Below are 71,411 nucleotides of genomic sequence, written 5' to 3' on the forward strand. Positions count from 1 at the left end.
AATCACACAGCAAATGACAGGGCAAAATTTCCGAAATCATCTAAGAGGCCAGATTGTTGAAGGCATTTAGGCCCCTAAAGATGCAGATAGATGCCTAATGGGATTTGAAAAAGCACTTATCTGCATCTGCAGGCACCAAATACCTTGGAAAATGTGACCCTTGGGTTCCTAGGTCCCACTGATTTTCAGTGGATCTTTGGCTCCCAAAGCCAACATGACTTGAAAGTGGGACTCAGGCTCCTAGATCACTTAGCTGCTTTGGAAACTTTTACTCTAAAGGACAAAATATACTTACCATTGGTGATGACATGATATTTACCCCCCTCCCGCACCCCCCCCCCCACACCTTCCTACTCATTTCATTAGGTCCTGGGGAAACTTGGGAAAAGAAGTGGTTTCTGAGAGGTTCTCTCCTACAAAGTGGTCTGCAGACAGAAAATGGCTGAGCGTCACTGACTAAGAGGAGGTACACATTGTGTAGTTTATTTTAGTCAAAAGACTATCAGGGCTGGAAAGAACACCTCGTTCTGCTAGATCCAGTCATTCAGTCTTGTTTTGTTGCATATGACCACTGCCTTCTGTGCCTTGAATAAGGTCCTTATAAGTGGTGGGGCAGTATGTTTTGTACAGATTTTCCACTAACGTGTTACTTCCTGCAACCACAGTCTTGTGTTCCTTGTTCATGAAATTCCACAGGTGCAAAGCATAGGAGTTGTTGAAGTCAGGGCTTCTCTTCCAAACCTTGTAGTACTGCCTCCATGCTGGGTAAGGGATGGGGTGGAAACGCTGAGGATGTAAGAAGGAAAAGTTCTGACAGCTCTGATCCTCCACATTATGGAAATTGGTCAGGTTACACAAGGCTCGCAGCCTTCTCGTCATTAAGATGGGTCCTTGGTTTCCCCAAATGCGTCCATTGTAGTTTCGAACAAAATCTTTCATGCAATCCCAAATGAACCAGTGATGGCGAGGAAAGCCAAAAACCCCACTGCTGGAGACCTTGGAAGCCTCAGCCGATAGGAAGTTTGCCAGTGTAATAGGCCTGATGGAGATGACATCTGTGTCCATGTAGATCCCACCGTATTTCCAGATCAGTGCAAGTCTGCAGGCATCAGAGCTGATATGAACCCAGTGCTTTTCCTGGGTTGCTTTTACCTGCAGAGATGGAAAGGGATCACAGATGCAATGGACTCCACTTCAAAATTTCTAAACACCTGATCCCATTAGCTATATATTCTATAAAACTCTCAGCAGTGTCTAGCCTCACTTTAATCTCTTTAAAAATTAATGGCCATTTTTCTTTTCTAGCTATGAAACTTTGCTGGAAAAAGGCAAGAGCAGATGTAGATTTTGTTCAACATGATTCTACAAGTATTTCCAAGGTGCAGTAAACTCCAAGGAAACATGCAGTGTTTATGAAATAATGAGAATATGAATCAAACTGTTATTTCCACAAAAACAACCCTGCCTCATCTCACTTTACACACTCACTGTCTGATCCAAAGCCCGTGAGATTCAACTGAAAGATTCTCATTGACTTCAGTAGGTTTTGGAATAGGCCCCTCCTGGCAATCTCTAAAGAGGATAAAAAGTGAGAGAGAAATTTAGGCCTTGGGTTATGCTGGTGCACGGAGGGCTGGAGAACCAGTATAGCAGCCAGCTCCCTGTTTATTCTCCAGATTCTCCAGTTTCATTTAAAAATAATTAAAATAAAGAAGTCCTTAGCTGTAATGGTTGCCAATAGACCCATGAAGCAAGTGCAGACTAATGCAGTGATGCCTGCCTGAGTTTTCAGACAGGACTCAAAGGACTCGGAACAAGAACTCAAAGGAGTGTGAACTCCCTGAACCACAGTGCTGAGAAGCATGGGTGGAGCTTGGAAGAGCATCACTGCCTTTTGCCCCCAAAACTGACCTCTGAATGACCCTCTCACTTCTAGAGCTTGTCCACAGACATTTCATTGCTGTTTCTGACACCTTTAAGAAGCACTGAAATCATTTTTGCAAACAGTAAAAGCTCACTTTAAATTCATGCTGACTGAAATTTTTCAAATACAACATTTTTTATCAATACATTGCCTTTTTTGAAAAGATGGTGATTAACCATATTTTATCAAAATGGTTAATCAAAATCATTATTGAAATTTGCCATTTACATTAACTCCTGTCATCAGGAGATGGTAAATGTCCATAACAATTGCAATAAATATTTTGACTAATGCCTGGCAAACTGTCATAAACAAGGGGTCCATATTGGGTGCAACAAAACGACAACAGCTTCATTTTCCACCACCTCTATTTTAAATCTTGTTCAAAAACATTTCCTCTCACCTTATGATACCATGGGAGCAGAGGTGTCTCCTGGAACAAAGTTTCCATCTGTAAAGGAAAAATGAAGACATTCTTCATAGCAGATAAAAGTGAGAAGGCTGCATAAGTGGAATTTGAATCCAGCCATGTGCTATTGTTCAGCCCTTTCATGAAGAAAACAACAGGTCTGTCATGGTAGATCCTGGCAGCAGATTCCACAGAACATGAAACCAGTGGAGGAGGCTCAAGGCGATCTGTGATCTCCACAAAGATGATGCTTCTGCTCTGGCTCATAACATCCTCTTGTGTCAGGAATCGCTTAGTACTAGGCATGCAAGAGAAGATGCAGCCAGACTGTAGGGAGAGTTTATAGACAATGGCTAAGACAAAGACAAAAAGGAACCAGAGCACTATTTGAGTCTCCTTCAACATTCTTGCTTCTCCTTGGACATCTGTCTTTTAATAAAAAACAAACAAACAAACAAAGTCAATGTCAGTGGTTCATTCTTTATCGCTGGGAGAAAAATGTTTCAGGACAGGATTTCCAAAATTATTATTACCTTGGATTATTTCTTATGCGATTGACAGCATATTACAAAACTGGGGAATCAAGTGTTAAACCAATCACGTTCCTGAGCTGGCATCAGCCTCTTTGACTCAGGCTGCAGTTTATGAAAATGACTTGTCAACTGTGTATGGGTTGGAGCCCTGAAGTTTGCAGTCCTCAAACCAGAGATGTTCTTACTGAACTTAATGGAATTCAGTGGCAACGAAAAGGGCCCTAGATCATAACAGGAAGGAGAAACTGCCTGGACTCTAGTTGAGCAGCATGCTGCACACAAGCAAGGAACCCTCCTGAGCTAAGGTAGTGGGTGTTTGAAGAAGGCCCAGTTAAAGGCCCTGATGAACAACCTTCTCTCTTGTCTTGGGAGCTCCATATAAGGGAGCAGAAGAGTCAGTCACTCACACCTTTCAGATCATATGAAATCCCAAAAGAAGGGGGTAGTGTATTTTTGTATGTATATTCTCACTGCAGGTCATTAGTAATATTAGAAGAAACTTAGTCTACTTGGCTGTGCAGTCCCTGTGGAACCCAGGGTTATTATCCATTCACCCTCTACCCGGTATTTTATTTTGGCTGCGTAAAGTGAAAAATAAATGCATAGGCCAAATTCAGCATTCCTGCCCAATCCCAGTAGATCAGAAGTTGCTGCATGCGAGGCAGGTAAAGTTAGGAGATTACACCCACGTTTATTTATCTGGTAACTTCTTTTATTAACTAATTAAACAGATCAGAATATAGACAAAGTACCATGTACTGCTCACCAATTATCAGACACAGATGAAGATGATATGTTGGGGAAGAGTCAACATGGCTTTTTGTAAAGGGAAATCATGCCTCACTGATCTATTAGAATTCTTTAAGGAGGTCAACAAGTATATGGACAAGGGTGATCCAGTTGATATTGCGTACTTGGGCTTTCAGAAAGCCTGTGACAAGGTCCCTCACCAAAAGCTCTTAAATAAAGTGAGCAACTGTGGGATAAGAGGGAAGGTCTTCTCATGGATTAGTACTTTGTTAAAAGATAGGAAACAAAGGGTAGGAATAAATGGCCAGTTTTCACAGCGGAGAGAAGTAAATATCAGTGAAGGATCAGTACTGATATTGGTGTTGTTCAACATATTCATAAGTGATCTGGAAAAGGGGGTAAACAATCAGATGGAAAAGTTTGCAAGTGATGCAAAATTAATCAAGTTAGTTAAGTCCAAACCTGACTGTGAAATGTTACAAAGGGATCTCACAAAATTGGGTGACTGGGCAAGAAAACGGCAGATGAAATTCAATGTTGATAAATGCAAAGTAATGCACATTGGCAGACATAATCTCAACTATACATACAATATGTTGGGGTCTAAATTAGCTGTTACCACTCAAAAAAGATCTTGGAGTCATTGTGGATAGTCCCCTAAACATCTGCTCAATGTGAAGCAGCAGTCAAAAAAGCGAACAGAATGCTACGAAGCATTAGGAAAAGGATAGATAAGACATCAAATATCATAGTGCCACTATATAAATCCATGATATGCCCACACCTTTAATACTGCAGGCAGTTCTGTTTGCCCCATCTCAAAAAAAGATATTTTAGAGTTGCAAAAAATACAGAGAAGGGCAACAAAAATGATTAGGGGTATGGAACAGCTGCAATATGAAGAGAGATTACAAAGACCAGGATTGCTCAGCTTAGAAATGAGACAACAAATGGGGAATAAAATAAAGTAGTATCTAATCATGAACATGTGGAGAAAGTGAATAGAGGAATGTTATTTAATCCTCCAGATAATATAAGAATCAGGGGTCACCCAATGAAATGAATACAGTAGGCAACAGGTTTAAAACAAACAAAAGGGAGTACTTTTTCCTACAATACACAGTCAACCTGTGGAACTCGTTGCCAGGGGATGTTGTAAAGGCCAAAAATATAACTGGTTTAAAAAAAGAATTAGATAAGTTCAGAGAGGAGAGGTCCATCACTGGCTATTGGCCAAGATGATCAAGAATGCAACCCCATGATCAGAGGTTTAGGGACGCACAGACTGCCAAAAGCTGAGATGGGATGACAGGGGATGGATCACTCAAAATTACCTTGTTCTGTTCATTCCTTTTGAAGCATGTGGCACTGACCAAGGTGGGTGTCACAGCGTGCGCCACTCACCTCCTGTCTGGCACCTCTTGCTGATCACTCTGGGGATTAGTGCTTGAGGTCAACACCCCCTTCCACAGTTTGCATGCTGTCACACCATCTCTCTCTCTCTGGCCTGCAGCCCCTCTCTCATTCCAGGAACCGCAGTGTCCTCTTCGTGACTTGGCTTCCAGCCAGGTCGAACAGCATTCCCCCACTTCCAGGGTACAGTCCTTCAAATCTCTGTCACTTTTGCAGTGACTCAGGCAGTCTTCCTATTCACTGCCCTGCTGGTGCCACATGGCAGGTAGGGGAACCCGGGTAGCTCCAGTCCAGGGACCCTCAACCCAGCAGTTCTGGATTTTCCTCTCCCAGCCCTCACTGCTCCTTCCCTGGACTGCTTCCTACAACTCCTGGTTCCCCTCCTTTCTGTGGGTAGATCAGCTCCAGCCACTCCTCCCTCTTCCCAAGGCGTGACTGCCCTTTCCTAGCAGCAGCCCCTCTGTTGCCAGCTTCTTGGCTTTATGGGCCCTGCCTGTTCCTGCCTAGGTGAACCTGCTTGCAATCAGTTCCCTGCTCCATGGCTCTTAGTCTTCCTCCAGGTGCCAGCTGTGGAGTTAATAGGCCTACCTCCCTCCAGTCTGTGTGGGGTGGACACCCCATCACATACTCTCCCTCTCAAGATTGCTACCCATGGGAGGGAAGGGAGCAAGTATCATCTCCCCTGCTGCTTACATAGTAAGCACACAGACCATCCCTCTCCTGCTTTATATCACCGTTCATGAGAAACACCCCCCATGTCATCTCTTAATTTCTTCCACTAGGTTTTCAGGTGATACACAGCCGCCTGAAAGGCCTGCTCTGTAGCTACCAGTCTCCCCTGCAGCTGCTTCATCTTCTCCAGTGAGTCCCCCAGCACCCTCTCTCCCAGAGTCTGAATCCCCACAGTCTTGTGGTTCATCCTGTTGCTAATTCCTACACGCTTCAGCTTAAATTAAAGGGCCCAGGGCTCCCTTCAGTGGCTGGAGCACCGGGCCGTATAAATCCCCACTCAAGCCCAGCTGTCAGAGCTCTGGTGGTGCTTTAAAGGGCCCGGGGCTCCTCGCAGTGGCCGGAGCACCGGGCCTTTTAAATCCCCGCCCGAGCCCAGCTGCCGAAGCTCCAGCAGTGCTTTAAAGGGCCTGGGGCTCCCCACAGCGGCAGGAGCACTGGGTCCTTTAAATCCCTGCCCGAGCCTGGCTGCTGCTCCAAAAGCGCTTTAAAGGGCCGGGGCTCCCCACAGCGGCTGGAGCCCTGGGCCCTTTAAATCACCGCCGCGGAAGCCGGTCCAGTCCGGCATGGATTACTGGCTCTTGCCACAAGTACTCCTGTTCTTTTTGCGGATACAGACTAACACAGCTGCTACTTTGAAACATGGCCTATGAGGGAAGATTGAAAAAAAAATGGTTTGTTTAGTCTGGAGAAGAGAAGACTGAAAGGGGACATGGTAACTGTTTTCAAGTACATAAAATGTTTTTATAAGCGGATTGGAGTAAAATTGTTCTTGTTAAGCTCTGAGAATAGGACAAGAAGCAATGAGCTTAAATTGCGGCAACGGCAGTTTAAGTTCGACATTAGCAAAAACTTCCTAACTCTCTGGGTGGTTAAGCACTGGAAGAAATTGCTCAGGGAGGTTGTGGAATCTCCATCACTAGGATTTTTTAAGAACAGGTTAGACAAACACCTATCAGGGCTGGTATAGTCTAAATAATGCTTAGTCCTACCATGAGTGCAGAGGACTGGACTAGATGACCTCTCGAGGTCCCTTCCAGTCCTACGATTCTATGATTTACTGGTGATTAGACTGTACCTTACTTTAATAAGTATTTCACAGACTGAGTTGAGGGAATTATCACACAACGTTGCCAGTACTTTAACAAGCTGGCATTCTTCATAGTCTTTCTCACAGCCTCATCCCCTTTTCCATATTGTGTTTGAAATATTGAAACACCCAAGAGAAAAAGAAATATCTTGTCAAGGAGGGCCAGGAAGTTGGCATCTTGTTTGATGCACAAGAAAAAACAACCACTTGACCGGGTAATTTATTTACCCTGATGAGATAGTTCCTGGGTGTGTTTACAGTCTAAAATGAAAGCTTCTGTAGTTAATCCCACATGCATATGCACCAGTTTACCAGCATATACAAATGTGAGCTGCTCATCATCCTTTTTTATATAATCCACAAAGGCTTTATTGTAGGAAAAGCAATCCATATAGTTGTACAAAGAGTAAGTCTACATATTCCCATGAGTCTCTGGATTTTCCTTGCAAGTTTTGCCACTACTCATTTTTACAGAAGTTGGACTTGGGACAGTCCTATCAGCAGGAAGTCTTAAACAAGCAACTGCATTCTCTTCTTGCATTGTTGGTGATGTGTTGAGTACACCAGAGTCCACTTGTCCTGTGTCAGGTAAAGCCAAATCCTTTGGGGTCACAGCAGATTGGATCCTATCTAATACACTGCCATGGTCACAGCTACATCCATAGTTTATCATATAAGTGAGTTCACAGGTAAATTCTTCAGTGCCCAAGCAGTCAGGTTAATCTGTTATAACAGGCTAGAAATGCTTGCATTTTCTACTAACTAAAGTCCTCTTTCTGTTTTGAGCTCTCATACTTTTGGGGAAATTTTATGTAAAGATTCAGCCCTACCTCCTTACGTGCCATTGCTCCAAGTTGCAATGAATTCTCCAGGGCTACATTCCCTGAGTTATAAAGAGGGTTTGTCAAGTAACTTTTTCTTGTCCTTGTTTTTCCTTTTCCATCTGTACATGTATGGGAGGTTCTCTTGCAGCCTTATCATGTTCAATCTCAAACTGGGGAAATATGGCCCAGATATGATGTCCCAGAAAAATATATTATTGTTCTTGTTATTACATGTATTTGTAAGGCACCCATCACTATATGTATCTGGTCACACTTTAAATGAATTAAATTGTTTCAATGAGAAAATCAGCAGGTGACTTGTCACAATCCAGTAATTGCCATGTTGTTAAGAAAGATGTGAAAGGCTCTTATGATTTTATCTTTCAAACAGTGTATTAACAGTTTAAAGGCCACACTCCAGAAGTAGTATGTTCAGATCTGGATTCATTTGCTAACACTTTAGGGCCATCATAACATCAGCCTCTGTCTGGATAAGATTGCCCTCAGCCATGCCCAAATCCCAGCAAGACAGGTTCAACTGGTAATCAACTGCATAAGCCTGGCCCAGTGAAACAGACAGAGAAGTGAGTGTCATTGGCATATTGTTTATTTGTTTTGATTAGAGACATCACATCTGGAAACAGCTGTGCTATCCTCCCTACAAGCCAGCCTCATTTACATGCTGGACAGAATGGGACAACAAAGTAGAACTCTCTGGTGCTCCACACAGGACAGAGGCACACAACAATTACCGAACAGTACCCATTGAGTCCTCTGGTGCAGAGAAGAATGGAGACAGTGAAGGGTGGCTGTCCATCACTGACAGAGGCTGTAGTTTTCCACTGGTACTAATGCGGAGAGTGACCTAGATGATATATATGAGGGAAGGGAGCAGAAGGAGACTCCACCAATTGGAAGGCATGAAATGGGATCCTAGGGATGTGGGTTCCATGATCACTGCTCCCAAGAGAAGGAGGTGGGTGGTGGTGGTCAGGGACTCCGTCCTCAGGGGGACTGAGTCATCTATCTGCCATCCCAACTGGGAAAACTGAGAAGGGTGCTGCTTGCCAGGAGCTAGGATTCACGATGTGATGGAGAGACTGCCGAGACTCATCATGTCCTCAGATCGCTACCCCTTCCTGCTTCTCCATGGGGGCACCAATGATACTGCCAAGAATGACCTTGAGCAGATCACTGCAGACTATGTGGCTCTAGGAAGAAGGATAAAGGAGTTTGAGGTGCTAGTGGTGTTCTCGTCCATCTTCCCTTTGCAAGGAAAAGGCCTGGGTAGAGACCATCAAATCGTGGAAGTCAATGAATGGCTACGTAGGTGGTGTTGGAGAGAAGGCTTTGGATTCTTTGACCATGGGATGGTGTTCCAAGAAGAAGGATTGCTAGGCAGAGATGGGCTCTGGAAGGAAGAGAGGGAAGAGAGGGAAGAGCACCTAAGGAAGAGAGGGAAGAGCATCTTTGCAAGCAGGCTGGCTAACCTAGTGGGGAGGGCTTTAAACTAGGTTCACCGGGGGAAGGAGACCAAAGCCCTGAGGTAACTGGGGAAATAGGATGCATGAGTGGGAGAGCGCAAGAGGGGAGAACTCCTGTCTCATACTGAGAAAGCGGGACAATCAGCGAGTTATCTTAAGTGCCTATACACAGATGCAGGAACCCTGGGAAACAAGCAGAGAGAACTGGAAGTCCTGGCACAGTCAGGGAATTATGATGTGATTGGAGTAACAGAGACTTGGTGGGATAACTCACATGACTGGAGTACTGTCATGGATGGATATAAACTGTTCAGGAAGGACAGGCAGGGCATAAAAGGTGGGGGAGTGCCATTATATGTAAGAGAACAGTATGACTGCTCAAAGCTCCAGTATGAAACTACAGAAAAATCTGAGAGTCTCTAGATTAAGTTTAGAAGTGTGAGCAACAAGGGTGATGTTGTGGTGGGAGTCTGCTTTAGACCACCAGACCAGGGGGATGAGGTGGACGACGCTTTCTTCTGGCAACTAACAGAAGTTACTATATCGCAGGCCCTGGTTCTCATAGGGACTTCAATCACCCTGATATCTGCTAGGAGAGCAATACAGTGGTGCACAAATGATCCAGGAAGTTTTTGGAAAGTGTAGGGGACAATTTCCTGGTGTAAGTGCTGGAGGAACCAACTAGGGGCAGAGCTCTTCTTGACCTGCTGCTCACAAACGGGGAAAAATTAGTAGAGGAAGCAAAAGTGGATGGGAACCTGGGCGGCAGTGACCATGAGATGGTCGAGTTCAGGATCCTGACACAAGGAAGAAAGGCGAGCAGCAAAATATGGACCCTGGACTTCAGAAAAGCAGACTTTGACTCCCTCAGGGAACTGATGGGCAGGATCCCCTGAGAGAATAACATGAGGGGAAAAGGAGACCAGGAGAGCTGGCTGTATTTTAAAGAATCCTTGTTGAGGTTGCAGGAACAAACCATCCCAATGTGTAGAAAGAATAGTAAATATGGCAGGTGACCAGCTTGGCTTAACAGTGAAATCCTTGCTGATCTTAAACACAAAAAAGAACCTTTACAAGAAGTGGAAGATTGGACAAATGACCAGGGAGGAGTATAAAAATATTGCTCAGACATGCAGGCTTGAAATCAGGAAGCACAGCATGGGGAGAAGGTGACCAGCCCTCTGTAGAGAAAGAAGTGGTTCAGGACTGTCATAAGTAGTTAGTTAAGGGTTAAGGTCTACCTGTAAAGGGTTAACTACCCTAGAGGCTCAGCCGGAGCCTGAAATAACACCTCGTGGACCAGCGGAGAGCGGTTCACAGTCAACTGAAACAATCTCATCACCTACATCACTTCCAGAGGAACTGGTGTCTCCCGCCTCAAGGGAACAGTTCCAGACAGAGCAGGAAGCCGATGACAGCCTCAAGCAGCATGGGCGCGGGCACACAGCAACCCCCCTCTCAGCGTTGTGGACCAAGACTTTTATACAAGGAAAGTCTTTATGGTGGACACAGGAGGGCTGGCATCCTCAAAAACGGTTGTTAGTTCCGATGCAAGAAAAAAAAGCTCTTAGCTTAGCCCATGATCCATCCCAGTGGCCATGGGGGGGTGAACAAAAAAGAACAGTTTGGAAGGTCCGACTGGGAGGGAGGGGGGGATGGGCGTTGAGCAAGTATGTGTCCGGTCTTGTGAGGTATGCCAAAAAAAAGAAACCTCAAGACCAGGTCAAGGCCCTCCCCTCCCATCCACCCATCATTGAGGTCCCATTCAGCAGTGGCTAGATATGGATATTCCTTTCCCCCCCCCAAAAAAGAGGAAAGCAGTACATACTGACTTTTGTGGACTTTGCTACCAGATGGGGGAAGCAGTAGCTCTAGGGCAACACCAGGGCTCAAACGGTGTGCCAGGCCTTAACTGACATTTTTACCAGGGTGGGTTGGCCCTCTGAAATTCTTACAGATTCGAACACAAATTCTATCAGGGACCATGAAAAAAGACCTGAAACTCATGGGTGTGGTGCATTTTTTGCACCACCCCCACCACCACCACCATAATAATGGCCTAGAAGGTTTAATGGAACATTGGGGGCATGATCCCATAAATCGTCAATGAACACTCCAATAATTGGGATCTAGTGTTACAACAGTTGCTGTTTGCCTACAGGGCTGTTCCACATCCCAGTTTAGGATTCTCACCATTCGAGGCTGGTATATGCCATGAGGTTAGGGGGCCATTACAGCTGGTAAGCAGCAATGGGAGGGTTTACACCTCCTCCAGGGACTAACATTCTGGACTTTGTAAGCAACAAACAAAAACCCTCCGAGACTCTGCCCTTGCTTCGAGAGAGAGAAGAAGAGAGATGAAGAGCAAAAAAAGGTCTATGATCATCATGCCAAGGAGCGGAGGTGTGTCAAGGGGGGTGGGAGGGAGGGGTGGTCAGGAAGGCAAAAGGAAGAGCGGAGAGGAAGGATGGAAGGAAGGGACTGCATTGGGACAGGAGCACCTGGACTCCCTCAATACATTCATGATTCTCTTCCCTCCTCTAAAAAGTTTAAAGTGTTTTATGTTAACTCTAACTTTATCCCAGAGAATTACAGGTCTGTCACTTTACAGTTCAGGAAGGAGATGACACGAGTGGCCTGAAGGTGTCTACTACGAAGGTAAAAAGAAATGGTGGGTGGAAAGGGTGACCCCACACACAACAACCCTGCAACGTCAGCAGCAACAACAGATCAAGGAGCACTGCACTCACTTCCTTGTTCTCAGCCAGCACCAGGACGGACTGAGCCTGCCTGCCACTCATTGACACAGGTAATGCTCACCCGGACCCCCCCCCCCCACAGGGTGTCCCAACCTCATGCCAAAGTTGCTATAAAACAGGAGATTGAACATGTGTTGGATGGGGGTCATCCGCCCCCTTCCAGTGCATGGGCATCTCCAGTGGTCTGGTTCCCCAAAACCAGAATGGGATAAAATTTTGTTGTGTGGACTACCGCTGTAATAAAATGCTGTAACTCGTCAGACAACTATCCAATGCCACGCACTGATGAGCTGGTGGAAAGAGGGGGGAATAATTCATCATTCTTCTTTGATTTAACCAAGGGATACTGGCAGGCACCACTAGATGAACCCGCCAATGAAAAAATCTCACTCATCACCACTATGCAGGGGGTGTACTGTGCTTCCATCCTCGGACTCGACGGCCACCTGCAACCTGCCACCTCCAAAGGCTGGTGGATGGTCTACTAGCAGGATTGGAAGACTGTGCATGCCATGATGCATTTGATTTTTTCATTTTTTCCTGATTCATGGCTGAACACACAGAAAATGGTTTTGGCTGGTTTTGGCGCAGCAGGCACTGTTAAGGCCAAAAAAAAAAAAAAAAAGTGTCAAATAGGCCAAACAGGACACCAGGTGGGTCAAGGTCAGGTGGGTCACTACAGGCCAGGCCCAGGGGCTGCCAAGGTGGAGGCTATCCAACAGTGCAAAAAAGTCAAAATCAATCCTTCTTAGGTTTCTTTTGGGCCATTATTGTACCATTACAGCGCCAGCCACTGCCCACTAACTGATATCTGACCCACTAACTGAAGCCACCAGGAAAAAAAAGTGAGTGGATGAGTGTGACAGGTTGTCATAGCCTTTTTATCTTACTGTCTGACCTGACCCTGTCTGACCCTTAAGCCCCTGCGCTACTTGACAAACCTTACCACTGACCACCACTGGCATCTGAACGTAAGGTGGGGGGAATGCAGGAAGGACAGATCAGACCTGTCGTCCTGTCCCTGCTGTCTGTGAAAGCTGGCTGCGCTGTCAGTCCGAAAGTGAAAAAGTGAAAAACGCCATTGTGTATGCCTTGGAAAAGCCCATTGGATACCTTATACTAGCTAGGGGGGCAGTTCCAGCTACAAATGCTGCTGAAATGCTTCACTGGCTAACAATACTTAACAAAAACTAACAAAAAAGAACAAACTCTCTGTTTAGACTTTGATTTTTGATTTTTTTTGAAATTCAACATCCAGGAGCTTCCAACAAAGTTGCTGATGCACAGTCTCCCAGAATCTAGTGTGTATAAAGTGGTTATAAACTGTTCTGTATATGTAATGTAGTATGTAGTATAGTACATGTATTGTTTTTGTTTGGTTTTGGATTTTTTTGCAGTTCACCAAGTCACCGCCAGTGCTCCCACTGTTGGTGATTTGGGGGCGTGTTTAGTTAAGGTTTAAGGTCTTAAGGTAAAGGGTTAACACAGACCTGATGGAACACCTGACCAAAGGACCAATCAGGAAGAGAATTTGAAAATCAGAGAATCAATTTGAGCTTTCTCTCTGTTTCTTTCTGTCTTTCTCTGCCGTCTGGACCTACACAGACCAGAGGCAAACCAACACTGCTCATCTTTCTGAACTAATTTCTCCTATTCAACTGCTGAACTACTTTGTAGAAACATAGTAATTGTATGTGAATGTGTGTGCAATTCTGTTCTGTGTGTTTGCATTGATTATTCGTGTTTTGTGTGTATTTGTTTGTAAAGAGAAATTTCTAAAGGTATTATAAGATTAAGGGATTTTCTATGATCTATTCTATTAATAGATTAGAGACTGTGTGTTTTTTTCTCTTTCTTTTTTTTTTCTTTTTTTTTCTCTTTTAATAAACTCTTTAAGTTACTTAAGTTCAGGAAGGAAGGAGGGGAGAAGGGGGTGGAGACAGGGACTGGGGGAAGAGAGAGAGAGCAGAGCAGGAGGAGGAGGGAGGAGAGAGAGGAGGTGTGAGAGGAGAGGGAAGGGATTTGGGTTGGGATTCTGGAGGGAAGGGAGGGGGGAGGAGGGGGGGTCAGACACGGGGACCTGACTGGAACCAGAGCGCAGGGGAATAGAATCCCGGGTGGGGGGTGGGGGGAAAGGTCCCCCCAGGGGGTGAACATTTGAACCAACCCCACAAAGTGGGGGACAAGGACTATTTAGAAAAGCTGGACGAGCACAAGTCCATGGGGCCTGATGTGCTGCATCCGAGGGTGCTAAAGGAGTTAGCGGATGTGATTGCAGAGCCATTGGCCATTATCTTTGAAAACTAATGGCAATCGGGAGAGGTCCCAGATGACTGGAAAAAGGCTACTGTAGTGCCCATCTTTAAAAAAGGGAAGAAGGAGGATCCAGGGAACTACAGGCCAGTCAGCCTCTCCTCAGTCCCTGGAAAAATCATGGAGCAAATCCTCAAGGAATAAATTCTGATGAACTTAGAGGAGAGGAAAGTGGTCAGGAACAGTCAGCATGGATTCACCAAGGGCAAGTCATGCCTGACTAACCTAATTGTTTTCTATGATGAGATAACACTCTGTGGATGAGGGGAAAGCAGTGGATGTGTTATTCCTTGACTTTAGCAAAGCTTTTGATATGGTCTCCCACAGTATTCTTGCTGGAAAGTTTAAGAAGCATGAGCTAGATGAATGGACTATAAGGTGGATAGAAAGCTGGCTAAATCATCGGGCTCAACAGGTAGTGACCAATGGCTCCATGTCTAGTTGGCAGCCGGTATCAAGCGGAGTGCCCCAAGGGTCCGTCTTGGGGCCAGTTTTGTTCAATATCTTCATTAATGATCTGGAGGATGGTGTGGACTGCACCCTCAGCAAGTTTGCAGATGACACTAAACTGGGGGAAGTGGTAGATAAGCTGGAGGGTAGAGATAGGATACAGAGGGACCTAGCAAATTAGAAGATTGGGCCAAAAGAAATCTGATGAGGTTCAACAGGGACAAGTGCAGAGTCCTGCACTTAGGACAGAAGAATCCCATGCACTGCTACAGAGTAGGGACCCAATAGCTAGGCAGCAGTTCTGCAGAAAAGGACCTAGGGGTTACAGTGGATGAGAAGCTGGATATGAGTCAACAGTGTGCCCTTGTTGCCAAGAAGGCTAATGGCATTTTGGGCTGTATAAGTAGGGGCATTGCCAGTAGATTGGGGATGTGATCATTCCCCGCTATTTGGCATTGGTGAGGCCTCATCTGGAGTACTGTGTCCAATTTTGCCCCCCCCCCCACTACAAGAAGGATGTGGAAAAATTGGAAAGAGTCCAGCGGAGGGCAACAAAAATGATTACGGGGCTGGAGCACATGACTTATGAGGAGAGGCTGAGGGAACTGGGATTGTTTAGTCTGCAGAAGAGAAGAATGAGGGGGGATTTGATAGCTGCTTTCAACTACCTGAAAGGGGGTTCAAAAGAGGATGCATCTAGAGTGTTCTCAGTGGTAGCAGATGACAGAACAAGGAGTAATGGTCTCAAGTTGCAGTGGGGGAGGTCTAGGTTGGATATTAGGGGAAACTTTTTCACTAGGAGGGTGGTGAAGCACTGGAATGGGTTACCTAGGGAGGTGGTGGAATCTCCTTCCTTAGAGGTTTTTAAGATCAGGCTTGACAAAGCTATGGCTGGGATGATTTCATTGGGGATTGGTCCTGCTTTGAGCAGGGGATTGGACTAGATGACCTTCTGAGGTCCCTTCCAACCCTGATATTCTATGATTCTATGATTCTAACACCTTTTGGTCATAGGTATCCAAAAGGATGATCTATGCTGAGACATGATTTATTGAGCAGTGTCCCAGCAACAGCTTTTTTCAGCGGCTTCCTGAAAGGAATCGTTAACAGTCCCATCTACTGATGGACCCTTTCTCTCTCTGAAAGGCTTTACCAACAAACAGTGACTGTCAGGGACCAGACCACCTAGGACCAGCTGCTGGCCTGCTCCCTGACTAACTTTGCTACTAGGCAATCAACGAACCCAGAAGCACTGCCTCAGAACTGGCTAAGTGGCCAGAGCTCCTGACTGGCTGCTGGTTTAGCAGCCCTGCTTTAGCTGGCCCCCACAGCAGATCAGCAGCTCTTCAATGAGTACCATGACTGGAGCTGCATTTGCCCTTGTTCCAGTCCTTGCTCCAGCCTCTTGCAGTCCCTGTGCCCCTCCATCTTCTGACTTCAATCCCCAGATCTGCCTCTGGCTTACGACTCTGGTTTACCCTCCGAGTCTGTCATTTGGCTTCTGAGTCCCTCCAGTGCTGACCCTTGGCTTTTTTCCTGTACTCTGCCCATCCTGGACCTAGCTCTAACTGGTAGGCTGAATTCTCACTTCCACCAGTAGGCCTGACCACCCATGACCCAATGTGATGGAATACACCCCTTGTATTCATAGAATCATAGAACATCAGGGTTGGAAGGGACATCAGGAGGTCACCTAGTCCAACCCCCTGCTCAAAGCACAGCCTACACACCATAGTAATAATCTTTGTACAAGTTATGCCTTGTAAGGTGTGACATTATGAGTTTAATATAATATCTCATTGAAAGATGACAGTGCCAGAAAGAGTTAATTAACTCACAGACTGACCAGACCCATGGCTAAACTTTAAAGACTGGTTAAGAAGGTATGTAAATGACTAGAGCTTTGAAATGCAAGTCTGCATTGTGGGTAGGTGTTTGCTTAGGTCTTGTGATATAAGCAAACAAGTCTTGTCTATTGCTATAGCTTTGATTCAAAGATCAAAAAAGGAATATTAACATTTAGAAGACACTTGAGTCAAATAGTATTATTGTCTATATATCTCTTTGAAGGTTCTGGTAACCTGTATCTGAACTGTTTAATGGATAAATTACCCTGTGCTAATTGCCAGGATGTTTGGGAGAAGGAGAGTTAAGCCTATTGTTTTCTCAGGCCAAAAGGCTGCTGGAAATGTATAAGAACCCTGGGACACGATCCTGCTTCATCTCAGATCTGCTTTGGGTTTCAAGAAGGGGAAACCTTAAACCATAAGGATTGAGATCCCCAGTCACTGACTGGAGTCGCCCTGAATATGGACATTGGACTATAATCTATGGACTATATCTAAAAGGACTTTTGGCAACTACAAGCTCATCTCTGCTATGTATCTGAACCTCAGGAATTGAATTCAAGTCTGTCTGTATATTGATCTTTTAACCAGCACTCTCTCTCTTTTCTTTTTTAATAAATTTTAGTTTAGTTAATAAGAATTGGCTATAAGCATGTATTTTGGGTAAGATCTAAGTTATCATTTGACCTGAGTCTGGGGTTTGGGCCTTTGGGATCAGGAGAACCTTTTATATTATATGATGAGATAAGATTTTCAGTAATCATCATCATATCTGACATGTGTGTCTGGATTGAGGCCTGAGGCTGGGCACTTTAAGGGAACTGTGTTATTTGGACTTCTAAGTAACCTGTATGGTAATATAGAAGCTGTTTTCTGCTGGCTTGGTAAATCTAAGTATTGGAATATCCACCAGCATTTGGGGTTTGTCTGCCTCATTCTGTTTGCAGTTCACCCTGATTGAGTGTCCTCAGCTGGCTCCCACAGGCAGCATTGTCACATAAGGTGTCATTAGAAAACTCATAATTTGCTGCTTAGTATTGTCCTGGTAAAATATGTCTGGCAACATTGAATCATAGAGTCATAGGGTGACAAGGGACTGCAAGGGTCATTTAGTCTAACCCTCTGCCAAGATGCAGGATTTCTGACAAGATAGGTGTGACGTTCCCCTCTGGTGTTATCCAGACCAGTGATCTGCTAGGTCACTCCAATCCTTGACTCTGGGAGCCAGCCTTACCCTGCTCTGCTGTGAGAACCCCCACTCCTGGGCTGGTCACACACAGCCTCTGGTATGTAAGCTGCTTCCAGCTACTTGCAAGCGAATGATGCTAACCAATATCTCTGGTCCCAGACACAACCTTAGGAACCTCCATCTTGCAGTGTCACGTTATGCCTGCTGGATGCTGCAAGCTTATATGAGTTCATCAATTTAACAAAGAAATTGATATGTATGAGGCTTGTTATCACAAGGGGAGTTTCTGACACACTTCAAATCAAACACACTGCTTCAGGTAGAATAAACAAACATCTGTATTAACTATGAAAGAGATTTTAAGTGATTATAAGTCAAAGCATAACAAGTCAGATTTGGTCAAATGAAATAAAAGCAAAACACATTCTAAGCTATGTTAACATTTTCAGTGCCCTTATACACTTAGATGCTTTTCACCACAGGCTGGCTGGTTGCTCTTCAGACAGGCTCTCCCCTTGATCAGCGCTTCAGTCGCTTGGTAGTGGTGATGTCTGTAGATGTAGGCGGAAGAGAGAGAACATGGCAAACGCCTCTCCCTTTTATCATGTCCTTTCTTCCCTCTTGGCACCCCAGAGTCAGGTGAGTATTACCTCATTGCAGTCACAAACTGACCAATGGAAGGGGGTTGACTCACTTGAGAGTCTAACAGATTCTTTTGTTGCTGCCTAGGCCAGCGTCCTTTGTTCCTGTGAGGCTGGGCTGGGTTTGTCCCATACCTGCCCTGATGAGGTGTGAACTGCCTCTCTGCTCTTGGAGAGTTTTTGCCTGGGCTTGTTTTAAGCCACGAGGACACATTTTCAGCCTCATAACGATATACATGAAATTATAACCTATAACATTACTATAATGACATTATAACCTACGATAGATAGATAGATAGATAGATAGATAGATAGATAGATAGATAGATAGATATAAAAACCTATAACATTACCATATGACCTCCTGAGGTCTCTTCTAACCCAATCTTCTATGATTCTATGAGTCTATAATAGCACTATAACAACAATGCTCAGTACATCACCAGCCTTCTGAAGACACCCAACAAACTTTGCACTGGATACCACACAATCATTTTACAAGGATGAACATGAGGGTGCTAGGTGTTCCCCTGAGTTACAGAGTGTCATAACAGGTGACTATCCAGCCTCCTTTTGAAAACCTCCAGCTAAGGAGCTGCCACGACTTCCATACGCATCTGTTCCATTGTCCTACTGTTCTTACAATTAGAAAGTTTTTTCCTGAGATTTAATCTAAATCTGCTCTACTGTACTTTGAACTCATTGCCTCTTGTCCTGCCCTCTGTGGCAAAAGAGAACAACTTTTCTCCATCTTTTTTAGGGCAGCCTTTCAAGTGTCTGAAGACCACTATCATATTCTCCCTTAATCTCCCCTTTTCTAAACTAAGAATACCCTGTTCCTTCAGCCTTTGTTCATATGGCTCTCATAGAAACCTCAGAAGGCCATCTTGTCCAACCCCCTGCTTAATGCAGGACCAATCCCCAAATGGCCCCCTCAAGGATTGAACTCACAACCCTGGGTTCAGCAGGTTACTGTTCAAACCACTGAGCTATCCCTCCCTCCCAATACAGCAGAACCAAGTATTGTCCCTGACAGATTTTTGCCCCAGCTCCCTAAATGGCCCCAGTCAAAGATTGAACTCACAACCCTGGGTTCAGCAGGTTACTGTTCAAACCACTGAGCTATTCCTCCCCTCCCAATTCTGTCCCTTTGATTATCTTTGTCACTTGTCTCTAGATCCTTTCCAACTTCTCCACATCCTTTCAATACATTGTTGACCAAAACTGGACACAGTACCCCAGCTGAGATAGAGCGGTACTTTCACCTCCTGTGACTTGTATGCTATTCCTCTGTTAAATCAACCTAAAATTGCATTTGCTTTTTTTGCAACAGCATTGCATTGCTGACTCATGCTGTGGTTGTGATCCACTCCCAGATATTTCTCAGCAGTGCTGCCGCTAAGCCAGTTCCCCTCCCCCCATATTCTGTATTTGTGCATTTGGTTTTTCTTCCTTAAGTGTAGCACCTTACTTGTGTCCTCACTGAATTTCATTTTGTTATCTCTAGCTCACTTCTCTAATTTGTCAAGATCCCGCTGAATTTTAGCTCTGTCCTCCATAGTATTGGCAACCTCCCCAGGTTTCAAGTATCAGAGGGTAGCCGTGTTAGTCTGGATCTGTAAAAGCAGCAAAGAGTCTTGTGGCACCTTATAGACTAACAGACGTTTTGGAGCATGAGCTTTCGTGGGTGAATACCCACTTCGTCGGATGCCCCGACGAAGTGGGTATTCACCCACGAAAGCTCATGCTCCAAAACGTCTGTTAGTCTATAAGGTGCCACAAGACTCTTTGCTGCTCCCCAGGTTTGTGTCATCTGCAAACTTGATCAGTATGCTCTCTATTCCTACATCCAGGTCATTAATAAAGATGTTAAACAACACCAGACCCAGAACAGATCCCTGTGGGACCTCACTTGAGACCTCCCTCCAAACTTACGTCCATTAATAGTTTTGTTTTTGGTTGTTTAACCATTTATGTACCCAGCTTACTTATCAGCATGTCATGTGGGACTGTGTCAGAAGTCTTGCTGAACTCCAGGTATATTATGTCCACTGCATTCCCCCATCCACCAAATCAGTTACCCTTCAAAGGAGGAAATCAATCTGATCCTCTCTGGGTTATCAGACACTTCCAGTATCACCCAAGAGTTCCTTCAGGGTTGCAGGACCCTGCCGAGAATATCTGGCAAACCCCAGCCATCATACCCCCTACCTGCAAAAGGGCAAATTGAAAATACTATGTCCCCTCCAGGGCCTCAGAATTCCTTTTCATGCATCCAGCATCAAATTCACTGGTAGTAGAAGCAGAAAACCAAAAGAACAAACAGTAGCATTTCCAGTCCACTCCTTCTGACAAGGATAGCAAAAGAATGGACCTACTCGGGTGCAAAGTTTATGCATCAATCACGCTACAATTGAGAGTGGTAAACTACGCAGCCCTACTGGCCAAATATGATCACAGAAATTATGGGAAACTCATAGACTTTATTAATGACATCCCAGAGCACAAGAGACAACAATTCAAAGCAGTAGTCTCTGAAGGGCAGATTATTTCCCAACTGTCAATGCAGGTTGCCCTCAATGCTGTGGACACAGCTGCTAAGTCCACTGTCAAGGCCATTGTGATGCATTGGGCTTCATGGTTTGCCTCTTCTTCTGTCCCATGCGAGATATAAAACACCGTGGAGGATCTCCCCTTCGATGGCGAGAAGTTATTTGCAGCAAAAACCAACAAGATGCTGCACATCATGAAGGATTCCAGAACAATGCTCAGAAACCTAGGTATCCATACACCAGCAACTAGAAGAAGACAATACACTTATCAGCCTTACCAGTGCCCATGATGCCTGGCCTACACATAACAACAGAGGCCATAGAACCAGCAGCAGCAACACCGCCAGAGACCAAGGCATCAACGACGACGCCCCACAACATCAGCACTGTCCCAACCCCCTCCATCTAATAAGCAGATTTGAAGACTTTGTTGAGGCTATAGAAGACCTCCCACCCACTCTGTTAGAAGGCTGTCCCTTCACCCTCCCACTTCCCTGGTTCTTGTCACGCAGACAGCAAGCAGCAAAAGACCAGAAGTCCGAAGCACAGACAATGCAATGTTTATTGTGGTTAGTTTCCAAGCAAGCATATTCCAAAGTCCTTCACACCTGTCGGGCTTATCTCTATACACCGATAGAGTCTGTTCCCCAGTGTTCCCTTCCCAGCTCTGACACCACAGAGCCTTGCCTGTGTCCCTGTTCCCTATTCCCCCACTTGGTAAGCATGGTTCCTGTCATAAACAGATAGTTAAGGGTTAAGGTCTCTTTTACCTGTAAAGGGTTAACAAGCTCAGTAACCTGACGGACACCTGACCAGAGGACCAATCAAGGGACAAGATAATTTCAAATCTCTGTGGAGGGAAGTCTTTGTTTGTGTTCTTTGTTTTGGGCGTTGTTCTCTCTTTGGATCTAAGAGGGGCCAGACGTATATCCAGGCTCTCCAAGCTTCCTGAAGTATTTTCTTCTATTCAGTATAGTGAGTATTAGAAAGGCGGATTAGTCTTCTAATTAATTTCTGTATTTGCAAATGTGTGTTTGCTGGAACCCTATTTTATTTTATTTTGTTTGCTGTACTTGTACTTAGGCTAGAGTTTCTCTAGTTTTTACAAGCTGTACCCTGTAAACTTCCATCCTGATTTTACAGAGATAGTGTTTTATTTTTTTTATTTTTTTTAATTAAAAGCTTTTCTTTTTAAGAACCTGTTTGATTTTTCCCTTGTTTAAAACCTCAGGGGATTAGTTTAACTCACCAGGGACAGGTGGGGGGAAAGAAAGAAAGAAAGGGGGGGAGGTGAATCCCTCCTTGTTTAGATTCAAGGAGTTGAATCAAGGTAATCTCTCCCAACGACTAGGGGAGGGGGAAGAAGCTGGGGGAATGGTTTATTTCCCTTTGTGTTAAGATCCAAGGAGTTTGGATCTGTGTTCCCCAGGGAAAGGTTTGAGGGAACAGTGAGTGTGCCAGACACTGAAACCTGGCTGGTGGCAGCAAAAACCAGATCTAAGCTAGGATTTAAGCTTAGAAGGATCCATGCAGGTCCCCATCTTTTGGACGCTAAAGTTCAAAGTGGGGAATAAACCTATGACAGTTCCAATTTCCCTTCTACTTCCTGTTTGACCCCAGTTTATATAGTAATATTCTCAGTTATACTTTACCCAGTCATTTTACTGAAATTTAACTAATCAATCCTAACATATTGTAACATAATTCTCTAACCAATTATATCCCACTACCCTAATTAACTTTACACCCAGCAAAATTAATTATACAGCATACAGAAACAGAGAACCAGACAGATTAACAATAGAAAAGTGGGGGCCATAAAGAAAAAACATACAGAAATGAGGGTTTCACAACCACAACCATTGATAAGTGATTTCTTGCCAGACAGGATGCTATCAAACTAAGTTTTCTTTAACCATCTTAAGATCTGTTTCTTTATCTGGTGGTGATGGGCACTATCAGGACAGGATCATCTTCCTAAAAGCCCAACACCACCTTATTTCAATGTGACTGGTTTGGGATGTGACCGTTCGCTTCCCAGCTTATGGCTGCCCCTGCTGCTTAGCCAAGGGCCTTAGCTTAAGAACTAAACCTCAGACTATCCTAGTGAGAGAAGGCCCATACACAGGAGGACTGTGATTTTGATTCTTTGTTTTTATACCCCTGTAACTAGCTAAGTGATAAAAATACACCTAAGTTCTTAAAGTATAGGCCTTTACAGGCAGGCCTGAATATCTATATCCTAACACACTCCAGTGCTTATAATTCCCATCCAGCCTGTTGCTCACCATTTACTCCCATTCTACCACAACCGGTGAGCCATCACTATGGACAGATGGGCCCTAGAGGTCATCCAATTGGGCTAATCCATCCCCTTCCCGTCCATACCTACCACCCACCCCCCAGCCCGTCCCTCTTCAGGAACCCGTCTCACGACCACTTGTTCCGCCAAGAGGTGCAACATCTTCTACAAATAGGAGCAGTCGAGATAGTGTCCGATCAGCACAGGCAAAAGGGTTTTTATTCCCACGACTTTTTGACAGAAAAGTGGGGGATGGCAACCCATCCTTGACCTCAGGCGAGTTTATGCATCATCAAAAAGCAAAAATTCAAAATGGTTACCCTGACAACCATAATTCCAGCGCTGAAACAGGGAGACTGGTTTTCAGCCCTCGATCTGCAGGATGCTTATTTTCATGTAACTATACACCCTGCCCACAGGCGTTTTCTCAAATTTGTTATGGGCTCAAAGCATGACCAATACAGGGTTCTGCCCTTTGGGCTCTCAATAGCACCCTACTTCTTTTCCAAGATTCTCATAGTGGCATCGGCACACTTACAGAAAAAAAGAATCATAATTGATGACTGCCTGCTCAAGGCACAGACATCCAAGCCACGCAGATGACCATTGATTGTTTCCAGGGACTGAGCCTACAAATAAACGAAAATAAATCCACATTAACTCCTATTCAATGACTAGAGTTCATAGGCACTCACCTTGATTCCACAACCAGACTTGCATCTCTCCCATCTAACAAATTGAACACCATAAAGAATCTTGTTGCCAAGTTGCAAAGCATCCTGCAGGTCACTGTCCGGGACTGTCTGAAATTTCTTGGCCATATGGTCTCTTGCACTTTTGTGCTCAAGAATGCACGCCTCTACATGTGGTGCCTGCAGGTTGGATGACCACTGTCTACAGACTGAATGTACATGACCTAAACAGACTTCTATCCTACCAAAGTCACGGCGGACTCACTCACATGATGGACTCGTCCACACAACCTCTGCTCCAGAGTCCCATTCACGCAGGAGTCCCCCTCCATCATAATTACCACGGATGCTTCCCTCATGGGCTGGGAGGCACACACGGCACACCACACACCACTCAGGGACTCTGGTCCCCTACAGAAGCATCACTACACATAAATCTTTTAGAGCTTCGAGCGGCCCACAATGCCTGCCTCCAATTTCACCCTCACAGAAACGTCACATCGGGATCATGACTGACAACATCACCTGCATGTTTTATATAAAACAGACAAGGGGGAGCTCGATCCCACTCACTCTGCACGGAGGCTATGAAACTTTGGAATTGGTGCCTCCCAACACACTATCAAATTTTAGCTTCCTACCTATCTGGTTCAGTAAACACCACTGCGGACGAGCTCAGCAGATCTTTTCCCCTAGATCAAGAATGGGAGATAAATGATACCATCCTACACAACATATTCAAAATGTGACCAACAAAAAATGCCTAGAATTCTGTTCCAGAGCAGGCCTAGGAAAGTACTCGATGGGAGACACATTCATCATCAAATGGAGTGACAATTTCCTATAGGCATTCCCCTACCCCCGCCCCATTCCACTTCTTCACAGGGTATAACAAGAAATATGAGCAGAGAGGGCCAGGGTCATACTAATAGCCCCATGTGGTCTAGACAGGCGTAGTACCCATTTTTAATGAGGATGTCAGTTTGCCCACCCATTCCACTTCCCTCCCCTTCCAAACCTATTATCACAATGCAGGGATCAACTACACCACCCCAACGTAACGAAACGATGCTGCACCTCAAAGCATGGCTCCTCAATGGTTTTCTAATGAGGAACTAGGCAGCTCTGAACAGGTACAAAGAGTACTATTACATAGCAGATCACAATCCACACCTACCACCTATCTCCAGAAATGGACTAAGTTCACTCACTGGTGCTCCACCAAGAAAACCGCTCCTGCTTCTGCCCCTCTTTCACTAATAATAGACTAGCTTTTAGAACTTAAACCATCTGGGCTTCCCTTTAGCTCCTTAAAGGTACATCTGGCAGCAATTACAGTGTTTCACATGGAGACACTACTATCTTCGCCCACCCCATCTCAAAGTGGTTCCTCAAGGGCCTCCAGACCCTATACCTGGACATTAGACCACCCACTCAACCCTGGGACCTACACTTGGTCCTCATATGCTTGATGTGCCATCAATTTGAGCCGCTTGCAACATACTCCCTTCTACATCTATCCATAAAAACTATGTTTTTATTTACCATTACATCTGCCAGATGTGTAGGAGAACTTGGAATGCTCATGGCTGACCCACCGTACACTATATTTTTTAAGGACAAAGTCACGGTCTGAATGCATACTAAATTTCTCCTGAAGGTGCATTCCTCCTTCCACCTCAATTAACCTATCCACCCACCAACCTTCTTTCCTAAACTCCATGTGAACACTTTTGAATCAGCAATTCACACACTCGACATGTGCAGAGCATTGTCCTTTTATCTGGCTAGGACTTTAGGGCTCCCCCTAAACTTTTCATTTTAATCACAGAATGATCCAGAGACAAATCCACCTCTACCCAAAAAATATCCAGTTGGATAGCAGACTGTATCTGCCTATGCTACCAACTAAAGAAGATGAATCCTCCAACTTCTGTTAGAGCACACTCCACCAGATCTGTGTCAACATCTGTGGCATTCTTACGTAACACTCCCCTCACAGATATTTGCAAAACCGCCACCTGGGCTTCAGAGCATACCTTTTCTAAACATTATGCTCTTACTCAGGGACGCCAGACCAACATTTGAATGGGCCGAGCTCTGTTCTCTACAGCTTTCTTACCAGCTCTGAAGTCCCTACCTCGTTAAGAGTTACTGCTTTTCAGTCACCTGGAGTGGAGCACCCACAGGGACAGCTCTTGAAGAAGAAGAGGAGCTGACTCACCTGTGCAGTTCTTTGAGATGAGTGTCCCTGTGTGTCGTGTGTCCTCCACTAACCACCCTCCTCCCCTCTACTTCAGAGTTTGGAGCAGTCTCTGTTGTAGAGAAGGAACTGAGGAAACTGGGCTGTGCACGTGTGTTATTGAGACACATTTGGCGCACAAGTAGGCACCACGCATGCGTGGCCTGTGCGAGTACTGCTGTAAAAATCTCCGAGTGCAGGCACAGGGATGCACCAACACCTGGAGTGGAGTTCCCACAGGGACTGTTACCTCTCAGCTCTGTGTTCTTGGGGAACCAGGGTGCAGTATCCAGCCTGTTTGACTCACAAAAGACCTTCCCTCCCTCAGCCTCTGCTTGAACCAAAACTGATCAGAAGAAATACTTATAAAAAGCAATGAGAAGGCAGTCGGAGACACACCTAGATCACTGGGACAAGGGTGACAGGATTAAGGAAACTCCTCTAGCCTCATTTGCATCGAAGATGGGACAGGGAAGCATCTCCATTAGCATACAGAATGGAGAACAGAGATTCCAAGGCAAGAACCACATGGAACTCTGGGACCAGAGAAGCAGGGAAGCACTGCATGATGGGGGATCTTGCTCCAGATGTTAATGAACCCACGCCTGCGCACACCCAGCTCAGTAGTTATCAGACCAATTCTAATAATGAATCCTTGAGTGGTATCCAAAATAGTGAAGACCCCTAACTACATTGTGAGCTTCCTCCAAGGAACACCACCCATAGCCAGGAATGATCAGCTGCCATTGTCTAGTCTGAACAAAACAACTTTGGTATACTTAGTTTACTCATAAACAAATCTAGTGTTCTCCCTTGAACCATTGTTCTTTCCCTAAAAAAAAACCCTACCCATGCTCAAGTGTTCTGATGCCTGGATCCAAAATCTGCATCAGTTCCATTGGGACTTCATTTTCTCCTGACTGATCGTGCTGGAGGATCTGCCTGTCTCCAGCTCTCTGGACACTCAGCTATCACCACCACCTCGGAACCCCGATTGATTCAAGCTTCACAGAGTGGTGAGAACCCAGTGCTCTCTTGCTCTCGCTCTCCCTCACAGGTGTTTGTCCAACCTGTTCTTAAAAACCCTACAATGATGGGGATTCCATAACCTCCCCTGGAAGCCTATTCCAGAGCTTAACTGCCCTTAGAGTTAGAAAGTTTTTCCTAATGTTTAGCGTAAATCTCCCTTGCTACAGATTAAGCCCATTGTCCTACCTTCAGAGGACATGGAGAACAATTGATCACCATCCTCTTTAGAAAGCTCTTAATATTAATATTTGAAGACTGTTATCATTTCACCCCTCAGTCATCTTTTCTCAAGACTAAACATGCCCAATTTTTTTTAACCTTTCCTCTTAGCTCAAGTTTTGTAAAGCTTTGAATATTTTTGTTGCTCTCCTCTTCACTTGCTCCAGTTTGACCACATCTTTCCTAAAGTGTGGCACCCAGAATTGGACACGTACTCCACTATCACCCCCAGATCCCTTTCAGCAGTACTACCACCTAATGTAGATGAGTATTTGATATTTCCTTTCTAAGTGAAATATTTTACACTTATTTTCAGTGTCTCATTTTGTTGAATATAGAACCATCCTCCAATTAGTCAAGGTCATTCTGAATTCTAATCCTGATCTCCAAAGTGCTTGCAACCCTTCACAGCTTAGTGTCATCTGGAAATGTTACAAGCATACTCTCCACTCCATTATCCAAGTCATTAAGGAAAATATTGAATAGTACTGTGTGACGCAGTAGGGACTGTCTGCATGGGGGATAAGAGAGCAGGGGATGACTTTAGGTGAGGGACAGGACCTGAGCCTGTAACCTAAGCCAGGAAGGGGAGTTGGGGGAGTCAACACCTTTGCCCTGGAACCTGGACAAAGGAAGAGAGCCGACTGGAGAGGTTTTTAGTTTCAGTCTTGGGCTGGCTGGGAAGAGTCAGGGAACCCCAAGTCTGGGGTCTAATATCCTTGCCCCCAGAGGGACTTGACTGAGGGGTCCTGGTTGTACCTACAAGCCCTGCTTGGGACTGTGTTCCTGTTGTCTAATAAACCTTCTGTTTTACTGGTTGGCTGAGAGTCACGGTGAATTGCAGGAAATGGGGGTTGCAGGGCCCGGACTCCCCCACACTTTGTGACATACTGGACCCAGGACTGACCCCTGTGGGACCTCACTAGATACACCCTGCCAGTTTGACTGCAAACCATTGGTACCTACTCTATGAATAGTCTTTTAACAATTGTGCACCCACCCTATAGCACATTCATCTAGACCACATTTCCCTACTTTGCTTAAAAGAATGTCAAGTCTCCTCCATCTCAGCTCCTCTGCTTTAACCCCTAGGCAATGATACCACCTGCTGCTGTTTTGCCCCAATGCCAGCCAGCAACTATCTGAAAGTTCACTTCTGCGATTCACATTCATGTCTAGACTCCTGGCCTGTTATAAGGTTTTGATGCCCTTCCTTACACTGACTATTCTCATTAGGCAGGTTTTTTTCCACATATTGCTGAGCAATAACCTCACACAGAGCATCTTGGCCACCATCTTTACATCTCTAAGATTGTCTGTCCAGGCACTTGGCAGATCTGTACAGCTTTCTCTGACTCCGAATTTCTCAGCAAATGCTCAGACTGCACCTTCACAGCCCATGACCAACCTATCTTTAGTTTGGGATTTTCTAATTTTTTTTTTTTAAATTTACAGGGTATAAAGTCACCCAAGACAAAAAAAGAGACAGAGCAAATTAGGGGTTGCCTGCAATGGGAGGTTGTCTATGCTGCAGGACATTTCTCTGCAGGTGTAATAAGCAGAGTAACAAGAAGGTCTTCTGCTACCCTGCCCATCCGACCACCAAAACAGAAAGCCAGGAGAATGGGGTTAATGAAGCTTAGGCCCCATGTGATTACAAGTGTCATCAAACTAAAAAGATAACAAGTGATGTAAGGGGAAGAGAAGACAAAGGCATGCTACCATGGTACAGTCCTAGGCCAGCAAAAGTCACCAATGTGGGTAGCCTGGGGAAAAGGGAGAAAGAGCTCAGGAGAACCCAAAGCTGAGGAGGTTCTCCTAAGGTTATCAAGCAATTGGCTGATCGGAGAAATGTGGCTGATTGAAATAAGCCTCATGTTCCTTTGACAACCCCCACCATTTAGCGTAATGAACTGCAGGGCTACCTGTGCTGATATCTAAAAGTCTCTGGTACTCCAAGTGATATGGTCTCTTTAATAGTGCAGTGGGGTTATAGTCTCACCTGCCAGTGTGAGATTCCAGGCAACAATCCTGGATAGGACACAACTGAATAGGAGTTTGACAGTCTTATCCTAGCTCCCATTAGAGCACATCACAAAACCACCCTGCAGTTAAGAAGTCTGTTTGAGAGAGGCCCAGTATCTGTACAGAAAGCATAAGTCAGATTACGACTGTGGTGAACTGAAAGAGCTATGGTAGGTTCTTGTGCAAGAACTACCATGTTATGCTTGACTCAGACCAGGCTCTTAACCAGTCACTTTCTTGAGTCTTTGCAGTACTGAGTACTTATAATTTAAATTCCCTACACTGGCTTACTCTCAACTTTGCATACAAAACTACTTTTCCCCATGTAATGCTCATCACTAAGACATTGACCATAAAAAGCTTTGGTTTGCACCCAGCAGACTTACCGAACCTTCTCCTCATCAGCTGAGAGCTGGTCCTGAAGAGACTTCTCTTTATTCTGAAGAACCTTCAAAACAGCAAACCCATTAAATCACCCTTGCTTCAGTTTCTGTTTCACATGTTTTATATCTCAACAGTTTGATTTTGTTCCATAAGATGCTGTGGGTATTTTCCCTACAGATCTGCTTCAAGAACAAGTTGGTTGCATTGGCTGCCACATCGAGGCTAAGCAGATGAATCAGACAAAAAACTAAACTCAGCGAACCCCCATGGCTACAGTTTGGGTTTGGCAACAGGTAGCGGATGTTCAGTATATGACAGTGTGGTACCTGGAACTGGAGTTAGATACAATATTCTTTCTGGAAGGTTGCAATGTCACTCTCCTTTATTTCTTAAAATCCAGAACCTTACCATACAAGAACCAAAAACAGAGAGTGACAAAGCTGGCTGCTCCCTAAGACAGAGGCACAACTCACCCCCATCTTACTGACTGCTGAAAGACCGAGACTGCACATTTCCCTAAAGAGCCCCCAGTTGGCAAGCAGGACCAGGAAATCCTCTGAGAATTTGAAGTGTTAGATTATAATTTTAGCTGTTTTCAATACACCACAGTTACCAATGACAGCCATTGTGTGTAGCAATCATACAGCACAGTTAGAGATAATCTGATTGGAGGGAACAGTAAACTTCTGCTGGTGCTATCCCAGCGAGTATGTGAGGAGCAGACTGGGGCAGGGGAGGTCTTGCTGAAGACCTGCCTGGCTCACTCCATACACAGCTCCAGCCCAGGCTGCCACTACTGCTTCTAATTCAGCCAGTGTGGGAGGGCGGGATGGTGCTGCTTTGCCTTCTCATCAGAGGCTATAAACCGTGTAATAGCCCACAGATAAGTTACCATGCAGCTTTCTAAGCAAGCACATTTAGGCTTGAGGTTTGCTGGACAAACCAAAAAATTGGAAAAAAAAATAGCTTGGGGCTGGCATGAAATAATTTTTTTTTCAAAAATCTTTTGGAGAACAAAAAATGTTGACAAAATTGCATTTCAAAGTGCTGTGGTCAACCTGAAAGAAAACATTTTGTTTTGTTGTCAAGGTGTTTTTTAAACCTTCTTTAACAATAACATTGAAGTAAAATTTGGAAAGAAAAGTTGTTTTGTAACGCAATGCTTTGTTTAGAAAATGTTGAGAACAAAACATTTTGTTCTTTTTGGAGTTTGGTTTCCCCAGCCAAAACAATGTGATAAATTCTGCACAAATTTGTCAAATGTGTTGGTGTTGTGTATTTGGTTGTCATGGCTTTTGTTGCTATGGCAACTGAGTTAGATTATTATGGGTTAGCTCAACCGGTTTCAACCGGCTGAGTGAGCTCTCTGTATATCTGTAAATAAAATGGAGGTTTTGGTTAACTGCCTGCTCTCTGGCCTCAAGTGATTGCTTCCTACACCGGCTGCCCCAAGGATTTAACACTGGCGACGAGGATGGGATCCTGGTGCTGCTCCAGTAACAGAAGGAAGTAGAAGTCAAGGTAAAGAACAAACAAACAAAAAAAAGCTGCTTGTTTGCACTGACTGTGAAAATGAAACTAAAAATCATGGCTACTCTGACCAGGCCCCTGGAGCCTTTTGATGAGAATACAGAGCAGTGGCATGTGTATACTGAGCGTTTTGAGCTTTTTGGTATTGCAAATGACATTACAGAAGCAAAGAAGGTGCCAATATTCTTAACTGTTGTAGGGGCTAAAACCTACTCTCTGCTACGCAGCTTACTGCACCCTGTTAAGCCTGAGACTAAATCTTACGGTGACATTGTGGAAATCCTGGGGTCTCATTTCTCCCCCAAACCACTGGTAATTGCTGAAAGATATAGGTTCCACAAAAGAGACCAAAAGGAAGATGAAACAGTTGTACAATTTGTAGCCATTTTAAAAAAGCTAGCAGAACACTGTGAATTTAAAGAGATGTTAAATGATGCCCTGCGTGACAGGTTAGTGTGTGGCCTCTGCAGTGAAGCTATACGGAAGCGCCTACTGACAGAGGCTCAGCTTACATTACAGAAGGCTGTTGATATTGCTGTCTCCATGGAACTGGCTACAAGGGAGGCACAATACATCGGTGCATCCCCTAGGGTGCAGAAAGTGTCACAAGAACTGACCCACAAAACGGTGCAGAGTCAAGAATGTTACCGCTGTGGTAAGCTGGGTCACCAGGCATCAGAATGCTGGTGTAAGGACCTGGTGTGTCGACACTGTGGCAAAAAGGGACACATTGAGTATGCCTGTAAACAAAAGAAAAAGAGGCCTGTGGTCTGGCCGACAAAAAGAGGAACCTTGCATACCCTAGAGCAGACCCAGGATGATCAAGGTGACACCTCCTCACAAGAGGAAGTGCCACTGCATGTTTTGTCTTTGGCAGCGGGCTCACATGAATACTGGGTAACCCCTTTATTGGAGGGCAAATCTATACGCATGGAACTAGACACCGGTGCAGCTGTCTCGCTGGTTCCTGAGACTGTGTATAAGGAAAAGCTACAGCATCTTCCGCTTAAGGCAACAAAAACTGTTCTGAAGACGTATACAGGTGAAGCTGTGCCCATGTTGGGCACTATTGATGTTAAGGTGGAGCTCAATGGACAGGCAGCTAAATTGCCACTGTTTGTGGTGAGAGGTGACTACCCAGCCTTAATGGGTAGGTCTTGGCTTGGGAAGATTCAACTGAACTGGGCAGAAGTGCACCGGATGACTAAAGAAGAAACCAGTCTAACCCCTATTCTAAGGAAACATGCTGCTGTTTTTGGAGATGATTTGGGAAGTATGAAGGGAATCACTGTGACATTGAACATTAAACCTGACAGACCACCAAAATATCTGAAAGCCCGAACTGTGCCATATGCCATCAGGCCAAAAGTTGAAGCAGACCTGGAGCGCCTGGTCACCAATGGAGTCCTAATACCAGTTACCCATAGCTCATGGGCCACTCCTATCGTTCCAATCGTGAAGAAAGATGGCTCTCTCCGGATTTGCGGTGATTTTAAAGTCACTGTCAACCCAGTGTTGTGTGCAGAGCAATACCGCTTCCCCGCATCGATGACCTCTTCGCAGGCCTGGCTGGGGGACAAAAGTTCAGTAAGATTGATCTGAGTCAAGCATATTTACAGATGCACGTCGATGAAAAGTCCCAAGAGCTGTTGACTATTGTGACTCATAAGGGGCTTTATCGATACTGTCGCCTACCCTTCGGAATAACATCTGCTCCCGCCCTGTTCCAGAGGGCTATGGACCAGATCTTGTGTGGCTTGTCAGGAGTTCAGTGCTATCTGGATGATATCCTGGTCACTGGAAGAAATGAAGAGGATCACTTAAAGAATTTAGAGGCTACCCTACAAAGACTGGAAGAGTATGGCCTACGAGTTCGCAAAGACAAGTGTGAATTCTTCAAGCCCTCTGTTGAATATTTGGGACACATCATTGATTCTGCAGGTCTTCATAAGGCCCCTGCAAAAGTTAAAGCCATTGTGGAGGCTCCACCACCTCGAAATGTAAGCCAGCTGCGCTCGTTTCTAGGACTCCTGAACTATTATGGAAAGTTCATCTCACAGTTAGCCACACTGCTAAAACCACTTCATGAGCTCCTTGGGCAGAACAAGGCCTGGAAGTGGACTGAAGCCTGTGATGTTGCGTTTAACAAAGCTAAGGATGCATTGCTAAATTCTGAAGTTCTAACGCACTTTGATCCATCCTTACCACTGCAATTGGCCTGCGATGCCTCCCCTTATGGAGTGGGAGCAGTCGTGTCACATATTATGCCTTCAGGAGAAGAGAGACCTATTGCTTTTGGTTCACGCACTCTAAGCAAAGCAGAAACTAACTACGCCCAAATCGAACGTGAGGCATTAGGAATTGTTTTTGGAATTCGGAAGTTTCATCAGTACCTGTTTGGGCGAAAATTTACTCTTCTCACAGACCATTGACCTCTGACATCAATTTTTGGACCCTACACAGGCATTCCCCCATTAGCTGCTAGTCGTATGCAACGTTGGGCATTATTACTTTCAGCACACACAAATGAAATCAAATATCGGAAATCCACTCTGCACAGCAATGCAGATGGCCTCTCAAGGTTGCCTTTGCCGGTCAAACACCAAGATAGTGCCCAAAAGGAAATCTTCTACTTTGAACAGGTAGAGAATACACCCATCACTGCTACTCAGATAAAGAAGGCAACTCGCGTTGACCCAGTATTGTCCCACGTTATGGACCTGGTGATGCATGGAAAATCTCGACAAACCTCTCCGGTCTCATCCGACCTTGTTCCCTACATGTCCAAGCGGACGGAGTTATCGGTCCAATCTGGTTGTTTGTTGTGGGGGAGACGTGTCATTATTCCACCACCACTGAGATCACAGATGTTAGAACAGTTACATTCCGGTCACTGTGGAATAGTGCGCATGAAGGAAATTGCACGAAGCTATTTTTGGTGGCCTGGACTGGACAGCGCTATTGAAGAGAAGGCAAAAGCTTGTATGTCATGTCAGGGTGTGAGGAATGCACCCCAACGGGCACCCCTACACCCATGGGACTGGCCTGAAAACCCGTGGCAACGTATTCACGTTGACTTTGCTGGCCCCCTTGAAGGAAGCATGTTCTTGGTGGCAATAGATGCCCATTCTAAATGGCCAGAAGTCTCTATAATGCAGTCCACTTCTGCAGAGAGTACTATCCAAAAACTACGAGGACTCTTTAGTCGTTTTGGTCTGCCAGAACAACTTGTGAGCGACAACGGACCGCAGTTCGTTTCTCAGGAGTTTCAAAATTTTATGAAGGCAAATGGGATACACCACATCACGTCAGCACCATATCATCCGTCCACCAACGGATTAGCTGAAAGATTTGTGCAGACAATGAAAAACGCTTTGAAATCAGCAAGGGGACAACACTCCATTCAAAAGCGTCTGGATACCTTTTTACTTTCCTACAGAAACACACCTCATGCTACGACCCACGCATCTCCGGCCTTTCTAATGATGGGACGACAGCTGCACACTTGCTTTGATCTGCTGAAACCTTCTGAACCCCGAGAAATTGTGCAACATCAGCAGCAATATCAAGTCATCAGACGGGCACCCAGAGCAAAAGACCGAACCTTTAGCCCGGGACAGCCAGTTTTGGCTCGGAATTATACTTCCAGAGCTAAATGGGTCCCGGCCACAGTCATCACTCAAACAGGACCTGTTTCCTACACAGTCCGGACTGCAGAGAATCTTACCTGGCGGCGACATGTAGATCAGCTGTTGCCAGGTCATGCCAGTCCTCAGGACCCATCTGCAGTTGAGGGGTCTGCCTTCACCTCTTCTGGTGAGGGACCGAATCACGAGTCACCTGTTTCTGACTGTTCTCCTCCATTACTGCCGGCGGCTGAGATACCCCTTTGCCCAGCACGAGCTGATACCACCTCCTCACCTGTTCGTGCTGCGAACCCTGAGCCCCTAGTGCTTTCGGGTGCAATAACACCAGAAGTTCGCCGTAATCCACCTAGAGACAGAAGGCCTCCTCATCGGCTGGATCTTTAGCTAGGGCGAACCTACGGTTATGGGGCAAAATAATCCCCAGGGTTTAGCCGGGAATGGAGGCAGTCTACCCTCCTTCTCTAGTCTAGTGTGTGTTTTATTTAGGGGATGTTCTTATTGGGGGGGAGGAATATGTTGTGTATTTGGTTGTCATGGCTTTTGTTGCTATGGCAACTGAGTTAGATTATTATGGGTTAGCTCAACCGGTTTCAACCGGCTGAGTGAGCTCTCTGTATATCTGTAAATAAAATGGAGGTTTTGGTTAGCTGCCTGCTCTCTGGCCTCAAGTGATTGCTTCCTACACCGGCTGCCCCAAGGATTTAACAGTTGGTTCACTCAAATCTGCACTTTTTAGCCAAACAAAACAAAACAAACAAAAAAAAAATGTGCAAAACATTTCACCCAGCTCTTGTCAATGGTGCTCAAAACCCTAAGGAAAACTGTACAGCAGAAGACTGAAATCAGAGCTAAGTCTGTCAGGAAGCAGATGTTATCTAAAAGGCGTATGCACATGTCATCTTATGGTGTTCTAAATAGCCCCAGACGTTTGGCATTTGGGGGCCTGTGTATAAAGTATCTGTGCCAGGTATATGGAAAATCAGCAGCTACAGCATGTGCCTACAAGACTGTTGAGGAGTTTGGGGCTGCCCAGGGATGGGGGGTGTATCCAAGTCATTCTATCTCTACTTCTCTTTTAAATGTAATTTTCTGCTGATCAGTGTACTTTGGCCTCTTGATAGGCTGTATTTTAAGCTCACAGCCTTGATTCAAACTGGAGCAGAGGTGATCTGAGAGCTTGAAAAACAATGTTCTATCATGCTCTGCAAACCACGTTCTCCCTCTGCCACCTGGTAATGATTCAGAGAATTTTAATGTTTGCTTTTTATATTTCAGTCATAAACAGTTCTACAAACATCCTCCCATGCTGGCCCCTGTGGGTATGTGTACACAGCCCTGGGCAGCAGCCCCCTCCCTAGGTGTCACAGCCTCAGCTCCAGCCCAAGCCGCAACTTCAAAGTGCCGTGTACACAGCTGTTTTGGGAGCGCTAGCGCAAGCCCCACTAACCCGAGTCAGCCGCCCCAGGCTGGGAGGCTCACTGCCATGGGCTGGGCAGACATTCCCAGAGTCAGACATTCCCAGGGAGGCAAACAGATACGCGGCCCTCCTGTTAACCTGTTTCTGTGACACACATTGTGCCTCTGGTACCCCCTGGTACCCCCAAAGCCTGGGGAGCTCCCTGCAGGCTGCCAGGATTCCCTGTCGATGCCTGTAGACCTGCCTCAGCCACTCCCAAACCCTGGTTTGGGACCTGGCACAGCTAGATCAATGGACTGCTGTTTGTTCGCCCCTCAGGGGAGGATGAGACTTGGTCCCCTGGGATGGAAGGAGGGTCCAGTGGTTAGGGCCTTGGCCTGGGGCTTGGGAGACATGGGGCCTGTCTACATGGTGCTTTACTCCATACCAGAGGAGTGTACATTTAGTCTGCACTAGCGTGTCTCATACCAACAGGCCCACTTGGCCCTTGCTGGCGTGCCCCAGAACTTCCCTGGTGCACGTTAGTGTCGCACTATTTGAAATGGCTCCACCATGGAGCTGTGCTGACTGGGCCCAGCGAAGGATCTGGCCACCTTCTACTCGTTGTCTGTAGAGTACCAGCTCTGCTGCAAACAGGGCCAATGGTACAAATGGGCCGGCTAAGGAATTTGGGTGTCTCTGAAATTCCATAATTAGATGGACTAGATGCAGTGACTCTGGTCAAGAGGGAAACAACCAGGTGAGAGGTTGCTGAATCATAGCGTGCATTTGCCTGAGTTCCCAGAGCCATCGCAACCAATAATACATAATGCAGAGTTGTGAAAAGGCTTTGATGGGGCAATTTCCTGCAATATCCTGAGCAAACCTTATTTAATTGAGTTTCTGTTATCACTGTGGGCTGGGATTGTATGCACGCCTTGGGGGAGGGGAGCACAGCCCTCCAGACACTAATAAATATGTGTGTGGGGGAGGCGGGGGGGGGGGCAAGGTAAAGTCACTCAGTTGTAACACCTCCAGAGAGACCCCGTCCCCTAGAGAGAGGCTCATAGCAACTGGTTCAAACTGGAGTCTCCAGGCACCAACAAACACAGAAAGTATTTTTGGATAAATAGCCTGTGTTCAAACTGACTCAGGGCCTGCTTTCTGATCCAGCCAATGAACAGACTGTCCAAGCCCCCCCTTCCTCCATCCTTAGGGAAGGCTTTGAAGGTCTGACACTGACCAGAGGCCTTGTGGAGATGGGGGGTGGGGGGCGACCTCTGGCAAACTGATTAACAAGCATGTAGGTTCTTTTATTTTCTCTCTGTAATACTTGTACTTTAAGAATCAATGTGCTTGCCTAGAAAGAGCTGGGCGGTAGTTCAACTGTGGCAGCGTCCAGAGCTGTAATGAGGCATTTTAGTGCCCCGGGCGAGCAAGCATATTTGCACCCCTACAGTTTTTCCATCATTTTTCCTCCCCATTTTTCTGCCTCTCACAGTTTTTTGCCCTGGGCGGCTGCCCGCCTGCCCTCTCCATGCACCTTGGTTATGGCCCTGGCAATGGCACTGTTTGCCCCCTCAGAGGAGAAAAGCAAAGCCGGGCTGCTGAGGCAGTCTGACTTTGCTGAGGAATTCACAGTGTAGACAGAGAGCTGTGCAGCCTGGAAATACCCCGGTCAGGAGAGTGGGGAGATGTGTGTTTCTGCCCAAGAGAGGTGAGGGCTGGGGACCCAGGAGCCTGAGGGTGGGTGCCTTGGCTGGACCCCGGAGGGGGAACACGGGTGCAGTTGCCATGAACTGTGACAGTTGCAATGGCAATAAGCCACCCTGCTTTGCTTTTTGCAAGCTGGGTAGTTCTTGTCTCTTTTTTCCGGAGCAGACTTTTTGTTTTCTCTACTCACTCCCAGCTTCCTTTTTACCAAACTGGGAGAATGAAGATTTAAAATTCTGCTTGTGACCTTTATAAAAGAGATCGCTGCCCTGATGCGGGAGTTCAGATTCAGAAATACCTTCTCACGCTGATCACTCTTTACACATTCAGCTGCTGCCGCTGCCCTCTGAGAACACGGTGGAGAACTGCTGTGGCATCATCTCTCACCATGATGCTGTCCCTGCCCCCTCTCTTATGATGGGTCCCGGGTCTGGGACCAGTCCGGAGATTCTGCCACCTAACCCCGAAGTTAGGAGTTCAGCTCTAATGGCGCTGGCTAGGGGGATCCTTCCTGGAGGTTACTCAGGTCTGGCCTTACACTCTGTGCCTTTAGCAAAGAGGTGCCTGTAGCTGGGGGCCAGTGCCATATAGGTCCTTGCCAGCAGGGATTCAGTCCTAGGACACAAGTCAAATAAAGAGGAAGGGGGAAAAAACTTCTGCCGTGTGACAAGATGGGTTTTTTCTCCTCAAGTTTCTGGGTGGGGCTCAGGCTGGTGCTGTTTGTGAATTGTAAGAGGAACCCCTAGGTCAGTGATACTCATACTGAGGCTTATGAGCCCTGAGTGGCTCTTTAATGTGTCTCCTGTGGCTCTTTGCAGCACATGACATTAAAGCCCTGTGTGATTTAATTTAAGTTATTAACCAATCAAGATGCTTTTACTATGTTATTCACCAATTAAATTATCATCTTGTGCAAAGTTATTAACTTACTTGTGAGATTTATATATTATATTATATATAAAACCCTAAATATTTCCCCTCTCATACTATTTAAATATGAATAGTACTACAGTAAAAGAAACCATGAACTCACACTACAGTGGCTGTTCTGTTGATCATTAATTTGGCTCCTGAACCACTGAGATCTGCATATCACTTCCCTAGGTACTCGTGCCTGGCCCTTTTTGCTGCCAACATCACCTGGTAAAGGGTTACATACAGATATGGAGGTATAATGCAGCAAAATGTGACTGAAAGTAAGACCAAAACTGTGTAGCTGTGTACAGCTATAAAACTATACAGGGATAATATATGTCCAATAGCAGGCAAAGATGGCAATTCCCTCCCTTGCCCCCAGTGCCAGGACTGGAGCCCTCCTCTTAGCTGCCAGGAAGAAGATGGAGGCATAATTCTTCCCCTCACAACTATGTGCGTATGTGTGGCTTCCCCTCAAGCAGGGGTGGCTCTATGTTTTTTGCAGTCAGGCAGCTTTCAGCAGTGCGCCTGCATGCAGTGCGCTGGTAACGTGGATTCGGTGGCATGCCTGTCGGAGGCCCCCTGGTCCCGCGCCTTTGGCGTACCCACTGCCGAATTGCTGCCGAAGCCACAGGACCGGCGGACCTCCTGCAGGCATGCCGCCGAAGGCAGCCTCACTGCCACCCTCACGGCAACCAGCAGGCTGCCTCCCCCGCCCCCACCCCCGGCTTGCTGCCCCAGGCATGTGCTTGGTGGGCTGGTGCCTGGAGCCGCCCTTGACCCCAAGATTATGAAAATCATGAGATCATCGGCGATGGTTCTTCTAAATCTGCCTCCTGATGCATGAACCTCACAGGAGTGAGAAGAGGCTTTGCACCTGTCTCTTGTTCATCTGTGTACTGGCAGTGTCATTGTAGAATAAGTATAAAATTAAAGAATTAGAGTTAGCTGAAGCTGGCTAAGGAGGTGTGTCTGTGTCTGTTTGTGTTTGTGTTGTAAAGAAGGCCCCAATCATTGAGTAAAAAAGGCCATGAGAATAATAAGTAGTATTACTTGCAGTGTGGGAAAGTAACTAATAAAATAAAGAGCTGCAGTAACAAGACAGAAAAACTGTTTTAAAAGAAAAAAGCCCCAACCTTCCCACTGTTCTGCTGGCAAGCCAGGAGTTGGGGAGAAAATAAGAAAGCAAAGGCTTTGGAAGAAAGGAGGTTGTAAATCTTATATGGATCAAGACTGGAAATAAGGATGAATTGTTTCAAATTATTTCGTTAGCTGAAGTCAGAAATTGGCAGTGACATCACTTGTTTGTTAAAGGATATAAAGACTCAAATCTTAAAGGGCTCATAGCTAATACTTGCGTGACCATGTTGAAGCCAACCAGTATGGGTCTAAGCACCCCAGGATTAGACCATTGGTAAGTATCTTGATCAAATGCTTATAGAAGTTTGGATGTAATAATTTGCTTGTTAGGTTTTTTAGGCATGTTTAGAGCAATTGAATAAAGTGGCCGTTGGATTTAATAAAGAAATTTATGATGAAATTTGTGATTGGTGATTCCCCATTGTCTTGCATCCGAAGTAGTGGGTATTCACCCACGAAAGCTCATGCTGCAAAACGTCTGTTAGTCTATAAGGTGCCACAGGATTCTTTGCTGCTTCTACAGAACCAGACTAACACGGCTACCCCTCTGATACGTGATTCCCCATATTAATATTAATAATTTCAAATATTATTAATTCCAACAGTCATCTCAATGCTCTTTGTGCCTTATACAATAAATTACACTTGCACTCTGTGGACTGTAGCCACACTCCCTTTGTCCCTGCTTGTCCCAGCCTTTTATAGACGTGGTGGACTGCTAGAAATAGTGGCACTAATAGAAGCCCGTGGGGGAGCTGGAAGAAGCAGGAAGTGTGTTTGTCTGGTTTGCAAAGGCCACTAATTCATGCTCACCATGGTGAGGTTGGAGACAGCATGAAGAGCCTAGGATGCTCTTGGAGTAAAGAAGATGGCATGGCGGAAAGACATGGTCCTGGTGGCATGATCAAGAAATAGTTTTGTAGGAAGCTGCAGGGCCAGAGATTAACTGTGAGCTGGCTTTTCCTTTCTGGGATCCAGGAGTGGGTGAAAAGCAGGAAAAGCAGCTTCTAAGGAATATTTAATTAAATAACATTGTAATTTTGGGACATTTTTCAAGCTGCTGTTTCCTTCCACTTTACAGAAGGCGCAGGGCCGGAGGCTCTCCGGCGGGGAGATCTGGGCTGGGGGCTTGTGGCGCTCGGCCCTGTGCTCCAGCCAGGGGAGCAGGGCTGGGGGTTTCCTCGTGCTTCGGACGTGAGATAGGGACCCGGCGCTCTGGCGGGGAGCTCGGGGAGCCATGCTGCAGCCAAGGCAGCGGGGCCGGGGAAGCTGTGACGTTATTAATATAATCTGGGACCATATAGAACAGGGGTGTTCAAACTACGGCCCGCGGGCCAACTGCGGCCCACGGGTCAGTTTTTATTGGCCCGCAGCAAATTCTGAAAATATAATTGAATATGGCCCGCACATGGCGCTTGAGCTCAACTCTGTTGCACTTCTCAGTTTCAACACTAGATGGAGCCAGTCACAGAAAAGGTGCTTCTCCACTAAACAAAATTAAGCAAAGAAAAATAGTTACCACGAGTCACCAGAAATGGCAGCACCGAAGAAACGCAAGATAGCAAGTGAGTGTAGAACAGGGGTGGGCAAACTATGGCCTGCAGGCCACATCCGACCCGCGGGACCGTCCTGCTGAGCCCCCGAGCTTCTAGCCCGAGACGCTCGCCCCCGGCCCCTCCCACACTGTTCCCCCTCGCCCACAGCCTCAGCTCGCTCGCTCGCTCCACTGCCGGAGCCGGCACAAGGCTCTGCTGTGAGCTCCTTGGGCAGTGCAGCTGCAGAGCCCGGCCTGACCCAGTGCTCTGAGCTGTGCGGTGGCGGTGGTGGCATGTCCCGGCTCCAGCCGGGTGGCGCGGCTGTAACACTGCCAGCCACTGGTGCTCCAGGCAGCACGGTAAGGAGGCAGGGAGCAGGGTGTGTTGGATAGAGGGCAGGAGAGTCCGGGGTGATGGTCAGGGGGCGGGGTGTGGATAGGGGTTGGGGAACAGGGGTTGAATGGGGCAGGGGTCCCGGGGGATAGTCAGGAAGGAGGGGGGTGGGATGGGGGGGCAGGGGGCAGGGAGGGGGAGGGGGTCTGGGGGCAGTCGGGGACCGGGCGCCGGGGTGGGGGGGTGGGGCAGGGGTCCCGGGGGTAGTCAGGAAGGAGGGGGGTTGGGTGGGGTGGCAGGGGGCAGGGAGGGCAGGGGTTCTGGGGCAGTCGGGGACAGGGAGAAGGGGTGTGGATGGGGCAGGGGTCCCGGGAGGGCCGTCAGGAATGAGAGGAGGGGTTGGATGGGGCGGCAGGGGCCCAGGGGCAGTCAGGGGACAGGGAGCAGGTGTGTGTGGATGGGGCAGGGGTCCCAGAGGGACCATCAGGGAATGGGGCAGTTGGATGGGGCAGGAGTCCTGGCCGGGGGGGGTGGTAGATAGGAGGTGGGGGCTGGGCCATGACCCCCTCCCCTAACCGGCCCTCCATACAATTTACGAAACCCGATGCGGCCCTCAGGCCAAAAAGTTTGCCCGCCCCTGATATAGAACATGGTTGCAACCACGGTCCTGTAGTGGCACCAAATCTTATGTAAAAGGGGTCATATAAGGTGTCTAAGACCAGCTTATGGGTTGCTGGTTATGATTATGCTGTCTGTATGTATGTGTCTTTTTTTAGTTGAAGTTATGAGTATTGGCTCTATACTGTCTATATTTCAAATTTGTGCTGTGCTTCTGGGAAACATCCCAGATAAGTTAGTGTTAGCTCTGCCTAGCCTGCTTGATGGCCCATTAAGGACCATCAGCTACACAATTGACCCATGGAGAGAAGGCAGATACGCCTTGTAACTCAGCAAAGTATGCAGGGACTTGCCCATGTGACTCCAGACTCCATTTTGCTGTAATTTTCCACAGTAAGGACAAAGAGGTGTTCTTACACCTGGAAAAGCCTATAAAAGGCTGATGCCTCATCTCCATCTTGTCTTCAATCCTGCTTCTACCTCTGGAGGAACTTTGATACAAACTGAAGCTCTGAACAAAGGACTGACTGACCCATCCCAGCGGGGGATGTACTCCAGAGACTTGATTTGAACCTGCAGTTTACTCCATCACTGCAACAAGCCTGAACTAAGAACTTTGCCATTACAGTATGTAATTGATTCCATTTAACCAATTCTAGCTCTCATCTCTATCTTTTTCCTTTTATGAATAAACCTTTACATTTTAGATTGTAAAGGATTGACAGCAGCGTGATTTGTGGGTAAGATCTGATGTGTATATTGACCTGGGTCTGAGGCTTAATTCTTTGGGATCGAGAGAACCGTTTCCTTTATTGGGGTGTTGGTTTTCATAACCATTCATCCCCATGACGAGTGGCACTGGTGGTGATACTGGGAAACTGGAGTGTCTAAGGAAATTGCTTGTGACTTGTGTTTAGCCAGTGGGATCAAACCAAAGTCCTCTTTGTCTGGCTGGTTTGGTTTGCCTTAGAGGTGGAAAAACCCCAGCCTTGGGCTGTAACTGCTCTGTTTAAGCAATTGGTCCTGAATTGGCACTCTCAGTTGGGTCCCAGCAGAACGACATCCTCACAGGAGCCAGACCCCGTGGTCCAGTGGGGAGATTGGAACTGGGCACTACTTCTGGGGGAACGGGGCTGGGGCCCTGGCAGGTGGAGCGGGGCCGGGAGCTTCTCAGCACTCAGCCCGGCACTGCGGCTGGGGGAGCTGGGCACAGTGCTCCTGCTGGGAGACTGGGGTCCAGTGCTCAGGCTGGGGCAGCGAGGCCGGGGGTTTCGCTGCGCTCAGCCTGGCGCTCCATCCGGGAGATTGGAGCCCGGCGCGTCTGCCGCTGGAGTGGGACCAGGGCTCCGGCCGGGAGATCGGGACCCGGCGGAACGGGCCCGGACCTCCGCTTGGGACATCGGAGCCCGGCGCTCCTGCCGGGTGAGCTGGGTTCGGAGCTTCAGTTGGGAAATCGGGGTCAGGCTCTGTGGCAGAGATCGGGACCCGGCACGCCTCCCGGGGGAGCGGGGCCCGGCGCTCCGGCTGCAGGAGTGGGGCCGGGGGGTTCGCCGCTTTCAGCACGTCACTCCAGCCATGGGACCAGGACCCGGCGCTCCGGCCGATGAAGCGGGGCCCGGTGTCCTGCTGGGGAGAGAAGGGCCGGGAGTGTCCCTGTGCTCAGCCCTTCGCTCCGGCGGGATATCAGGACCTGGCTGAGCGGGGCACGACACTCCGGCAGGGGGAGTGGGCCCGGGGTTTTGCCGCACTCAGCCCGTCGCTCCGGCCGTGAGAGCGCGACCCATCGCTCCAGCCGGGGGAGCAGGGCACGGCGCTCCAGCTGGGATATCAGGACCCAGCGCTGCAGCCGGGGGAGCAGGCCGGGGTTTACCCCGCGCTCAATCCGTCGCTCTGGCCGGGATATCTGGACCCAGCGCTCCAAGCGCCGCAAGCCCCTGGCCCAGATCTCTTGGCCAGAGAGCCTCTGGCCCTGCGCCATCTATAAAGTGGAAGGAAACAGCAGCTTGAAAAATGTCCCCAAATTACAATGTCGTTTCGTTAAATATTCCTTAGAAGTTGCCTTTCCTGCTTTTCACCCGCTCCTGGATCCCAGCAAGGAACAGCCAGCTCACAGTTAATCTCTGGCCCTGGATCAAGCCAGGGCTGAGCTCAGAGATGTATGAACCATTTACACAGATAATCCAAAACATTCACTGCAGCCAGGGCCAGCTTTAGGCCTATTCCACCAATTCTTCGAATCGGCCCGTGCCTAAGAGGGCCCCGGGCCCAGTGAGAATCCCTTCCTGGCTAGAGGCGCCTTTTAAATTTTTACTCACCTGGCGGCGCCCTGGGTCTTCGGTGGCACTTCGGTGGCGAGTTATTCACTCGCTCTGGGTCTTCGACGGCACTTCGGCGGCGGGTCCTTCGCTTGCTCTGGGTCTTCGGCGGTGGGTCCTTCAGTGCCTCCGAGGACCTGGAGCGAGTGAAGGACCCGTTGCCGAAGTGCCACCGAAGACTCGGAGCACTGTCCAGTGAGTACAAGCCCCACATGTTTTTTTACATGTGTTTTTTTTTTAGTCATCCCTGCTGGGGGCCCATCAAAATTGTTCAAATTGAGGCCCGCACTTCTTAAAGCCAGCCCTGGCTGCAGGGAATACATCACATCCCTCTATGCGAGACAGATGCATGTATATCTATCATTCTCTATAGAGATAGAAAGATAGTCATGTACCTTTATTTGCTATTTTTCTCACTGTCTCTGATACTAGGGGATAGTATTAAAATGGAAAAAAGTCAATGATGGTTAAGAAGGAGATTAGAGAGATACAATGTCAGATAGCAAACAGTCAGTATGAAAGTTTTAGAGTTCACTTAAATAGCTGAAAGCTAAGAAATAAAAATGATGACAAAAGATGACAAAGCGCCAGGTTTAATTTTTAAAGCAAATTTTACTTAACATTTTCTACTGATGCCCAGGCAAAATTCCGTCTATGCAGAGCCCTTCCCTTCTATGGTGACAATGAATATACGATGTCAAGTAACACACAGACCAAAACAATGTTAATGTCAGCTTTTGCCTTTTGGCCCTGCTCCCCTGGCCAGAGCCCCACATCCCCGCGGTCCAGCTCTCCCGGCCAGAGCCCAGCAACCTCGCAGCCCCGATCTCCCAGCCGAAGCCTCGCAACCCCACGGTCCCGCTCCACCAGCCGGAGCCCCGCAACCCCGTATCCCCGCTCTCCCGGCCGGCGCTCCACAACCCGCAGCCCCGCTCTCCCGGCCGAAACCCCGTAACCTCACAGTCCCATTCCCCCAGCCACAGTGCGGTAAGTCCCGCGGCCCCGCTACCCCGGCCAGAGCCCCACAACCCTGCTCTCCCAGCCAGAGCACCGCAACCCCGCAGCCCAACTACCCTGGCCAGAGCCCCACAACTCTGCATTCACCGTCCCCAGGCCAGAGGGCGGCAAGTTCCATGGCCCCGCTCTCCTGGCCGGAGCCCCGCAACCCACGGTCCCGCTCTCCCAGCCAGAGCACCGCAACCCCACGGTCCCGCTCCCCAGGTCGGAGGGCGGCAAGTCCCGTGGCCCCGCTACACCAGCCGGAGCCCCACAACCCCACGGTTGCCCTCCCCAGGCCGGAAGGCGGCAAGTCCTGCAGCCCCGCTCCCCTGGCCGGAGCCCCAAAACCCCGCGGTCACGCTCTCCCGGCCAGAGCATCGTGTGATGATGCGGTTCTGGCGGGACCCCACTGAGAATGTCAATTCAGGGCCAATTGCTTAAACAGGGCAGTTACAGCCCAAGGCTGGGGTTTTTCCACCTCTAAGGCAAACCAAACCAGCCAGACAAAGAGAACTTTGGTTTCACCCCACTGGCTAAACACAAGTCACAAGCAATTTCCTTAGACACTCCAGTTTCCCAGTATCACCACCAGTGCCACTCGCCCTGGGGATGAATGGTTACGAAAACCAACACTCCAATAAAAGAAAACGGTTCTCTTGATCCCAAAGGACCAAGCCCCAGACCCAGGTCAATATACACATCAGATCTTACCCACAAATCATGCTGTTGCCAATACTTTAGAATCTAAAATGTAAAGGTTTATTCATAAAAGGAAAAAGATAGAGATGAGAGCTAGAATTGGTTAAATGGAATCAATTACATACTGTAATGGCAAAGTTCTTAGTTCAGGCTTGTAGCAGTGATGGAGTAAACTGCAGGTTCAAATCAAGTCTCTGGAGTACATCCCCCGCTGGGATGGGTCAGTCAGTCCTTTGTTCAGAGCTTCAGTTTGTATCAAAGTTCCTCCAGAGGTAGAAGCAGGATTGAAGACAAGATGGAGATGAGGCATCAGCCTTTTATAGGCTTTTCCAGGTGTAAGAACACCTCTTTGTCCTTACTGTGGAAAATTACAGCAAAATGGAGTCTGGAGTCACATGGGCAAGTCCCTGCATACTTTGCTGAGTTACAAGGCGTATCTGCCTTCTCTCCATGGGTCAATTGTGTAGCTGATGGTCCTTAATGGGCCATCAAGCAGGCTAGGCAGAGCTAACACTAACTTATCTGGGATGTTTCCCAGAAGCACAGCACAAATTTGAAATATAGACAGTATAGAGCCAATACTCATAACTTCAACTAAAAAAAGACACATACATACAGACAGCATAATCATAACCAGCAACCCATAAGCTGGTCTTAGACACCTTATATGACCCCCTTTACATAAGATTTGATGCCATTACAGGACCTTGGTTGCAAACCATGTTCTATATGGTCTCAGACTATATCAATAACATCACACACCGCAACCCGGCAGCCCTGCTACCCCGGCAAGAGCCCCGCAACCCCGGCCAAAGCTTCGCAGCCCCGCTCTTTGGGCCTGAGCCCAGCAACCCGGCGGTCCCGCTACCCAGGCCGGAGCCCGGCAAGTTGGCTCTGCTACCACGGCCGAAGCCCCGCAACTCCCGTAGCGCCGCTACCCCGGCCAGAGCTCCGCAACCCTGCAGTCCCGCTCTCCCGGCCAGAACCCCGCAACCCCGCATTCCCACTCTCCCGGCCGCATCCTCGCTTTACCGCTACCCCGGCCGGAGCTCCGCAACTCCAGGGTCCCGCTCCCCCTGCCGAGCGCGGCAAGTCCCGTGGCTCCGCTACCACGGCCGAACACCGCAACCCCGCAACCCTGCTACCCTGGCCAGAGCTCCGCAACCCCATAGCCCTGCTCTCCCGGCCAGACCCCGGCAACCCCGCGGTCCAGCTCTCCCTGCCGGAGTCCCGCAACCCCGCGGTCCCGCTCCCCCGGCCGGAGCCCCGCAACCCCGCGGCCCCACTCTCCCGGCTGGATCCTGCAACCCCACGGTCCCACTACCCAGTCCGGAGCCCGGCAAGTCTCGTGGCTCCGCTACCGCGGCCGAAGCCCCGCAGCGGCCGAAGCCCCGCAACTCCCGCAGCCCCGCTCTCCCAGCTGGAGCCCCATGGCCCCGCTACACCGGCCGGAGCCCCGCAACCCCGCGGTCCCGCTCTCCCTGCAGAAGCCCCGCAACCCCGCAGCCCCGCTCTCCCGGCCGCATCCCCGTGGTCCTGCTCTCCCTGCCGGAGCCCCACAATCCCACGGTCCCGATACCCTGGCCGGAGCCCCGCAACCCCGCGGCCCCACTCTCCCGGCTGGAGCCCCGCAACCCCACATCCCCACTCTCCTGGCCTGAGCCCCACTCCCCTGCCACCCCGGCTAGAGCCCTGTAACCCCGCGGTCCCGCTCCCCCGGCCGAAGCCCCGCAACTTCGCTGTCCCGCTCCCCGGCCGGAGGTCCAAGGCCCCGCTACCCCGGCTGGAGTCCCACTTCCAGGCAGCCCCGATCCCCGGCAGGAGCCCCGCAACCCCACTCTCCCGGCCAGAGCCCAGCAACCCCGCGGTCCCGCTCCCCCGGCGGAGCTAGGCAAGTCCCGTGGCCCCGCTCCCGCGGCTGGAGCCCCGCAACCCCGCAGCCCCATTCTAACGCCCTGAGCCCCACAATCCCGCGGTCCCGCTCCCCCGACCGGTGCCCCGCAACCCCGTGGTCCCTCTCCTCCGGCCGAAGCCCCGCAACCCCGTGGTCCCTCTCCTCCGGCCGAAGCCCTGCAACCCCAAGGCCCCGCTACCCCGGCCGGACTACCGCTACCCCGCAGCCCCGCTCCCTCGGCCGAATTCCCGCAACTCTGTGGTCCCGCTACCACGGCCGGAGCCCCGCAACCCCGCGGCCCCGGTCCCCCGGCCCGAGCAGGGCCGCCCAGAGGGGGGGGGCAAAGGGGGCAATTTGCCCCGGGCCCCGGGCTCCGCAGGGGCCCCCAAGAGAACAGCGGAGGCTCCTGACTCCACCCCTCTCCCGGAGCCTCAGCGCATCAAGCGCCGAGTCTCCACCGGGGCCCCTGAGCCCCGCCCCCTCCGAGCCGCGTGGTCAGGGGGCGGAGCTGCGAGCTGAGCTCAGCTCCCTCCGCTCGGCGTGAGCTCCCAGCCCCGCCCCCTCACCACACGGCTCTGAGCGGGGCGGGGCTCAGGCCCCGCCGGCCACACGCTGTGGCTGTTCCGGCGAGGCGCTGAGACTCCGGGTGAGGAGGGAGCCGGGGGTAAGAGGCTGGGGCCAGGGCGGGGGGGAAGCGGGACCCGCCGCCGAAGCGCAGCCCGGTCTTCGGCGGCGGGGGGCCCTTCTGTTCCGGGAGCCGCCGCCGAAGTGCCCCGAAGACCCGCGGCGGGGACTCCCCCCCCCCGCCGAATTACCGCCGAAGACCGGGCTGCACTTCGGCGGCAGGTCCCACTTCGGCGGTAATTCGGCGGCGGGGGGCTCCTGCCGCGGGTCTTCGGGGCACTTTGGCGGCGGGTCCCGGAAGGGAAGGGCCCCCCACCGCCGAAGACCCCGGGCCCCCGGAATCCTCTGGGCGGCCCTGGGCCCGAGAGTGGCAAGTGCGGCTGCCCCGCTCCCGCAGCCCCGCTACAGCCGCCGGAGCGCGGAAATTCGAAGTGCAACCCAGAGAGTACATGCCCCACGAATCGGCCCGCACTGGCTAAAGCCCGCCCTGCTTGGGAGATTGGGGCCAGCCCGGCGCTTCAGCCGGGGGAGCAGGGCAAGGCGCGCCAGCTCAGAGATCAGGGTTCTGCGTTCTGGCCGGTGAACCGTGGCACGGAGCTCTGGTCGGGAAATCGGGGCCTGGGGCTCCGGCCGGGGGAGCGGGGCCAGGGATTTCGCTGCGCTGAGCCTGTCGCTCCAACCGGGAGATCGGGACCCGGCACTCCTGCCGGGGAAGTGGTGCCCGGGGCTCTGGCCGGAGGATTGGGGCCCGGCCATAGGAGTGGGGCCGAGGGTTTCGTCGTGACCCCGGCGCGCCGGTTCACGATCTCCCGGCCGGAGTCCCGTGCTTCGCTCTCCCGGCCCGAGCGCCGGCCTGAGCACAGCGAACCCCCTGGCTCCGCTCCCTTGGCCGGAGAGCCCAGTCCCGAGCGCCCGGCTGAGGGCAGCGAAACTCCCGGCCCCGCTCCCCCGGCTATTGCTCGCGCGCCGGATAACCGCTGCCCGGGGGCCGTGGTTCATAGTTTTTTCCATTGCTGGCTTAGACAGTTGAGGTCTGTAGTGCTCAATGGCCATGATCACAATCTTCTTTATAACAACTTTCTTCATAGACTGTTTTTAGGGTTCCCTCTTTCTTCATAGACTGTTTTTAGGGTTCCCTCTCCCGCTGCATAGCTCCCCTGCCCCAACCTTCTCTTCTCTGTACTAAACATGTCCAGCTCTTTCAACTTTTCCTCAATGGTCATTATTTCTAAACCTCTGATCACTTTTGTAGCTCTCTTCTGGATTCTCTCCATTCTACTGGACTCTCTCCGCACAATGGAGCCAGGAAGAGAGCACTAGAGTTGTGATCTCTAATATTCTAATCTGACTAGTAAGCATTTGTGGACCTGCTGGCACAGTGTGTGTCAAATCCCACTCTGGTGTTTGGCCTCAGAAACAATGGCAATGCCTCCTGAAGTTCAAGTGGTGGGGACGTGTGCTGGGGACTGGAGAGGCCATGCTACAAACCCTGCCGCTGTGGGAGTGGGGATTGAGTGGTTCTACTTGATCTCTATTTAAGTTTTCTTTTTTTTAATAGTTCATTTCACATGATAGTTAAAACTGTTATAATCTGTTGATTGTGGGGCGATGTGCCATGAAATCCTGCTGTTCCAAACTGCGAACATCTGCATCGCGCTGACAGGTTTGGAAATTGAGAAGTAAAGTGACCCAACCAGCTCTCTCCTCTTGAACAATTCCTGATGTGTATGTTTGTATAAAACACATGACCCAGAGTGCAGGCTCGATAGCCTGGATCTTACTGTAATATGTTGCTATCATCATAACATGCACAGAGGTCCTCATTGGTATTGGGATTCCTCCCCCACATCCTTCCCAATCGCTTATGTCAACACATGTCTGCTTCAAAAATCACAGTTGGAAAATTAAAGAGAAATGAGACATATAAAACATGTCTTGTTTATTTACCTTAAGTAAATGTCAGGTTAAAAGGAGCTAAGAAGGAACCTTCAGAACCAGAATACATGGTAAAAACATCCACTCCAGGTTCCCAGTTCTCTCCCTTGAGTTTATCTCTTCCGCTCTTGCTGCCTACCCCAGAGCATTTCCCCTCTCAGGACGATTTTGCTTTCACTCTTCATTTGAGTTTCCCGCCACTTTATCCAGGCTTCTGTCTTTACACTGGTTTTACTTTATTTTTTCTCTGTTATTCTTTCATTTCTTTCCCCCGTTTTGGTTAAACCTACCCTGTACTTGACTCTCCACACCCTCTAACCGCTTCCCACTATAGCATCCCTTCTCTCATGACTTGTAGGTCACACTCTCCAGTTTCTGGGTCTCCCTCTCCCAGGCTCCCTGCTCCTGGGAAGCCTCCAGCTTCTCCCCCAAACCCCAAATCCTAATTAATTCTGTGTTCCTGCCACCCCCACATCTGCCTGTCCCCAGCCCGGCTGTTAATTCTACTCCTCAACCCTCACATCACTTCTGCCCCTAGCCCCTCTCTCAGTTCTGCCCCTGCAGCTTCACATCTGTGCCCCAGGGCACCTCTGCTCCTCCTGCAGCCCCCAAGGATTCTTCCCCCCTCCCCCTCCCATCCCTGGTGCTGCAGGAAGGGGGAGGAGCTTTCAGGAACCATAGAGATGAGCTATCAGGGAGAGGATGGGTAGACAAGGGACCTCCAGGCCATAGAGACTAGGATGACTGTGGCTGGAGAAGCCCATTTTTCTTCCCAGTGGGCTCTTCCCCCCCTCATGTCAGTGACACTGACCAAGGATCCCCAGAGTCCTCCTGTATCATAGAGGACAGCAGCAAACAGGCTGCACAATCCCTGGGGCAGTGACGAGATTGGCCTCTCTACCTCACTGACCTAATGCTCTCTATGGTTTGACACCAGGGACTGCACAGAGTTGAGATGGGATGCAACTGCCTGGATCGCAGAGACTTCACGATAGAAGGCCCACAGGAGCAGATCATAGAGACGACACTGTCTGAGGCTAGAAGGGCTGATTTCAGGCTCCCCAGTGGAATATTCCTCTCCCTCTCTCTCCCCCGACCCCCGGGTCTCAGGGACACCGGTGGAGCCGGGATCCTACCCCCAGCACCCAGAGCCAAGGTCGGATTCTCTCCCCACGGACGGAGCCCGGCGGGGAAGTGAAGATCGGGGTCTCGTCACCAGCATCGATAAATGTCACCTGCCCCTGGTCACAGTCCAGACAAACCCGGATCCTGCTGGGAGCCCGGCTCAGGAGCAGGGGGGTCACAGGGGAGGTGAGAGCCCAGAACTGATCCAACACATACCCCACAGCCCAGATCCCCTCCTCAGGGCTGATCCATCACTGGATCACCTCTCTGGTCACCCTCACAGCCCAGCCTCCCCCCGCCCCACCTCCACCTCCCAGCAGTGACTCCCCGAGCTCAGTGTCAAATCTCTCAGGATTGTCAGGAAGATTCTGCCATGTGTCTTCCCATCTCACACTTTTGCAATCCTCAGATAGGATGAGGTGGGGATGAGCTGTGTCCGGATCCAGAGTCACATTCGCTGGGGAGAGGGAGAATCAGAGCGTTGAAGGCAGAGCTCAGCCCCAGGGGAGGCTGAAACCATTTCTCTCACTTTCCAGCAGCCCTGTTCTGGCTGGGACAATTCTGGATCCCAGGGAGTTGACTGAGACTGAGCACCTGAGACTGAGCAGAGATGTCACTGCAGTTCCTCACTGTTTAATAGGAATCACGTCACTGGTTTTTCATTTGTTTGCAGAAGCTTCAGTTCCTCCTGCTTGGCAGGGACGGTGCAACCAGTAGGCAAACTAGGCGGTAGCCTAGGGCGCCAAGTGGTTGGGGGCACCCAGGGCTGTCCTCAGGCATAGACAGTTGGGTAGGACACCTGAAAATTTGGGGCACCACTGGGTCTTAGGCCTGGTCTACACTATGAGTTTATTTCGAATTTAGCAGCATTAAACCGAATTAACCCTGCACCCGTCCACACAATGAAGCCCTTTATTTTGATATAAAGGGCTCTTAATATCAGTATCTGTACTCCTCCCCGACGAGGGGAGTAGCGCTGAAATCGGTATTGCCATTTTGAATTAGGGTTAGTGTGGCCGCAATTGGACAGTATTGGCCTCCAGGACCTATCCCACAGTGTACCATTGTGACCGCTCTGGACAGCACTCTGAACTCGGATGCACTGGCCAGGTAGACAGGAAAAGACCCACAAACTTTTGAATTTTATTTCCTGTTTACCCAGCGTGGAGAGCTGATCTGCACAGGTGACCATGCAGAGCTCATCAGCACAGATAAACATAACCATGCAGTCTGAGAATTGAAAAAGAGCACCAGCATGGACTGTACGGGAGGTACTGGATCTGATTGCTATATGGGGAGAGGATTCTGTGCTAGCTGAACTACGTTCCAAAAGAAGAAATACCAAAACATTTGAAAAAGTCTTCAAGGGCATGATGGAGAGAGGCCACAATAGAGACTCACCATAGTGCCGCGTGAAAGTTAAGGAGCTCAGACAAGCCTACCAGAAAACCAAAGAAGCAAACGGAAGGTCCGGGACAGGGCCGCAAACATGCCGCTTCTACGCTGAGCTGCATGCAATTCTAGGGGGGGGCTGTCATCACTACCCCACCCCTGTCCGTGGATTCCAAGGAGGGGGTAATCTCAGCCAAGCCTGAGGATTCTGCAGACGGGGAAGATGAGGAGGAGAACGAGCTTGCGGAGAGCACACAGCACTCCGTTCTCCCCAACAGCCAGGATCTTTTTCTCAGCCTGACCGGATTACCCTCACAACCCTCCCAAGGCAGTATCCCAGACCATGAATCCATGGAAGGGACATCTGGTGAGTGTACCTTTGTTAATATAAAACATGGTTTAAAAGCAAGCATTTTTAATGATTAATTTGCCCTGAGGACTTGGGATGCACTCACGACCAGTACAGCTACTGGAAAAGTCTGTTAACGTGTCTGGGGATGGAGCAGAAATCCTCCAGGGACATCTCCATGAAGCTCTCCTGGAGGTACTCCAAAAACCTTTGTAGAAGGTTTCTGGGTAGTGCAGCCTTATTCCGTCCTCCATGTTAGGACACTTGACCACGCCATGCTAGTAACAAGTAATCTGGTATTGTGGAATGACAAAGCCTGGCAGCATATGGTCCTGGTGTTTGCTGGCATTCAAGCAACAACCATTCTTTATCTCGCTGTGTTAGCCTCAGGAGAGTTATATTGGTCATGGTAACCTGGTTGAAATAGGGGAATTTAATTAAGGGGACAGAGGTGGCCGTTCCTACTGGGCTGTTTGCCTGTGACTGAAAAGAAATCCTTCTTTGCAGTTAGCCAAGCTGGGGGGGGAAGGCATTGGCACTCAGCTTTTTGCGTTTGGCTAGCAGGGATCTTCTCTGATACCAGCCATGTGGTGGGAGGAGGGGTAAAGCGATCATCCCTGAGAATTGGATGGGTGGGGGCGTTAGTTTGGTTTCTGCTGCTTCACGTTAACAGGAAAACCGCAGCACTCAACGGGCTTTGCTTGGTATGTGGGAAAGAAGGGTGTTGGATATATGAAGGCTGCAGAAGCCAAAAGACAATGGCTTACCATGCCCGCATGCAAGCCGAATTCTGTTGCCCGGACCTGCGTCTGTGATCTCTAACACCAAAGCCACAGACACTCAATGTTAAGATGCAAAATGTGACCTTGTACTGAAATCACATGTGCTATATAATGTGAATAGTGTTGTTCACCGTGAAAGAGTATAACCATTGTTCTGTAAAATGTATCTTTATAAATACTTCTCTCCCTTTTTTCCCTGCCTCCCGCAGCTGCAAATTTTTCAAGCCTCCCTCCTCTGTCCCAAAGGCTATCTCAGATAAGACGGTGAAAAAAAAGGTCGTGAGATGAAATGTTCTCGGAAATCATGGAATTGACCCACAATGAAAGAGCTCATCTGAATGAGTAGAAGGTCACCCTATCCCAGTACAGGAAAGCTGCCAGTGAACGTGAGGCTATGAGGGACAAACGTGAGGAGAGGAGAGACGCTCGAGATGAGAGGTGGCGGGATGCAACGCTGGGGCTGCTGCATGATCAAACTGACATGCTCTGTCCGGCATCTGGTGGAGCTTCAGGAACGGCAGCAGAATCACAGAATGCCACTACAGCCCCTGTATAACCACCCTCCCCCCTCACCATGTTCCATAGCCTCCTCACCCAGACGTGTAAGAACGCAGAGGGGAGGCTCCGTGCACCCGCCCACTCCACCCCAGCGGACAGCCCAAGCAAAAGGCTGTCATTACTTTGAACTTTTTTAGTGACCTTTTCCTTCCCTCCTATCCTCCTCCCAAACCCCACCTGGGCTACCTTGTCAGTTCTCTCCCTCTTTTTATAATCAATTAATAAAGAATACATTATTTTTAAATGATAGTGACTTTATTTCCTTAGAAAGCAAGCTGTGATCGAAGAGGGAGGGTGGGTTGCTTACAGGGAATGAGTCAATCAAGGAGGCAGGTTTTCGTCAAGGAGAAACAAACAGAACTTTCACACTGTAGCCTGACCAGTCATGAAACTGGTTTTCAAAGCTTCTCTGATGCGCAGCGCTTCCTCGTGTGCTCTTCTAATTGCCCTGGTGTCTGGCTGCGCGTAACCAGCGGCCAGGCGATATGCCTCAGCCTCCCACCCCACCATAAATGTCTCCCCCTTACTCTCACAGAGATTGTGGAGCACACAGCAAGCAGCAATAACAATGGGTATATTGGTTTGGCTGAGGTCTGAGCGAGTCAGTAACGTGCACCAGCATCCCTTTAAACGGCCAAAGGCACATTCTACCACCATTCTGCACTTGCTCAGCCTGTAGTTGAACAGCTCCTGACTACTGTCCAGGCTGCCTGTGTATGGCTTCATGAGCCATGGCATTAAGGGGTAGGCTGGGTCCCCAAGGATAACTATAGGCATTTCAATATCCCCAGCTGTTATTTTCTGGTCTGGGAAGTAAATCCCTTGCTGCAGCCATTTAAACAGAATAGTGTTCCTGAAGACGTGAGCGTCATGAACCCTTCCCAGCCATCCCACGTTGATGTTGGTGAAACTTCCCTTGTGATCCACCAGTGCTTGCAGCACCATTGAAAAGTACCCCTTGCGGTTTACGTACTTGCTGCCCTGGTGCTCCGGTGCCAAGATAGGGATATGGGTTCCATCTATCGCCCCACCACAGTTAGGGAATCCCATTGAAGCAAAGCCATCCACTATGACCTGAGCCCTTGACTAGCAGCAACCAGGACTCTCGGAGCCAGGGGATTGGTGTGTCTTGCTGGGAGAGCAGAGCTGGAGAGCAGAAAAAGGCATTGGAGGAATCGGAGAAAAGTCAGTGTCATGGCCATGTCATGGGCAGCCAGACCTAGTGGTCAGAGGCAGAGTCCACACTCAGAAGACAGGAGTCAAGAGTCAGCTGGGTCAGGATAGTGGAAGAGCAGAAGCAAAAGACCAAATTGTGTTCAGAACCTCAAATCAGATGAGTCACAGCGAGTCAGGATGCCAGGAAATCAAGCCTGGGGAGTGGGAGCAGAAACAGCTAACACATGGTCCAGAAGACAGGGGAGCTCGGGTGTTCAGACAGCTTCTTGTTCCTGCTGTTGGTTTAAGGAGGTCCTGGGGGCCAATTAGCTGCTCTGGGACTCTGCCAATAGGCCTTAGAGGTGGAGCCTCAAACTGGATCTGGACTTCGTAAGTCCTAGGTAAGCAGTTTTTAGTAGGTTTCGAAGTGGCCTGCTGGAGTGTGGCTACTCCCATGAGCCCTGCAGACCCGGGTTAATGACCCATGGGTCATGACAGTGAGTGATCTCTCCCCACTCAAACCTCCTGCAGGAAACAGTCTCCAGGATCCTGGACACATCCTCTGAGAATAAAAAAACAAAGTCATGATGACAACTAGGCTATGTAACAGGAGCTCCCTCTTTGTTGCAACAGCCCCAAGTGCCCAGAAAAGTGAACGGTTCTTACCTCCAGGAGATGAATGGGATCTTCCATCTAAGCCTCAATGAGACCCATGTTGCTTGGTTTAACAGGATGAGATCATCTGTCTCCACTGCTCTCTGAGCTGGGCAGGCTGCAGCATACATCTGTGTAAGAGGCTGGGACAGAGACTGGAAGAGAGATGTTACAATCAGGGTTCAGGCACCCCAGAAGGAGAACAGAGGGTCTGAAACCGAAAGGCTAAGCAATCAAATCAGCGGATTCGACAGAGAATTTTTGTACCATACAGGGACATCAAATAAGGTCTGTTAGGAAAGCTGAGATGTTAGTCTGGAAACTGCTAAGGTTGAGTTTGTGACTCTTAAGATTCAGTTTTAGTCACTACAAAGTGTGTTTTGTTTTGTTTGTCTGTTTGAAATTTGTCTCTTTCTCTTGCTTAGTATCACTTAAATCTCTTCTTTGTTACTATGCTTCCCAAAGCACCTCAGTGTTGTGTGTTTGAGTGAAGTGTGAGTCTCCAGCCTACCTAACAGGCTGAGCTGTGCCTGTTTCTTTGAAGGTAGCGAATAATTTCGGAGTGGTGCTGGGCACAGAGTCCACGGGCAGTTCACCAGACATCTCTCAGAGCCCAAAGAGAACAAGGGAGCCCAAAGAGAACAAGGGAGCGTGAGAGATTCAGGCCCCACTGACCTATGGAAACTTCCCATAGAAGAGGCTACACAGTGCTCCAGACACAGCCAGCAGGATCCCTCCCACAAGCTGGGCCATGTCCTTCCCCTCCCAGCCCCACAGCTTCTTCCCCACCCCAGCCTCAGTAACCCCTCCCATCTCCCTGGTCTCCCCACCCACTCTCCAATACCAGGCTGTTTCCATAATGGAAGGAGGTTTCTACCAGAGTTCACTCACCGCTAGATCCTGGCCAGGCCTCGTGTCACAGCTTTCTAGCTGGGCTAGCAACCCCGTTGATAGTCACTCTTGCAGTTTGTTGGCTGGGAACTCAGCCCTCCAACCAGGTGACTGTCCTTTAGTCCACTCCTTCCTGGGTCATGCTCCTTCCAAACAAAGTCCAAAAATGTCTTGAACAGAAACAAGGCCTTCCACCCTCGTGGGGAGCTCTTCCTCAGCCTGATTTCGCCTTGGTCTGCCCTTCTTGGGTTTCTATGGTCTTCTATGTCCCCTTCCTTAGGGACGGTGGGAGAACCCAGTCCTACCCTGGACTCCAGGTTTTGGCCCAAGGCCGTATACTGAACAGCTAGGTCTGCTTCTGAACTTTTGCTGCTGTTTTCCCTTGTTTCCTCTCAGGTGGGGCTCACTTGGTCATCAATTTGGCCTAGCTCCAGGTTTGCAGCCACAGGCCAAGCCACCCTGTGAAATACCCTCCTCCTTAAAATCCGGCCCAACCCGGGGCAAGTTTTTCTCTTGTCCAGTCTTCATCCCTCACCATCTCGTCGCTGTCACCGGCTATGCACTCGTACAGCCTCGTACTCATCAGAACTCAGAGGCCATCCTTCTCTTCCTGCAGCCACTCATTCTCATTAACAACTGCTTGCAGAGCCTTGTTCTGAAGCCACTAGCTTCTTCTGTAGCCTTTTTTCTACTGCTGCTGCATCCCCCAAAACCTTTTCCATCAGTGTCTGAGCACACACCACTGCTCAACTCTCATGCCTGATTCATCTCTGTGCCAACCATTTCATCCTTCACCTCCCTGCAGCACCCGATAGGTGTGTTGGAGGAGGGTCTGCAAGGCCCATGGCCATCCCTGCCATCTCCACCTAGCCTGCCTCATGTGTGTTTGTCCAAGAGGACACCTTCTCCTTTCTTTCTACCTTCTTGGGGCCCTGGCCCCTCCTTTTGCCACTCAGGAATTTCCTATGCAGGCCGGGTCTTTCAATATGGCCTGCTTCTCTGCAGCAAAACCAAAGAACTTTTGTTCCTATCTTGGCATTAGGCTATGCTTGTACACTTTCTCAGGCCCTGCTTTCCTGGGCTAACCTTCTCAGCATAGCCACAGCATGCTCTCCGAGTCTTCTCTTTTTGTCCATGGGCCTAGCAGGTTGATTTCCCTTTGCAGGATCTCTCACAGGTATTGCTGCTGCTCCCTCAAGATTAGCAGCTGCATCTGTAGCTCTGCCTGCACTTCCTTCTGCTTCTGTTGGGTTTCTAGGAGCTGCTGGAGAAACCCCGAGACCTGCTTTGGCTGCTTAGCCAGTCCCTGGAACTCAAATGGGAAACCCCACTTTTGGGTATGGACCTTCCTTCAGTAACCAAGACTTCCATGAGCCCTCACAGATGACAGGGGGAATTCAATCCTGCTGACTATGCCAATAATAAATGAATCTACTCATTATTAGGTGCCCTCTAATCCTCCATCGATGGTCACTCCAGCACCATGGCAGTCTCTCTGCCTGGTAATTCGGCCCTCTGGCCGGCTCATCACCTTTAGTTCCATGCTTCTGGGGCTCAGCTTGTCACACACTGGAAGTCCAAAGAGGTCTTCCCAGAGAAAAAAGTTCTTCTGCTCTCGCTGGGGCTCTGGCTCAGCCTGCAGCTCCCTTGCTGGGCTTGGTAACGCTCTCTGGGTACGTGTATGCCCCCTTCTTTGGGGCCAGTAGAGAAACCCGGTCCCACCCTGACACTGGTAGCAGCCCAGGGCTCTGTACTTAACAGCTAGGGCTGCTCTTTTCTCTTTGCTGCAGGTTTCCATGGGCACATCCTACCTCTCTTCTCAAGTTCCCTTCTAGGCTTTCCTTACTGCTTTCAACTTCCTACCTAGTTCTCATTCCAGTTCGTAGCCCAGCTAGGCTTTATCGCCGCTGAAGTCTGGTTCTTTCAGGGCCAATAAATGGTCCCTCTGAGGTAGGACTCATTCTGTAATCAGTTTGGCTAAGCCCCAGGCTCTGCAGCCCAGGGGAAAGCACTCTCCTTTCCCTGTTACAGACCTGTGCTGCCCAGTCCTCCTCTTATTGGGTTGAGGTGAGTCTTGCTCACATGGTCAGTGCTTAGATGATCGCCATATTTGGGCCTGGGAAGAAATTTTCCTCTAAGGCAGATTAGCAGAGTTTTTCACCTTCCTCTGCAGTATAGGGCACGGTTCACTTGCTGGAGGATTCTCTGCACCTTAAAGTCTTTAAATCATTATTTGAGAACTTCAATAGTTTAGACATAGGTTAGGGGTTTATTACAAGAGTGGGTGGGTGAGATTCTGTGGCCTGTATTGTGCAGGAGGTCAGACTATATGATCATAATGGTCCCTTCTGACCTTAAAGTCTAGGAGTCCATAAGTTCAGATCTCTCGAGTTCAGAGCTGGTTTCCAGAGGGGCTAAGTTTACAAAGGCTCAACTGGCTGCAGTTGGAGTTTTGCTGGTTCTGGTGACTCTGACGTTCATCATTCAGAGGCTGACAGGTTTGTTGAGGGGATGGTGAAACCCCTTTGCTGATCAGAAGGAGGTCAGAGTCAGGTCTCTAGGAGCTGAAGGTTCATTTGTCCTGCTGTGGAAAGTGCAGCTGGAGAGCGGAGATGTTATGTGAATGAGACTGCATGATGGAGTTGGAGACTGAGGGACAGGAGCATCCTCCCAGAAATGCTCCCAGGAGAACAGGTTTGAGGATATCTGTGGGGAGCCTCTTGCTAGGAAAAAAACAAGAGTGGCGCATTGATGGAGATGTCTCTGTCCCAGGGATGGGGGAAGCTCCCAACCAGGCTATGCAGCAGGGATCCCATTTCTCACCCAGGAGACCCATCTGCCCAAAGAAGTAAATGGCTCTTACCTACATGAGGGAGCGGGGTCTTCCGTCTCAGCCTCTTTGAGAACTAGCACTGCTTGGTTTCATAGGACAAGGTGACCTGTCCCCACTGCTCCCTGAGGTGTCTCAGCTTCTGACTGCACCCATCTGGGAGGCAGTCACACACCCAGGGCCTAGAAGACAGGTGGGGAGGAGGTTCCTATTCATGTCACCCTCGGAGAGCCCATAGAAGGGCCAAAGGAAGAATAAAGGGCAGGAGGTGAAGCAGGCCCTGAGCCTCTGTCCCATCCTCACCTCCTCAAATGTGGAGCTTCCTGAGCTTCAGTTGGGCAGGCAGTCTGTAGCCCTGACACAAAGGTCCTTCTGCGCCATATGGGGCAGGGAGATCTCTGCTTGGGAGCACGGGGAATGGGATGGGGATCAGAGCAAGGAAAGAGGGGAGGGGTATGGGAGTGAGGGGAAGAGCTCATGCCCCAGATGAAGGAAGTTTGGGGTCAGAGGGAAGGACCCTGGTCCACAGAGAGGGGAGAGAGTTTCTGTCAGTGACAGGGGCCTCCATTTCCCCTTCCACTAGCCCCCCATTTACAGTGAGACAGAGCAGTACCTGAAGCAGGGAGCGGGAGTTGCTGAACATGGGAGGAGAACCTTTAAGGGCATCAGATGAGGCGCAGTCCTTGCAGCGCCTCGGGCACCTGGTGCAAGTGCCGGATGATGCGGAGCTGGCACATCACCTTGGCTGTGACATCCTCCAGCTGCAGGGGAACGAGAACATATCAGAGACTGAGACACTGCCCAGGAATCAGGGAGGATTAAGGGCACCTGGAACCAGCACCATTTACACGCAGTAGCTGCTCATGTCTGAGTGGTGGATTCACCCTCCTGATCTCCAGGATGGAGGCTTGTTGTCCTCTGTAGTGACCTCCAGTGCCAACCACCCTCCTTGTAGGGTTAGCTCCTGCCACCTCCCCCTCAGTGCCCCTGACAGCTGTTCCACCTCCAACCCACCTGGGGACACCGCTCAAGTTTGTAGAACCCTCTCCTCCACCCCTACCTCCATCCCCACCCAGGTAGGGCAGGGAGGGGGGAAGGAGGGATTCTGGCAGCAGTGAAATGGGATGGGGGGAGGTTGAGTCCTTTCCCCAAGTCCAGAGCCGGCTCCAGGCACCAGCTGAGCAAGCTGGTGCTTGGGGCGGCAGATTCTAGGGGGCGGCATTCCGCCCAATCCTAGGGCGGCATTGACGCTTTTTTTTTGTTTGCTGCTCTGGCCGCCCTGTAGGGGGCAGAGGAGGGGAGCGCCCTGCAGCAAATTTGGCAGGGCAGCCCGCGTCCTTCCCTCCCCACCAACTGGAGCAGCTCGGAGCCCTCCCGGCAGGCGGCGCGGAGGTCGGGGCCGCGGGGTGAGCGCCCCCCTGAAGGCCTGGCTGCCCCTCTCTCTCTCTCCCTCCTCGCTCCCTCCCCTTCCCCCCATTAGACCGGTCACACACTCTGCAGCACAGGGAGTCCCCTGGCTCCGGCCACCCTGTAGGGTTTTTTGTTTTGTTCTCCCCTGCTTTGCCGGCCGTGCCGTTCCCCCACCCCTGCTCCAGCCCCACCATGGTTTTATGTTGTTGTTTTGTTTTGTTTTTCCCCTGCTTTGCTGCTCCGGCTGTGCTGCAGTTTCCCCCCTCCCTCTTTGCCGTTCCAGCCGCGCCGTTTTTTTGTCCTCCCCACCCCGCTTTGCCGCTCTGGCCGCACTGTGGTTTTGTTTTTGTTTTTCCCCCTGCTTTGCCGCTCCGGTGGTCCCTCCCCCCTCCTTTTTTTTTTTTTTTTTTGCTTGGGGCGGCAAAAAAGCCAGAGCCGGCCCTGCCCAAGTCACCCCAGTGACAAATGCTGAAGCCACAGGATGGCAGCCCTGGTGAAAAGGGCAGGTCAGCAGCCCCTGCTGACTGAATCCTCCCCTTCTCTGTAGAGCGGGTCCAGCCCTGCCAGCAGCAGGACAAGCTTCCCCCACACATGTGCCTCAGAACTGCCTGGCCAGTCGCCATCACCCATTAGTCCTTGGCCTCCCAGGCTGCCAATGATGGGAGCAATTCTGGAGGGTGGCTCCGGTGACATGGACACTAGGCCACAGGGAAATGGGTGCAGCTCTGTGGGGCAGGAAAGGTTCACAGAGGGCACTTAGGGGACTCTCCTGCCCTTCCCAGGAGTGATAGCAGAGCATCACATCCTAAGAACAGAAGTCCATGAAGTCCAGAAGTCCCCACTAGGCTCCTTGCTCCCAGGCCAGTGAATGGTGATAGGATGGGAATGAGACCTGGGCCCCGCCCCAATCTCCTGAGTCTAATGCAGCTGCTTACCTTGTCCCCCATCAGTTGCTGGGCTTCCCCCAGGATGGAGTATGTGAGGAGCAGCCCAGCCTGGCTGACATGCAGCAGGGGATCATGGATTGCCAGCATTGCTGTCTGGAGGAAGTATTTTCTCTGCCCCTCAGAGAAGAATTTTCCAAAGACCTAAAACCAACAGGACACGAGGCTTTAGCAGATTGCCCAGAGCCAGCCTCCAAGTCCTGGAGATAGAATGGCCTCACCCTCTAGTGCCCCAAAGGGAGGGTAAGAGAGCTGCTGTAGCCAAGGCAGTTCATTCCCCAGGAGGCTTTCAGGGTCCCATGGCTCAGGGAAGCCCCTTTATTAAAAGGTGACAGATGCTTAGGGACCAAAGCCTCCAGTGGCTCTTTCTGGAGGGCAATTTACCACAGGGGCCATGATGGGCTGGAAATAGATCTCTAATGTGGGTGACCAGGGCCCACTCTGCTGTGCAGTGCACAGAGATGATAGGGGACCCTGTATCGCTTCCAGCAGAGACATCTCCTGCACCTCAGTGGCTAGAGGAGTGTGCGTGTGGGGGAGGGGGTTGGAGCTGACAGACCAAAGGTCTATTCCCCCCCAAATTAGTGATTTCTCTAGTAGCTGGGTAAGGCCTCTGCAGCTCCTTGGTTTCTTCCAAAGGGAATCCAATCTGCAACCTGACAAGGATAAGGAGACTCATCTCCCTGTCCCCATCACAGACATTCCAAGGTTTGGATGTTCTCACCACAGTTGTGAGATGGGCGTGGGGGGTGTGTCTTTGATTTTCTTCTTGTGCAGCAAGTAGCCACAACTTGGGTCAGTGACAATGTGCTTCTTTGGAACAGTGGCTGAGGTCCAGATACTCTGTCATTCCCTGGCCGGGTCTGGAGACATGAGGGGTCCATATTGACTCTGGAGCTCACTGTGTCCTCTACCCAGTTCCCAGGTTGGGGCGTTCTGCTTCCTGACTGGTAATGGAATTGGGCAAACCCCACCTCCTTTCTCTGCTTCTACAGGGTGAAGGGAATTAAACAAGGGTCTGATCAAGCATTAGTGACTTACTGACCCAGTGCTCTCCTCTCAGACACTTGGGGATCCCCAGGGGGACAAGGAGCAGAGAGACACCCAGAGCCATAATCCTATATTAACTCACCCACCCGGGGATTCTACTTCTGGCACATATCAATGGCTCCATGTAAGACACTCAAATCACGGCAACCAGCGAGGTTCCAATCTGGGACCTTTAGCACCAGCCTGTCCCACTGGGTGCTGGATGAGGAACTCTGAGCTAGGAATAAGGAGTGGGCTCTTGTCCTGTCTCCAGGAGGCATCCACTGCAGGGACCCAGCCAGCCCCACTCCCTGAGCTGTGTCATGCCCTGCCACAGTGTCCTTACCTCCCCCACCCTGGCTGTGTTCTTATAGCCCAGGAGCCTGCTGTCCTGGTGCCAGTTGTGGCACCACAGATCTTCTGCCTCGTGTATGGTCAGCCCTGGAAGAGAGAGAGAGAGAGAGAGACTTTTATCATTCTGGTTGCAGTTTCTGTGTCCTTCCAATCCTCTTGGTGGCTGCACAGTGGAGTGGAGAACAACAGAGGCAGAGAGAGACTTGTCCTCCAGGTCAGTCTGAGAGAAATTGTCTGGGGTCCCATTAGCCACCTGTGGTCACTCTCAGTCCCCTATTGGGTTCCGTGTCCCAGCGGGTTCCTTACTCCTCTGTTGGAGCAGCAGCTGGTACAGCCGGTAAGTCCCCTCCCTGGCCTGCCGGCTGATGTCCTTGTCTGGGTCACTGACAAACAGAGCCAGCTGTGCCACGTGGTGACCTATCCTAGGGAACTCTGCTGAGATCTAATGGAAGGGAGAGGAGAGGAAACTCCATCAGCATTTTCCTGTCAGCTCCCTGTCCCCCCTGGGCCAGAAGGCTCCTTCCCCTTAGCCCCTCTGCAGGAGATGCTGGGGGAGAGGAGCCTGAGATAGACCCTTCATTTGCTCTGCTGCCAAGGGAGCCAGGAGCTGCTTTGGGATGCCAAGCAGGGGCTGGAGCATGGTCCCCTTAAAGGCCCAGGGACAACACTTGGCCAGGACAAGAAGAACTTGACTCAAGGTGATCTCATTCCCTGCTCTGACTCTGCCTCCCCAAGAGGAACACTCTGAACCCACAGCCCCTGCAGCAACAGATGCTACAGCCCGTTGGAGCCAGCCCACCTACGCCTGGAGTCAGGAAGCTGGGGTCAGAGGTCACTTATATCAAACTCAGGGAGTGTGACTGCATATCTGAGCAGGGCCGTGCAGCTCCTAATGGCCCTGGCTCTCTCCTGGGACACCCTGGACACAATCCAGAGGTTGACATGCTGTGGGGAAAGGAGGCAGGTCAGGATCAATGGGCAGGTGGTGCTTTGCAAATGAGCCCCAACCCCCCCAGCCCCAGGGGCCCAAGACATGATGCGCAGGGGGCAATAGCTGAGTCATTGATCACAGAGCTTTAGAAGGGGATTCTTTTCCCCAAGACGCAGCTTGTATCCTGCAGCTCACAACTTGTCAGGGTCTCTCTAGATTGGGACAAGGTTCGGTGTCGGGGCTGGTCCCATCCTCCCAGAACTCCTGATTCCCGAACAGTTCACCAGAAAGGAGACTGAACCCTCACCCTTCCCTGCTACTAAAATCCTTGGTGGGATGTAGGGAGTCACTGAGAGCACAATCCCCCCAGGAATTTCAGAACATATCAGAGAGAAGGGCTGATTCCCTGGGGTCCTCCTGTTTCCCTGCTTCATGTGCCTCTTCTCTGAGAACCATCTCCGGAATCTAATGGGGTGTGTGTGTTGGGGGGGTGGGAGAAGTGGGTGGGGTGTTCAGACTCTCACTCCCCAAGACAACCAGGGGCCCTGTGATTAGTGCTCAAGAGAACCAGGCAGAGTTCTGGTTTGAAGTCCCAGCTCCTTCCTCTGTCCCTCAAGAAAGCAGGACCCCTCCCCAAGGCCCCTGTAATGTTAGTGGAGTGAAAAGAACAGTGCAGCCAGGAGAGAGTGAACCTTCCCATCCCACCATCTCTGCCAGAGGAGCCACTCCTGGGAGGTGACCTGGAGTGGGAGGGACAGTGACTCCCAGCCTTGGGCCTGAGCAGCACTGGGGTTAGGGGAGCCAGCGGGGTTGGGGAGGGGACTGTCTTGGTACCTGAGGTTGCCCACTGCAACCAGGGAGTTGGCGAGTATGGCGCTGGGTGGAGAGTCTTTAGGAAGCTCCTCAATGAGCTCCTGTGAGTTACGAAGGAGACAAAGGAGCATGAGAGATTCGGGCCCTACTGACACCTCCCAATGAGGAGATTACACAGCCAGTGCCCCACGTGGCCAGCAGGATCCCCCACTACCTCCTGCTCTTCCTGCCCATCAAACTTGTCCCCCTTCCAGGATTCCTGCCCAGCTCAGACCCAATCCCCTTCTTTCCTCCTCCCTGTCAAAACTGCCCCCATTCAGCACCATCCCAACTACTGAGCTAGGACCATGTGATTCCTTGTCCCCCAGTCTCAGCTGCCCTCCAGCCCCACAATTCCCCCATTGCCCAATCTCAGAATTTCTCCCTTCTCTTCTCCCCAGCCTTCAGCCCCAGCAATCCCTGCCCTCTGCTGCCCCCTCCAACGCCACCCAGCCCCCACCCATTAGCCCGGCGATACCCCTGCCAGTCCCATGTCTCTCTCCTCCTTCCAGCTGCTGTCTGACGTGTCTCACTCACCACACTCCTCTCCACCATAGCCGCCTTGCAGCAGTGCAGCTCCAGCATGTCCTGCCCTCTGTCCTGTGCAGCAAGACATGCAGGGTAGATGGCCTGCAGGAACAGGAGCTGCTTCTCCTCATCCTGTACCCACCAGGAGTGGGGTAGAGCGAGAGAGAACCTGTTAGCTAGGGACCTTCCTGCCCCACCCACACCAGCTCCAGGGCTCAGGCCTCAATGGGGGATTGTGGGGACCTGCCTATTGTCCAAATCCCTCACGACTCCTACACAAGCAGGATCAGGAACTGGGACAGTGCCTGTGGGGGGAGGAGATCTCGGCTGTTGTGGGACAAACACCCCCATCTTGGGGGTCCCACATCATGGATGTAAAAAGGCCCCATTAGGGGTGGTGGATCATCAGGGACAAGACCCTCAGCAGGGGGTGGGGATGCTGGGAAGGGACAGGACAATCTTGGTTCCAGCCCAGGTGGGGAACATTTGCACCTTTTCTCTGCACCGGAGCTGCTCTCTGATGATCTTGAGAGCAGCTTCATCTGTGGACATGTCCACCCATTCCTCCTCCTCTGAATCTCTGGGGGTCCCTGCACCAGAGAGAGAAGGTAACAGGGTGATGCCCGGGGGCGGCTTCAGGCACCAGCACACCAAGAGCGTGCCTGGGGTGGCAAGCCCCAGGCACGGCCTGCTGATCACCTTGAGGGTGGCAGTCAGGCTGCCTTCAGCTTTGACGGAATTTGGTGGCGGGTACTCCGAAGGTGTGGGACTGGCGGGCCTCCCGCAGGCATGCCTCCAAATCTGTGTTATCAGCGCATCGCCCGCAGGCACACTGCTGAAAGCCACCTGACTGCAAAATACACAAAGCCACCCCTGCTTGAGGGGAAGCCATATACGCACATAGTTGTGAGGGGAAGAATTATGCCTCCATCTTCTTCCTGGCAGCTAAGAGGAGGGCTCCAGTCCTGGCACTGGGGGTGAGGGAGGGAATTGCCATCCTTACCTGCTATTGGGCATATATTATCCCTGTATATTTTTATAGCTGTACACAGCTACACAGTTTTGGTCTTACTTTCAGTCACATTTTGCTGCATTACAACTCCATAGCTGTATGTAACCCTTTACCAGGTGATGTTGGCAGCAAAAAGGGCCAAAGGCTGCCTGACTGCCATGCTTGGGCGGCAAAAAAGCTAGAGCCGCCTGGTGATGCCTGCTGCCACTTGGGGTAGGACAGGGGCATGGCGGGGAGAGCAGGATTAAAGACCCCCTTTCCCACCTCAGGCACCCAGGGCAGATCGGGCCCCACACCTCCCTCTCAGGGATGCCTTCAGCCCCCAACAGCTTCAGAAGCCCATAGCAGAGAGAGCCCCCTGCACTGTCCAGGACTCCATGGGAGGTGCCTACTCCCCCAGCCCCGGAGCATCAACGACCAAAGTGGCAGCAGCTCTTGATGCCCCCCACCCCCAGTTCCCCTTGCTGCAGGGACAGCTGTGTGACTGCTGCTGGTGTCAGTGGGGTTCACGTGGCTCAGACCAGACACCTGGGCTGGGGACCCCCACACACCATATCACTGGGAGAGTGTCTGGGCCCAGGGTGTTCAGATTCCCATCCTCACCCCTCCCTGATCCCAGCCTGGCTCCTCACCTGGAACAAAGCAGCAGCATCCATCCGCGTCGCTGCTGCCAGAGTCCCAGGCGCTGCTGCTGTCCCATGCTGAGCTGCTGGTGCTGGGACAGGGAGCTTCCACCTCCTGGCCTGAGGGGGCTGGAAGGTCCTCAGTGACCGGGCAGTGCAATGCCTCCTGCTGGGAATGAGGGCTGGGCTTCTGGGGCCGCTGCTGCCCACACAACAAGCCCCAGAGCCTCCCTGCCCGGTGCCCCTCCTGGGCTGGGTCCTGTCTGCAAAACCGCATCCTGAGCCAGCTCCATTTGGGTCTGGTCGGGGCCTCTCCCAGCTCAGCACCTGTGCCGGGAGCTGGTTTTGTTCACCAGAAGGCTGGGCACTTCCGCCTTCTGGCCTGGATGGGAGCTGTTTCCCCGCCAGCGGGGATGGAGAGGTTGCTCTGCCCATTGGGAAGATGGCAGCTGCTTCCCTCAGGCTCTGGGGCCACCTGCAGAGCCTTCTTCCTGAACATCCTCAGGAGCCTGGCCATCCTGGAATCGAGCGGGGAGCAGGTGTGAGTCTGGGCTCAAGGCAGCCTTTCACTCATGGGCCTTTTCAGTCCCTCCTCATCCCTGCTCCAACCAGAGCAACCCCTTCTCCCACCACAGGAGTGCAGGGAGTGCAAGCTACACACCCTGGCAGGAGTTCATTGCATGATCTGCTCTCAATGTTCCCCCTCCTAATCCCTGCTGCTGCTGCAATATCCAGAAAGTCTCATTCTTTTAGAGCAATGGGGTCAGTCCCAAAGACCATCAGTTACTCTGGACAAGCAGCCCCCTCCTGTCATCCCAGGCCACACTCCTCCACCCAGGCTAGAGAAGGAACAGAACCCAGGAGTCTGGACTTCTCCTGGGAAAACATTCTCCACGTCAAAGTCACAAAGACCCTAGGCACAGGAAGACCAGAGCCCTCCTCATTCCCCATTGATTTCCATGCTCAGCAGCTCACAGGGTCTAGCCCAGCTCAGAGACTCTCCAGCCTGGGGAACAGTGTCCCACAAGGGAAGGGCTGGGAGCCCCATTGCTGAGACCTTTCCAAACACACTGGAGATGGCTCTGGAGAAGTCCTTGCCCAGTATGAGAGTGAGGGGCTCTTGGGGGCTGTTTGCAAATGAAATCCCCCTTTGGAGATGTTCTCTCCCCCTGTTTCTGCCTCTCTCCAGACAGACAGGGGAAGCCACCGAGGAACCCTAATGCCACTCACTTGCTCTAGGTGATGGTATGATGGATGGCGGATGTTCAGGGTCAGCAGATGTCCCTCGCCCTCCTCCTCACTCTCCAAGCCCAAGGCAGGACTTGGAGAGGGTGGTGACCTGAGGAGTTACCCTGCCCAGCCAGCAGGCAGGGGGATGACTCTAGGGCGATCGACTGGCTGTGAAAACGAGAGTCTGTCTTATTGCCAGGGGACGGAGACAGTCAGCCAGCAGCAGCGGGGTGCAGAACACTGCCCTAGTGCAGAGGTGACAGCAGCTCCAGGATCCTGACGTCCCAGCACTTTACACCCCTTCCTGGAGCCTCCCAACCCCCCAGGGCTGTAGCCATGGGACCCCAACCCTACTGATGGCAAACGGGCCTCAGCTACTGGCTCAGGGTCACACCGAGTGTCAGAGCCATGGATGGACCCCTTCACTAACCACTGCTGCACACTCCCTCCACAGCTGGCAATTGTAACCAGGCCCTAATGTCCAGTCCCCCTGCCTTTGAGAGGGAGTGTCACTCCTGGTTCCATTGCTGCCTATTGATCTTTGGGACTGGGCAAGTTGCCCCCCCTCTCTATGGCTCTCTGGGACTCACATCCTCGAATGGGCTTTAAAAAAGACAATGGTTAAAATTTGGCCCCAACTATTTCTTGTTTCTCTAGACTAGCCATTTTAGCAAAGTTTAGAATTCTTGACGTTCAACACCTGGAAACATCCCTTTCTCCTTCGCAGACAGCTTGAGCATCCCTTCTCACCCAGGCTCACTGCTGCCTGGAGTTAGAGAACTGACCCTATTCCCATTGGACCTACCCAAGGCGTCACACAGCAAAGCGATGACAGAGCCAGAAAGAGAAGCCAACAGTCCTGACTCCTGTTCTAACTAACAGACAACAACCCCCACGGAGGCAGGAATAGAGCCCAGGAAATGAGAGGTGAAAATTGTCATGGAAACCGTTTTCTGTCAGAAAATCCATTCAGACGAAACCACTTTGTTTCTTGAAATCATAACAAGTAGGATGAACATTCTTTGCAAACAAATATTTGCTAGGAGGATAATGCTGGACATTTTCTCTCATTCACTTTCCTTTGGAATAATTTAAATCCAGTCCAAAGGATTTCCTCTTTCATTGTGTCTTCAGCACTTTTCATAGTAAACGGTTACTGTTAGCCCACAGGTTTTCAGTTTCAGTCTGTCCCAGGGTGAGATGGCCATTAAAGGGGCTGCAGCTCAACTGAACCTAACCCCTGGTGAAGGGAATAAGTGCAGGGCTCACATGAAAAGGAGCAGCATGTAACTAGGATCCAGGCCTGTTGGGTGATATAAGGACAGCCTGTGCTCAGCCAGGAGAGAGACCCTCAATGGGAGCAGGCCTGGGAGGGGCTTGGATAGTCCTTTAAAGGCAGTTTAGGTTCACAGTAGGGGATGGAACAGCCAAGCTGCTAGGGATGGAAGCTGGGCCTCCTGGCAGTGTCCAGGAACGAAAGCACAGCATCTGCCAGGAAGGGATCCCCCGCAGAGGGACAATGTAATTTCCAAGGGAGGGAAAAGGCTCTCTCTGCCATTTGTTAACCACATGGTGTGTTCTCCTGCTCCGCCAACCCCACCCCTATTTCAGCATCTCCAGGTGCCTGAGGGAGCAGGAACCAGAGGCCATCCTGCACCTGGGACCGAGA

General features: G+C 49.9%; 1 protein-coding gene across 2 annotated transcripts; it reads right to left on the minus strand.

The window, feature by feature from the left end:
* Positions 1 to 378: 378 nt before the first annotated feature.
* On the minus strand, positions 379 to 30,353 carry LOC120372329 (alpha-1,4-N-acetylglucosaminyltransferase-like). 2 transcript variants are annotated; one of them, XM_039489360.1, is made up of 4 exons: positions 30,274 to 30,353; positions 29,803 to 29,864; positions 2,328 to 2,762; positions 379 to 1,152 (listed from the first exon to the last, which is right to left on the minus strand). In XM_039489360.1, the coding sequence occupies exons 3-4, from the start codon at positions 2,736 to 2,738 to the stop codon at positions 541 to 543; spliced, it is 1,023 nt and encodes a 340-aa protein (XP_039345294.1). In that variant the 5' UTR covers positions 2,739 to 2,762; positions 29,803 to 29,864; positions 30,274 to 30,353; the 3' UTR covers positions 379 to 540. The 2 variants fall into 2 exon arrangements, with proteins under 2 accessions (XP_039345294.1, XP_039345293.1); XM_039489359.1 differs by lacking the exons at positions 29,803 to 29,864; positions 30,274 to 30,353 and adding an exon at positions 18,709 to 18,726.
* Between the last annotated feature and the right edge of the window lie 41,058 nt (positions 30,354 to 71,411).

Source organism: Mauremys reevesii, linkage group 9 (assembly GCF_016161935.1).
Source record: "Mauremys reevesii isolate NIE-2019 linkage group 9, ASM1616193v1, whole genome shotgun sequence".
NCBI lineage: Eukaryota > Metazoa > Chordata > Testudines > Geoemydidae > Mauremys > Mauremys reevesii.

What these genes read in the sequence shown, in the direction of transcription:
- LOC120372329 (XM_039489359.1), bottom strand. An exon ending in TGCTCCCATGGTATCATAAG is followed by an intron (nt 1,153 to 2,327) that starts GTGAGAGGAAAT and finishes CCATCTCTGCAG; the next exon opens with GTAAAAGCAACCCAGGAAAA.